Source organism: Myotis yumanensis, unplaced genomic scaffold (genome assembly GCF_028538775.1).
Source record: "Myotis yumanensis isolate MYYU_CA2020_CCGP unplaced genomic scaffold, mMyoYum1.0.hap1 SCAF_6, whole genome shotgun sequence".
NCBI classification, from domain to species: Eukaryota; Metazoa; Chordata; class Mammalia; order Chiroptera; family Vespertilionidae; genus Myotis; species Myotis yumanensis.
The window spans coordinates 52937555-53009643 of NW_027223757.1; the positions used below are offsets into that span (position 1 = coordinate 52937555).

The 72089-nt window shown below is 38.6% G+C and overlaps 1 protein-coding gene across 1 annotated transcript; it reads right to left on the minus strand.

Annotated features, from left to right (window-relative positions):
• Positions 1-15293: 15293 nt before the first annotated feature.
• Positions 15294-35882, minus strand: SPACA1 (sperm acrosome associated 1). Its single transcript, XM_070419311.1, has 7 exons — positions 35633-35882; positions 28855-28911; positions 22787-22888; positions 21977-22083; positions 21174-21309; positions 15991-16111; positions 15294-15471 (listed from the first exon to the last, which is right to left on the minus strand). Exons 1-7 carry the CDS (start codon positions 35880-35882, stop codon positions 15315-15317), a joined length of 930 nt encoding a protein of 309 aa, XP_070275412.1. The 3' UTR covers positions 15294-15314.
• Between the last annotated feature and the right edge of the window lie 36207 nt (positions 35883-72089).

Sequence of the window (72089 nt, forward strand, 5' to 3'; positions counted from 1 at the left end):
CCTTAGGTTTTTATGTCTCTGAAGATACCATATGTTTGCCTCATACTTAAGATAAAATAGGGGTGGCTCAATCACTTCTGGGCATCACATGTATGAAGGCTAATAACAGAGGAACGAAGGCTGTTTTTTTCCTATGTTTGCTCTTATGATGGAGAAAACATTTCCCAGGAGTTTTGAAAACTTCATCTCACATCTCACTGTTATCAACACAAAGTCACATGACTTCTATAAAAAGTAAGGGCATGAAACAAGCATCAAGGAGAAAACTATCATTTCCTACAATACCATCACTGTGCCAGTCGTATAACAACTATTACGAACAACTCTGATATTTTTAGCTAAAGAAGATTTTTTTTTTCTTTTGAAATATACCCCAAATAACAAAAAGTTTACAGCAAGGAGAAGGGAACAACCCCATATCACATACTATAAAAAATCTGCCAAATATTATACAATTTGGGTCAAAATAAATAAGGATATTGAGAGATAGCATGTACTTCCTCATACCTCCAGCAAAATAGAGAACTAAAAATAAGGATCACTGAACAAAAAGGCAAATCTAAGGATTTGTAATTAGAAGAGCAAGATTTGGCTACATGTCAGGCAGCTGGGAGGGGCTACAGGAAAAACAAGTAATGTGATTTGATAGAGGTTGGTAGATATAAGAACCATATTGAGCCGAAACCGATTTGGCTCAGTGGATAGAGCGTCGGCCTTCAGACTGGAAGGTCCCAGGTTCGATTCCGGTCAAGGGCATGTACCTGGGTTGCGGGCACATCCCCAGGAGGAGATGTGCAGGAGGTGGCTGATCGATGTTTCTCTCTCATCGATGTTTCTGACTCTCTATCTCTCTCTCTTCCTCTCTGTAAAAAATCAATAAAATACATTTTTTTAAAAAAACTATATTAAGGAGATCTGACCTACAAATGAATGGAATCTTTGAAGAATACAACAGAACATATGAAATAGAGAAAAGTATTCAATAATATAATAGAAGAAAACTCTTCTGGAATAATTGATAGAATTGAATCTACAAATGGAAAGAAAAACCTCAACCCAGAAAAGATGATACAGAATAATTAATGCCAAGCTATATCATGATAAGATTACTGATCATCAAGGACAACAACAAATTTTAAATTTTTCCACAAGTAGAAAAATATTTCCAAAGAGGCAAAAAAAAAAAAAGGTTGACCTCAAAGACTCCTCTTCAGTAACAATTAATGCCATAAGTAGCTGATCAGTGTCTACAATTTCCAAAAGAAATAAGGCATATTCAAGAATTGAAGAAGGTTTTAAGGAAGTGGGGCTATTCTTAGATTGAATGCTGTCAAAAAACAGCAGTAATTTTGTAGTTGGGTACCCTAATATTCTTATCTAAAAGATGAGAAGAATAAAGCCAGACTAAAGTTGTGATTGGTAAAGATCCCTCATGTTGATCATTTTTGAGGTTTGGACAATGTTCTTGTTTCTGTCTGAAAATTGTTTTTTATGAAATTGTTTGTGTTTAACAGGAGGAAGTCATAGCCTAGTTATGAGTGCCAAGCCAGCTCCTGATGGTCAGAGGCTGCTGTCCTCTTACTCAATTGTCTGAAGTAGAAAGTTATTTTGTGAATATGAATGTCTAAATATTATGTTGGGAATTCTAATATTCTTTAGAAATAGAATCATGCAAATAAAATTGATACTTACAAATTGCTATACTGGGTAAATGTGCTTCCAAGATTTTATTATTTTTCTACTGTTCTAATTTTGTGAGTGTGGAGTTTATACCAAAAATCATAGTAGTAATAATAACAGCTGCCTTTTGTTGGGTCTAATATGGGTGCTCTAAAGACATACTTTCAGGGATCTTTACTATAGTTTGTTAATATGGGTGTTCTATACTTGGATCTCTTTTACCACTCCAAAACCCAGAGAGGTAGTTATAATTATAGAAAATAAAAGATAAGCTCAGAGAATGTACCAACTTCCCCAAGTCACACACAAAATAAGTGGCAGGGACAAAATTTCCATGTCTCTCTAACCCGAAATTCCATACCATTTTTCTTTATAAATATTAATAATGTTTCAGAAGTTTTCACTATCAAACAGAACAGGAAATACTAAAAGCAATAGCAGCAGCAGCAGCAGCAATAGCATAGGAAATAAATTTTTGTTAAAAAAAAACTTTTGAGACTGCTTTCTTCCCCAATATAAATTTTTTTTAACCTTGATCTTATTGGATTACCTGATATTTGCATAATGACTTTCCTATCATCATCTTCTTCTTTCAGCTAGTCTCAACTAATTGATTTAGAATAACTTTCTTCATTTCTAGATTTCTAGTCCCACTGGTGGGTAAAATTTAGGTAATAAGTTTACCCAAAGTACAATGAGGAACACATCTGTGATGATGTAAACCAGAGTTTTATTCATAGAGTACAAAGCTCCTCACCGAGATAGAATCAGACAGCCCTCCTCTGCCGGCCCCTTTTGGTAAAAGGCCTGATAAGCTGGGAGGCCAAGGCAAAATACAATGACATTCTGGCTGACAATTCTTTTAGGAGATTTTCCTTTCTTAAGTTGCCCTTGAACTAGAATACTGCATGGAAGATGCCATCTGGCCAATAAAATTTCCCAAGAATTAGCTCACCAAGGAAGCTTTTTCTTTTATAAAGTTGACTCCAAGTTTCCCAAAAGGAACATGACTACTAAATGAGAGATGGAATCCTTGAAGTTATAATACTTCCCCATACTACCTTCCTGGTTTATGAGTCTCCGATTGCCCTAGAATATTGAAAAAATGGCAGAGGAGAGATAAGGGGTTATATTAATTGAGAGGTTAGGGCAAAGAAACAATCTGGCTTCAGAGGCCCCAGCCTTGAAAGCATCTGGTTTGACCTAAGGGAAACTCACCAGTTCCAGGGGAAGAGTCTCCAGCCTGCAGCGGAAGAGATGATAGTCTGACGCTAGCCCATGCCTGAAATGAGACCCTTCATTTGGACAGAGCAGACTAATGCAAAAAGGATGGGAGGGAAGCTGTCTCAAGACATTGTATGAACCAATCAGAAGGAACAAGAATTATTAATATTTATTTAACTGATCATTGGAAATAATAGGTGTAAAATTCTTACAAAGGGAAAAAGTTGGGGGTGATTTTTTTGTCAAATTTTTAATCCAGCTGTCTCTTATATCTCTGTCTCAATGATGGCCCTTCTTTCTAAGTCCTGGTTAGTGATGGAACTAGACCTAATTCACTTGTGCACAGGAGTCCAGCCCTAGATAAGGCTTCCTTCACTGATTATTTCTAAAACCCACAGAAATGCTTGCAAGTTCCACAAACCTACCCGGCTGTACCCTGTCACCTCCTAACCCCTCCCCAATGCCAGTGTCTCCTCACCCAACTGCCCCTTGCCTTTCACTATTTCTCCCAAGTGTGGCCACAGATCTATCCATCATTTCTTCAGAGCACAGCTTAGTCCAGACAATCATGTTTAACCAAAAGTTAATGCTGGTTTAGGAGTCACGAAAGAGAATTAAAACTAGACTATGTCCAAGGTCTCTAGAATGTGCCCCTACAGGTCCCTTATCGGTGTCTCTCTTCTGAGGTCATGACTTTCTTCGCAACTGTCAGTGCTAACCTGACCTTCCTTCCTCACCCAATCCAGGCCCTGGACTCCTCAGGTTTTCTCTTACTCTTAGGCTAAGAACAGCTTCCACTGGGATATGACCCCTCTCAAGGGAAGAAATGTGACTGGGCTATGGAACTCATCCTCTTCCCAACTTCTACAATTTAAAAATGTTTGCTTCATCTTTGCTTAACCATAAAGCCAAAATAGATGTTTTCCTAATACAAACAAGGGCAATTTTCTCTTAAAGTTGAACCCATAGCTCCACCTCTAAAAGAAGTTTCAGGTTTGTAATCCCCACCCTGTCAAAGAATATGGAGGGTATAATCTCAGGTCCAGCACCTGTAAGATGAGGCATACGCAATATATTGTGACGTTACCTTAAATGTTATAATCCCCATTGTTAAAACAAAGCAAAATGCAGTTGATCCTATCAAATCCCCCCCACCAAAAAAAATTATAATGGTTGTATTTTTTCTAAAACCCTGAGAAAATATCTCTTGAAATAAAAATCTCTGTGAGAGATCCCTTGGACCAGTATAATGTCGGATTTCTGACATTATCGAATGATATCAGTAACTTAATAAACCCCCTGACTATTCACAGATTTCTGACATTATCAAAAGACGTCAGTAACTTAATAAACAATGTAGTAATATAAGGGCACTCTTTTTTTCCTAGTGAAAAACTGAGGCCTACTTTCAACCATTCTTAATGAACTAGTGGAAGAGAGCCTTCCACTGACTCAGCAGAGGAACTGGTATCCAGTGTGTCTCCTTGGTGAAATCAGCATCACTTGAAGCAGTGGTTCCTCGTTTAAAATTTCCACCTCAAAGACTTTTGCCACCCAGCCTCTTCTGACCCTTCCATTTTGCTGGAAGCCTTTAAATTATTAAGCAATTATGTCATGTCTCTTTTACTTCGTTATGAAATGAGCTTTATGAAATGGGGTTTGCCCGTTTCATTCAATGTGGCAGTGTTTAATAATGATGTAAATCAGTGGTTCTCAACCTTCCTAATGCCGCGACACTTTAATACAGTTCCTCATGTTGTGGTGACCCCCAACCATAAAATTATTTTCGTTACTACTTCATAACTGTAATTTTGCTACTGTTATGAATCATAATGTAAATATCTGATATGCAGGATGTGTTTTCATTGTTAAAATTGAACATAATTAAACCATAGTGATTAATCACAAAACAATATGTAATTATATATCTGTTTTCTGATCGTCTTAGGCGACACCTGCGACCCCACAAAGGGGTCGTGACCCACAGGTTGAGAACCGCTGAAATGGTCTCTTGGCCATCTGTAGTAAGTTATTTTCCCATGCTCCTAGGTTCCATTTCCTTTGTAGAGAGGTCATTTTCTTGTGTTTACATGATTTCTTTCACACACACCCTAGCCTTAGGGCTTACCTGACCCCATCCCTTACCAACAGAGTGGCAACCCCTTGACTATTCACATGTAATTCCCTTTTCCCTTTCTTCCTGAAATCCTCCAATCTTTGCCCTGCTCCCAGATCATCTTTCACTGCTCATTTTAGCTTTTTTAGGTTGCTAACAGCATCATCATATATTGGTCTGAAATTTGTCAATAGCAATATAGCATCTGGAGCCATGACCTGTTAGCTTTCTGAAGTAATGGGGTGTTTATTGTTTGTTTGTTTGTTTAATCTTCAACTGGGGATATGATTATTGATTTGAGAGAGAGAGGAAGGGAGAGAGAGATAGGGAGAGAAAGAGAAAGAGAAACATTGATCCATTGCCTCCCAGGTGTGTCTTGACCGGGATCAAACTCGCAACCTAGATATGTGCTCTGACGGGGAATCTGACCGGCAACATTTGGCTAACCTGCAGCTGAGCCACTCAGCCAGGGCTGTAATGAGATGTTTTTAATCATGTGCATGAAAATACTGCAAATATAGCTTCTGGTAGGTCTCACCCAATTTCTAACCTAAAAGTACAGTTGGCTGCATGATCTCTTTGGGTTCCATGAGTTTGCCTATTAAGTTCTGCCTTCCTTTTTAAACATCATCATTCCTATTTAAGTCCAGAATTTCTGTTCATTTCATTGCCATATCAAATGTAGCATTCTCATAAACTGGTAGTGTTTCAAAAGGGAGCTGGACTTGAGATCAGAAAACCAGAGTTAAAATCTTTCATTCAGCCAGCGTGACTCAATGATTGAGCATCGATCTATGAACCAAGAGGTCACTGTTCGATTCCCAGTCAGGGCACATGCCCATGTTGTAGGCTCCATCCCCAGTGGACAGCAGGGAGTGGAGTGGGGGGGTGTACGAGGCAGCCAATCAATGATTCTCTCTCATCATGGATGGTTCTATCTCTTTCCCTCTTCCTTCCTCTCTGAAGTCAATAAAATATATATTTTTAAAAATCTCTCACTTGATACACACATAATATTGGGTAAGTTCTTCAACTGCTTCTAAGCTTTAGTTTCCTCATCTTTAAAAGGAAGCAGATAGTGATCCTGTGCAGATGTTACAAGGATTCAATGAGATCATGAACCTGGACACAAATTCCTCAGGTCTGTTAATTACACTTGAGGACATTTACATGAGATTAGGAAGATTAGCCAAATGATGGTGAAGCACTTTAAGTAAAAGCTTTATGTAAACTATATGACATACAATCAGATCATTCTCTTCCCCTGCTATCCTCCCATCCACTGCATCTGGGAAGACTCTAATACCTTACTTATCTGGTCAGAATAGCTCTAGAGTTTCTGAAAAATCAGGAATTGGGGGCAGCATTCTAGTAGTAGGGGGTGGGTTAAGGAGTGCTACATTGGCATAGCACTGGGGAATCTTCCATTATTTATATCAAAGAATTGGTGAAGCTGGTGAAATTTATGAGAGTCTAACCCTAACCCTAACCCTAACCTAACCCTAACCCCAGTCTTCCCCTTAGTGCGGCCACTGGATGAAGTCAGTCATTGAACAGACCACCCATGGCAGCCCTTGGTTGGATGGACATGGCAGCCAGAAGAGAGCATTATGCTTGCACTTTCTAAGTGTGTAGGGAAAACCTTCCTTCTTAACTCAGGGAAATTGAGAAATACATGCAGCATATTGAGTCCCCTCATTTCCCATTTTAAGCCTCATTATATGTGAGTATTTACCTCTAGAGAGAGCAGCATATACACTCTTCAGCCTGTTCAGATATTTTAACACTCTTTCCACCACAAAGTCATAATATACTGTTCAGAACAGATTCTTCTCTCTCAGCTTGTGCCACAAATTTTTATCATTTTCAGATCCAAAAGGCAGCGTCATTACCATAATTTGCAAGAATGATCATTTTTATATACCCACTATGTAGCAGGTACTATGCTAGGTACACAAGACACAAAGATTGTGTCATTCAGTTGGAATTCTCAAAGAGTTTATATTTTAGGTAGAGAGGTAAGAAAAATGTAAAAGAAGAAATAAAGTAGTATAAATTCACTGCAAGTAGATAAATATAGAAGCTAAGAGGCTGCAGAAGATCCACGTGGGGGTCTGGTGGTTGTAGCACAGGGTGCTAATTCTTCTTCCTTCCCCCAACACTCTCTGTACCTCCCATCTTCCAGAATTTCCCCTTCTTCTTTTAAGTAACAGGATTCTGAATTTTAGCTGGGATGGGACTCCCAGACAGAGACTATATTTCGCAGCATCCCTTGCAGCTGAGTGAGATCATACTGCCCAATGAGATGTGAGTGATAGATGACATGTGTAACCTCCAACTCACACCCTTCAAAGGAAGCTGCTTTATCCCTTATCTTGCCTGGAATGTGGACATGTCCCTTTTGCCATTCCTGAAGCTCTCACCATGTGAATGAATAGAGCAACAAGATAGAAGAGCTTTGAATTATCTCATAGACAAGAGTGGCCTAGCCATCCCAGACTGCCTGCCTACCTCTAGACTATTACATATGAAAGGAAAACAAATCTATTATTTGAGTAATTAGGTGCTTTGTCTCTTTATTATCATGGCTTAACCTGTAGAGTGGTAAAAGGGAAGCTTTGTAATGAAATGGCTTGAAGAGTGGCTAATATTTACATTAACAGAAGTATAAATGAGGGATGGAGGAAGGAAAAAATGAGAATGCCCACTGGAAGAAAAATAAGAGCAAAGATATGGATGTAGTACATAATATGCCTAAGGGGGAGCTGATGAGTTGATTTTGTTGAAACTAAAGATATACATCTGCCCAGCTGGCGTGGCTCAGTGGTTGAGCATTGATCTATGAACCAGGAGCTCACAGTTCAATTCTCTGTCAGGGCACATGTCTGGGTTGCAGGCTTGATCCCCAGTGGGGGCGTGCAGAAGGCAGTTGATCAATGATTCTCATCATTGATGTTTCTATCTCTCTCTCCCTTTCCCATCCTCTCTGAAATATATAAAAATATATTAAATATATATATATATATATATATATATATATATATATATATATATACATACACACACACACACATTCAAGAAAGATAACAAAGTTCAAGTTGGGTTTGGGCCAAATTTGGAAGCACTTTTAATAGAAAACCTCTCTGAAGGGCATTGAATGGCCAGAGGCAGCTCACAGAGATGCCTCCTACGAGGGCAAAAAAAAAGGAGCCTGAGCTGGGACTGAAGGGAAGAACAGATTCTGGGAGACATTTGCTGGCCTTGGTGACTATTAGAGGTGAGGATTTGAGCCTGGATGACTGGAGGATATTGATACCACAGAGGAGGTACTTTTTAAAACTATGCATGTAAAGAAAACATCAGTTTTGTATACTCTGAGATGATAGCAGTGCATCCATGAGGAAATGCAAAACTAAGGCTCTGCGGATCTGCTCCTGTTGGGAATATATAATTAGAGGCATCTGAGAGAGAGAGTAAAGCCATAAAAAAAGGGATGACAGAGAGGTGGATGGAAAAGAGGAAAACTCACTGAAGATCAAGGGAAGATTTTTGACAAAATAGGGGCTAATTGACATGGGAATAGGTTAGAGGGAAGGCAACTTTAAAAAGAGACTAAACTTGGCTCCTGGTTTATGTTCTCTTTATCTGTATATCCTCATATCCTAGCTTTACTTCAAATCTTTTCTTCCTAAAATATGTTCTTTTTATTTCTCTGCTGCCAAAACACTTATCACATCCTGCCTTGATTTACACAAACTCCTTCTCATGGACCTGTTTCTCATCAGTTCCCTGTTTCTCATCTTTGCCAAATGTTACTGCCAAGTCCATTTTCCTTTCCTGCTGTTCAGACTATGTTTCTCCCAATCTGCTTTGGCTTCTCTTCACCTTCCAGCCTCGCCACGACTCTGCACCTGCTCACAATTCCTCCTCATCCTTCCTACAGCCCCCAGGCCACACCGCACCCCCACTCCTTCCTTTGGCTCTGTCATCTCTTCTGGCATCTGTAACTCTCAGATTCGGGCCCTCATCACTTCAGGCCAACACCCTATGTTGTCATCATCCTCCCCCATAGACCTCCCAACTCATGCACATCAACACGGCTCCTATTCCTGCTGCAAAGAATCCCAGCAAATCCTCTTCCGAGAGGAGCCTGCTAACTCTAATAACTGTATGCTGTGTGCTGCTTTCCCCCAGAGTGTACAAAAGAGTATCACTTGTACTCTACTCTTTCCTGCCCCAATTACCTCTAGGGCCTTATAATGTTTTTTTCTGGAAGAACATGATTTCATTACTGTCAGATGATTTCTATTCCTTGTAAAGTCCTTATTGGTGTTGCCTTGGGGCACTACATAAATAATAGAAATCTGGCAATACTTCTTTGATGAGAAGGCTTAAACCCAACCAGTTTGTCCCAAAGCACCTTGAGTTTTGTTTCAGGAATACCTGGAAGAAGATCATATCTGTCTAAAAATGGGAGAAGATGAATGTACAGAAAGGAAGCTGTGATGTTTCTATTGTCCTCAACAAATAATGCACACACAAAAAATGCATCTGACTGAAAGAGAAATTCAGCCTGCATCACAGGTAGCTCAGCAGAACTCTTCTACAGCTATGGAGACTTTTCTCAAGGACATACCCTACCATGGACACACAAAGCAACCATTTGCATCACTACCTTTGAATCTTTGCTCAAGCAAGTTTCACTTAGCAGAGATACTAAAGTACTTCATTTTTTATTAATTTCTGTATTTATAAATACATAGATATGAAAAATAATAAACTAGCATATATGTCTCTAAGGGCATGATTTCAATGATTGCTGCTTATTCTTAAGTTTTCTTCTTAACAAGAAAAAAAGACTTGAATATGAATCGCTTATTTAAATGCACTTGATATTTTCAGAAAATGTACAAGTGGAATATCAAAGAAAGATATGTTCCTTTTTTGCATTTTATTTCCTTTATATGGTGAAGGAAAAAACCCTTAGTATTCAACAACCAAGCTTCATTTTCAACAAGAATCAGAAAATTGTCAAAGACAAACTGTTTTTCATCATACAAATGACTTGATCACAGATAATAAAATTGCACAAACCTCAAAGCCTAAATAACCATGTAAATGGGTTCTATGTTTTTTGAGACAGATGGTGGATCGCAGCAGTGATGGGTTATGAATTCCAAAAAGATTGTCCTCCAGAATATAACACAAAATGACTGAAGAAGTGGATTTAAAATACAGTTAAAGTGGAACCAAAATAGAAAAAAACCACATTGGCTTTTAAGAGATCAAGAAGACAGAAACAGAGAACACGAAGATTGTATTAAAAGTAATCTGGGGCCCTAACCGGTTTGGCTCAGTGGATAGAGCGTCAGCCTGAGGACTCAAGGGTCCCAGGTTCGATTCCAGTCAAGGGCATGTACCTTGGTTGCTGGCACATCCCCATTAGGGGGTGTGCAGGAGGCAGCTGATTGATGTTTCTCTCTCATCGATGTTTCTAACTCTCTATCCCTCTCCCTTCCTCTCTGTAAAATATCAATAAAATATATTTTTTAAAAAAAGTAATCTGGGAAGAAAACCATTTTGAGTTGAAATATGCATATGAAAGAAATTGGAATGTGTTTCAACAGGATGAGTAGTGCTATCTGTTTTATTCTATGTCATGTCTAAGAGTGTAGAAAACTGTAACCTACTATGTCCATCAACCACCTTATTATTTGGCACTGTTCCAGAGGTATGCCCACCAGCCCCAGTCATCTAGCTCTTAGCTGGAACTATTATGAAAAAGGATTAATATCTAATTAATGCAATCTTGCATTTCAGTAAAACTCAAAGGAACCCAAATGAAAGTATAAACTACTCTATCTAGGTAAGAGTGGGCGGTCATTATTTGTCAAAAGGCCAATAACAAACTCCAGGGAGGTGTGGGAAAATATGAGGTAACAAAGAAATCAGGAGTGCTAATTTTAACACTGACTCTCTTGATATGTATTCTCAGGTCATTTAGCTATATTATTTTACACACACACACACACCCGCACACACACACACCCGCGCACACACACACACCACCTGCTCCTGCATACATACCCAGCCTCCTTTCCCACCACTCTTTTTCCCTTTCTCTACACTCCAGTTCAGCCAGTCTTCCCGCAGAATGTGTCATGCTCCTTCCCTACTCAGAGAGGTTGACCTGCTCTTCCTTGGCCTAGACCAGCCGTGGGCAAACTACAGCCGGATCCGGCCCGTTTGAAATGAATAAAACTAAAAAAAAAAAAGACCGTACCCTTTTATGTAATGATGTTTACTTTGAATTTATATTAGTTCACACAAACACTCCATCCATGCTTTTGTTCCGGCCCTCCGGTCCAGTTTAAGAACCCATTGTGGCCCTCGAGTCAAAAAGTTTGCCCACCCCTGGCCTAGACCCTCCTCCTATTAGCCAACGTAACTCCCATTCAGGTTTCAACTATCCTTTGTCATTTTCTCTACTACAACTTCACAGAAACTTGTGGGTTTCCTTCACTACAGTCATCCCAGTTGTGATTAATTGTAATGTCCATGTCTTGGGTAAAAGACAACCTCTTAGAGAAGAGGGATCCTCTCTTTCTTTTATTACTTTTTTTTTACTAACTGTATTCCTAGTGCCTAGTATAAGAATAGCTTAATGAATGTTAGTTGAATGAAAGGATAAGTGAAAGATTCTCCTGGTAAGGTATTATTTGAACACCTCACCAAATCCTGCTGCTACATATACAGAGACCAATGTCTTGGGGTTGAAACAGAACACCTCTTCTTGGTATGTAATTGTTTGACTTCATTTACTTTGGAGATACAGATGCAAACTTCAAGGCTTTCCCTAGGGATATTTTGGTGACCAGGGAAAGTAACAGAAGCCTGGAATTTAGGATTAGATGGGAACTAGAAAATGCCTCTGGCTTTGTTTGCCTGAAGAGGGAAGTGACTAACCCCATTAATCTTAACTGGTGTGCAATGGAGACCTCGAGAACCATGGCAGGGAGAGATCTCCCCAACACACAGCCTGTAAGTGGCAAATGACAGAGGGACTTCATGAGACCTGGAGTTATTTCATGGGAACCTGGATCATACTATGTTCTACTTCAATATAAGGTTTGTCGATTATTTTAACATAATGCAGTGTGGTCATAGTACTTATGAGAGAGGAGCCCCTGGTCTGGGGAGTAGGATGATTTTTAACAAAGGCCATCAAGGTGAGTTGGGACCAGTTCAAGATCTAAGTAACACCCAGAGATCAAAGAGGAAAAGTGCTACTATTGTCAAGGCACATTGCTGATTGGCTGTGTGCTAGACATTATGAAGACTAGCTCACTGAGACCTGACTCCTTGGAGACAGATATCAGACAGTCTTGCTCAAAATTGTATTTCTGAGTTGGTAACATTCATGCATGCTTTCATTTTGTCCCACAGACCACCAGTAAGTTTGGGAAATATTTCACTTCTAACCCCTTCTTAGTCACATTGATGGGTAGTCCTGCAATAAAGAAGTCTTTGACTGATTATGAAAATTTGTATTTTGAAAAACATCATGTGTCAATTAAGAGAGTCTTCAGAAGGCTGCTGTATTGAACAACCTCTAAGCCTCAGTGGCTTAAAGTTTATTTCTCTCTCCTGCTACGTGTTCATTGTTGGTTGACTGAAGATCCTGCGGCTTGCAGTCCTCACTCTGGGATCTAAGCATGTCTGGGTGCCCTAGCAGGGAAGATAAATGTGGAGGAGAGACTGTTCCATTATGTGACCGCTGTTTGTCCCATTTCTTGGACTCGGGCCAGAATGGAGATTGCTTTCCACAAATCCCCTTTGAGACTGTCTGGATATGATTTGATGTTCATTCTGACATAAATTAGCACCCTTCACCTGCTCCTGCTTCTGCTATGTGCTGGTTCCTAGAACAGGTTGTAGTTCTGACCTGGTCGAGCATGTAATTTCTGTACCTGGTAGCATTCACACACTAGTATTTGTAACTATCCCCCTCTCCACTTCTCCCCCCGCACACACACACACACACACACACACACACACACACCATAGAATTCTTTGGTAAGTGGCCCAGGGATCCATTTTTGTCTTTCAGCCCCCCAAGACAGACCTCCTATGTAAGTTTCCTATATTAAACTCCAGACTGGAGTGGCCAGCCTCTTTCTTTGGTCTTTTCCTGCTGTTTACAAAGGTTGATATCCAGTCTTGGTGCTGTTCCCTGGGTCTGTGCCTGCAAACAGTGAGTTCTGGAGGTTTTCTCAGTGAAGTGTTCTAGTCTGAAAGTCACACTTGGATCATTGGCTAGAACTAGTCACATTGCCCTACCCAACCATGAGGGGCTGGGGAGGTACTGTCCTACCATGTGCCTGGAAAGTAGACAGCCGGAAATATTCAGTGAACAGCACTGACACCTAAACCTGTTAACCTGACTGAACTCCTAGGGTCATTAAAATCACTGCTGTTAATGGTTTTAAAAAATAAGAATTTATAATAGTCACTATTCAGGATTGTTAACCACCTGTTAAAGTTGCATGACCATACTCAATCGGAAATAAGAAATGGAAAGCTGATTTTTTTTTCACACTTATGGGGGCGGGGTGGGGGGCAGTGTCAAATGAACAATTCTTTGGAAGTATTCTATGAAAACAATTTCTTCTCACCTGAAGTCTCTAGTAAATTCCTACAACAAATAAAATCTTTTACCAGCCAATTTTTCATTGCTTCTCCCCAATACAATCCTATATAAGAAAAGGCTTATATGCAAATTGTCCCCTCGGGAGTTCAACCAACTGGGAGTTCGACCACTTGCTATGATGTGCACTGACCACCAGGGGGTGGCGCCAAATGAAGGCGGGCAGGCCCTAGTCAGCAGCCAGTAGCCGGCGGAAGGAAGGCCCTGATCAGCCCTGATCTCCAGCCAGGCCTAGGTGCTCTACCCATGCACAAATTTCATGCACTGGGCCTCTAGTTGCTATGTAATAGAAAGCATGGATAATTCCACAGCACAGCCTATTTCTAGGCTCCTAGAGGGAGGTATAAATGCCCATGTACAGTCTTTCTTACAGATGTGTAGAGTTAATGCTCTCATCAGATAAATGCCATAATGTCAATGAAGTTGGCATAGAATTCATCTAAACAAAAAAGTACGTGCATTTTGTACTATTTTCATTACCTTAGAAAATTAATTTCTGATGAAGTCTACCTAGTCAAATTATCTAATGCCTTGGTATCTTGTTTGATAGTTGTCCATAATTGTATCACATGATGGATGACACAGGAAAAAAGGTAGATGATGATGTACAGAAATAGTACCTTGGTTTTAAGATGTTATCTCCTGCATACCAACACAATGAAAATGCGTGTAGTTATTTAAAAGTCCTTAATTCACTGTTTCTGTGAGAATACAGGGCATGTTAAATTCACATCATTTAGCCCTGGCCAGTGTGGCTATTCAGTGGTTAGAGCATTGGCCTGCGGACCTAAGGGTTGCGGGTTTGATTCCTGGTCAGGGTGAGTGTGGGAGGCAACCCATAGATCTGCCTCTCTCACATGGGTCTCTCTCTCTCTCTCTCTCTCTCTCTCTCTCTCTCCTCCCTCTCTTCCACTAATCTCTCTAAGAATCAATGGAAAAAATATCCTCCAAGAAAAAAAAGTTCACGTCATTTACTCAGCCACCTTCAGTTCCTTCATACTTCTTCTTTACATATTTTCTATATAGAACTATCATTAAATTACCTGATGTATGTAAAGTGCTTTGAGAAAAGCTTGGCACATATGGACACTATGCATGGTTTGTTATCATTGTTATTATTGCTATTATTTCATGAGTTATAAGTGATGCTCTTTATGTCTTATGCCCTGCAAAGATTCTAAAGTAGTATGGTTGGCTTTAACAAGTTCAATCCAGTGCTCGCAGAGGGAGAAAGTCTAATATGCAAGGCATCTTCTTTATTTTTCTTTTTTGGGACAGAACATCCAAATCACCTTGGAAGTGATCAAAGTGATAAAAAAAAAATGTGTTGGGAAGAGTTTGTGTGTTTGTATCTTTAGATAAATGTTACCAAGTGATTACCTGAAATGGTAAATGTTGAGAACAAATTAAAAAGAGTTTTTTATAAGTCTACCACAAAGAAGAATTAATTAAAACAGCCCCTGCTCACACTGTATTAGCTTCAGACTGTGGTAAATCACTTGCAATATTATTAAAGTATTTCACTATATATTTTATTTTTATAATAATGAATCTGGTATGCTCTACTCTCCTTTGGCTTGTTACACATTAATCATTCCACTCGCTCAGGGCATCATCTTCACGTCCATGTATTCCTGTTGGTGATCGTTCAAGAGAAGCTGACCCTTTGCCTTTCACTGAAGTCTGCTCAGAGCGTACCTCAGTCCCTGAGACTTTTCCTTCCCAGAAAGTCTTTACTGCCGCCCTGGGAGATAAAACAAAAACAAAAAAATCTTTTATGTGAAATGAAAACTAAAAATAGATTTATGTTTTGCTTTTGTCTATATAGAAATGCCTCCTTAGTCACAATTTATTTTTAGTTTGTGGTACATCAGTTGCATTGCAACAGCAGAGCCCTCAGATGTAACAGGGTATAATACTCATGCAGGTATTGGAAATATTCCCCTATAACTGCATTGGTCGGTTACAATAACCAATTTTGGGGGTTATCATAACTACAACTGGACAGCACAAATATTCATTCAATTGACTTTTTAAAGCAACTACTATGCAAAACTGTAAAGACTGCATTTAAAAGCTCTCTCATGACTGGGAAACAAGTCATGAGATTAGGCAGACTGTACTAGGACAGTCGCAGGAGTTGCGCAGTTTGAAGACACAGGTGAGAGACATCATGGACAGAGCTTTGGATTCATGGGACAAGGGAGGGGCAGAGAGATGGACATCGATCAAGGGGGAGACTCACTTTCAGTCCTTCACCTACCAGTTTATAATTATGAAGATCAGCACAAAGATCACAAATATACACATCACAACTCCTATGGTCAGCACAAAAACCAGCACCGCATCAGTGTCCGGTCCTTTTGATCTTTTCATCTGCAGTTCTAGAGAAAAAAACGCACATATATCTGATGATTATTCCTACTGACAGAAAAAGGAAATGGAAACTTTATATCTGAAAAATAACTCTAGAAATATACAGAAAGAATTAGTGGATGGGAAGTTATTAATTAACTTGCTCTGCATGTCTGAAATGTTCTTTTCAAACATGCAGAAAGTTGAAAGACTTTGACCATGAACATTATGTATTCCTACCACCTAGACACTACCAACAACATTTTACTACCCGTCTATCCATCCTTCTGTCCCATCCTGTATTTTTAATGCATTTCAACATAATTTACTGATGTCTGCACATTTCCCAGCAAAATTCTTCAACTGGCATATCATTAACTATAGTTTATATTTTTTATATTCTTTATATTTTTTTCTTCTGAGGTAAAATTTCAACAATAAATTGCACAAAGATCTTAAATGTACATTTGCTTATTTTTGACATATACAAACACATACATGCAATTTAAACCCTTATCAATACACAGAATATTGCTATACCCCAGAAAGTGCCCTTGAGCCCCTCCCAGTTAATCCCTGCCCTGTCTTCCAGAGGCAACAACCATCCTGATTCTCTTTTCCACCACCCATTAGTCCTGCCTGTTCCAGAATTCATAGGCATGGAAACATATACTATGTATTCTTTTGTGTAGGACTTTTTCAATCAATATAATGTTGTAGAGATTCACCCATATTTGCACATGTACCAAGTTTTTTTCTTTTTTATTAATGAGTAGTAGCTCTCAATTTGTTTACTCATTCTCTTATTGATAGACATCTAGGCTGTTCCAGTTTGGTGCTATTATAAATAAACTGCTATGTACATTTTTGAAGAAATCATTCTGTGAACAGACATTTTCATTTCTCTTGGATAAATACATAAGAGTGGAACTGCTGGGTCATAGGGTAGAGGTATGCTTAGCTTTCCAAGACACTGCAAGACCTTTTCTTAAACTGATCGTATTCATTGTACATTTTATAAATTTCTTTCTCTCAGATTTTTGGCTTGCCTATTTGTTTTTATAATGATTTCTGTTAATGAACTGCAGTTTTTAGTTTTGGTGGAGCATAATTGATCAATGTTTCCTTTTACGGCGTTGGTTTTCTGAGTCATGTCCAAGAAACCCTTGCCTACTCCTGAATTATGCAGATGTTCTATGTTTCCCTTTTTAAAGCTTTCTGGATTTGACTTTTACCTTTAAGACTATGATACATCTCTGATTTTTATATATGTTGTAAGACAGTGGTTGAAGCTCATTTCTTTTTCATACAAATACCCACACACCACTTTTAAATCAGGCATTCTCTCCCATATCTTTATGAACATAAGGCTATTAAAAGGACAAAGCCAGTCTACCATATGTGTTATAACATTGCTGCATTATAAATTGGTGAAAAGCCAATTTACATAAAGTATTACATTGTGAATTATATAGCTTTCTTGTGGCTCTTTCTGGTTCCTAAATCATAGAATCATAAAAGATTTACGTGGAAAGGACCAGATGCAACTGCTGAATCATACCAATGTCTAAGGGGGTTTAATGATTCTGCAGGTATGTTTTATATATTTTATTATTTCAATTTTGGTAAGTATCAATCTATCCGAAGTAATCTCCTATATGAGCAACCTCAACAGCTTATTTGTCTGAATTTTTCTTTCTATTCTTTAAACACCATGGAGTATAGTGTTCCATTTTAGTGATCTCACTAAATAGTTCCAAATATGATAGAGAAATTACATATTTACATTCCAACATTGTTGAATTTTAAAAATAATTTCAGTTTTGCTAATTTTAGGTTTATAAAAGCTATGGCATCTTTTAAGCTCAAATAAAAGACACCTTGTAGGAGCCCTAACAGGTTTGGCTCAATGGGTAGAGCGTTGGCCTGCGGACTCAAGGGTCCCAGGTTCGATTCCAGTCAAGGGCATGTACCTTGGTTGCGGGCACATACCCAGTAGGGAGTGTGCAGGAGGCAGCTGTTCGATGTTTCTCTCTCATCGATGTTTCTAACTCTCTATCCCTCTCCCTTCCTCTCTGTAAAAAATCAATAAAATATATATATTTTTAAAAAGACACCTTGTAAGATTAAAACCTGAAAAGAAATGCAAAATTCCCTTCCATTTATCTACGACACTGCAATACTAGCCAAGAAGGTAGAGTGAGGGTATGAAGATTTTAGTTCATTTCAATAGGGGTCTTCCCACAAGGATCACTTAGATTGCTTTTAAATCTACTAACTAAAAAGGCTGCATTTCCTCTTGAAATTTTCTAATGAAGAAATAGGCTGAATTTTTTTTAGTAAAACTAAGCTTTTTAGTAAAACTAAGCTTATGTTTGTATTAGTTTCCCATAGCCACCATAACAAAGTACCACAAACTGGTTGACTTAAAAACAAAGGAAATTTATTGTCTCATAGTTCTGGAGGCTAAAATTCTGAATACAAGGTATTGGTATGGCCATGTTCCCTCCAGAGATTCTGAGAGAGGACACCTCCTTTCTTCTTCCAGTCTTTGGAAGCCCCTATGTTCCTCGGCTGGGGCAGCGTAATTCCAGTCTCTGACTGTTTTCTCATGGCTGCCTTTTCTCATGTGTCTTTGTGTCTTCACATGGCATTCTCCTCTGTCTCGCTCTGTCTGTCTGTCTGTGTCCAATTTTCCCTCTTCTTATAAAGGCACCAGTCATATTGGGTTAAAGTCCCACTCCAATGTGTATGACCTTATCTTAACTGAACTAATTACATCAGCAATGACCCTATTTCCAAATATGGGCACATTCTGAGGTTCTGGGAGTTAGAACTTGAAAGTATCTTTTTAGCGGGACACAATTCAAGCCAAGACAATGCCTAATTATGAAGGACAACTATTGTAGAAGTGAAAAATCTGATATATAAGGGAATGGATGGGACATTTTCATTAACTAAATAATATTTACCCTAAAATATTTGAATTATGTATTTGTTTCAAGCCAGTACCACATTGTGGACATTTATAACCAATACATTTGTTTGATGTCCAAACAACCCAAAGGGTCTGTCACAGTGGTGTATCCAATTGTCATTTTAAAAGAAACCAATAGATCCAAAGTGTTCTGAAAACATTTTATCAATTAACGAGTGCATGTACTGAGATAGCAGAGCTACCCCACCAGCCCTAAACTGAGAAGACATAGTTAGCTCTGCTATCTCAGTTAAGGACTGACATTATGGGGTCTGTGTTCCAGGCCTTTACTTATGTACTGTCAAATGCATGTCACCTTCTAGTCATGGGAAGAGCTAACTACTGAGATGTCCTAACATCTCAAGAAAGGGGACAAAAACCAAGAATGCCCTCGGATAGCTATAATATCCTGAACGAAACTCATTGAAAAAAATTTTATTTTGATGATGTTTGGTCTTCTTTGGCCTTTTATAGCACTTTATTAAAATTAGCCTTTTAACACGGCCAGTGTGGCTCAGTGGTTGAATGTCAATCCATGAACCAAGAGGTCACTGGTTCGATTCCCAGTCAGGGCACATGCTTGAGTTTTGGGCTTGATCCCCAGTAGGGGGAGTGCATAAAGCAGCCAATTGATTCTCTCTCATCATTGATGTTTCTATCTCTCTCTCTAAAATCAAAAAATATATATTTTAAATTATCCTTTCAATAACAACTGGAGTAAGATTATTAGCTTTCACAAGGAAGATGTTTTTTTAAAGACATTATACAACAATATCAAAGAAATTTATAAATAATTTATTTCAAAAAACCATCCCCAAACAGTTTAGCTTGTTTTCATTCAATAAAGGGTGCTATGTTGCATGGTATCTCTAGACTACAGCATAAATTCTTTACTTGGGATTAAGAAATACCTTCAAGAAATCCATGAACTCCCTTTAAAATCACAGGTAACTCTTGGCATGATTGTATATGTGGGCATTTTTCTGGTAAAAGCCTCCTGAGCCTTAATTGGATTCTAAAATATCCTGTGACCAAACCTGTGGGAAGCCACCACTTGATGATACTGTCATGAGATTGCACCAAGGAACGCGGAAGGCCAATGGACCTTGGGCATTAGCAGGGCTGACGCTAAGCACCTTGTCTGTTGAGAGAGTGGTGGCTCAAGGCAATTCCTTAACCTGACAATCCTTTTACTGTTTACCAAACTTTACCTTTGATATGCCTATATGCATTGCTAAAGGGCAAATGTGTATTCAAGTAAATAAATAGTAGACCAGGTCAAAGTCAGTGTGCTCTTCACGAAAGACACACCACCTGGCCACCACCCCTTAATAATTCATATTTCTTGTCTAGAATTTTCATTTGTACATCGGCCCCTCCTTCAGATCCTGAACCCAGTACTGCAGGTCGCGGCAAAACCTCCACTTCCCAATAGCAAAGGTGACAACAACAATAAAAATGGTTAAGAGCAACTGAACTAAAGGAAATAATTATATCATAGTCTAAATTAAAAGGACATGCACATGGATCCATTTCACAAGGAAAGCAGTTTTTAATGTGAAATGATGTTCAGGACAAGATTTGCCTTTTGTGACATATATTGATGACTATTATTGTTTTGTCAAAAAATGTTTTTCTTCAAATGGGTAATTTTTTAAAAGACATGCCTTGACATAATGCTTCTTAATTTCATTTTATTGTACAAAATTTTTATAAGCATTCATGAGAACTCCATGTATACATTTTCACTTTTGTGGTGAAGTGAAAGTAAAAATATAATCCAAGTTACAGGATTGTTCTTTGGAGAAATTTCAGTAATACACTAGTTTCCCAAAGTGAGACAAATCCAACTGTACTCTGTGAAAAAGAAATGAAGCACTACCTTGTAGAAAAGTCTAAATGATCTGAACCAGTGGTTCTCAAACTATGGTGTCTGCCAGCAGCACCTGGGAACTTGTTAGAATTGTAAATTCTTTTGTCTACCCCACCAAGATCAACTGAATTGGAAACTCTGTGGGTAAGGCTAGCCATCTGTGTGTCAAGAAGCCCTCCAAGTGATTTTGATGCTCTCTAAAGTTTGAGACAAGCAAACCAAAATATTGCTGGGCACTTACCATTTGAGGTATAGACCGTGAATCTAAGAGATGCTACTATTTCATTATTCTCGAAGGTATCGCACTCATAATCCAAGGGGTGAATTGGCCTGCTTACTTCTAGGATTGCTGAATCATTTGCAAGTACAACGGGTTGCTTTTTAAAAGAAAAGAAGTATCAACATTTTTTATGTAAACTTAAGATCAGGAAATAAGTTTATTTCCTGTAACAAAAAAAGAGCCATTATCTCTCAGTCTAGGGCAGTAATTAATTATGCACATGAATTTCATAGTCAGACAGTCTAGACATCAAGTTCCAATCCTACCATTTCCTGCCTGTGTGACCCAGAGCAAGTTACTCTCAGCATTTCAGTTTCTTATCTGTAAAATGGGTATAATGTTAGGAATTACCTCATAGGATTGTTATGTGGGTTAAAAGAAACATTAACATTTGGTGTATGTCTGACACTTAATTAGCCCTCAATTAATGTTAGCTACTGTTGTCATTAATATATATGACAATGAAAACCTTGACAATGAAGTATATATGACAATGAAAACCTTCCTATATATACAATGAAAACCTTGCTTCCAAAATAAAATAATTTGTATAAAATGAATGTTTTTAAGTTCTGTTAATAGCTGATCCTAAAACACATGTTTATAAATTATTAAAAAAAATTAAATCCTAATAATAATAAGCTGTATGATTTTAACTTCATTTTTTCAAACTGCTTTTAAAGAGAGTTTTCTGGAAGTCATCAAGCACTGGGAAACAAATTTTATCACTCACTACAAAGCACCAAATTACACTCATTACTCACTTGCTCTGGCCTTAGAATTTTCCAAATATATTTGAAACGATTTTCAGGAGCTGTATGAACACAGGCCAGTTTCACACTGTCAAGACTTTCTGATATTGGTTTACCCCCTGAAAAAAGAAAAATTAAGTACAAAAATACCATAGAGCATTGTAAGTTGCTTTATAACTAATATTACTTTTAAAAACCACCTCCAATTTTAAAATAAAATCTATGCTAGAAGTTATCAGACTTAGAGTTTGAGTGTAGAAGAGCAGAGAGGAGTGATGGATGCAAAGATAAAGTCACCAAAAGAAGCAGGTAGGAGACTCCATAGCTATCTGCTCCTTCAGTAGAATAAACTGTGGAGAAGAGGAATAGTAAGGGCAACCAACTCAACGAGCTAATATACTTTGAGATCTACTCATGGCTTCCAATTTACTGGTTAGGGACCCCATAAGAGATAATAAAATCTCAGCACTGTGTAATTTGATATAGAACATCACTTAAAATTTAGGGTGTACCAATCTACTGATAAAATGTCATGACCAAAGTGTCAAAAGTATTTTGCTATAGGACAGCCTTGACCACAGAGCCTGAGTACAATAAGGTTACAGTGTATTGCAGAAAATATATGTTAAATTTTAGACATTGAAAAAATGTAAAGTAACAGCAGAAAGTTATTCAGAGCTATAACTGTCCTGAGAAGTGGAATTTTAAGTTTTCTTATGATTTCCTTTCAGTATATCATTTCCACTCATGACAACCTGAAGTTAAAGTATTTCCCCAGAGTAAACTCTTCCCCCCTCAGTCTCCCGCCAGAGTCCAACTCACAGCCACAGTCTACTGGTCCACGACATTCTTCCACCCGTACAATGCACTTAGATTCACCTCCAGGGCATCCATTTGTTAACATAACTTCTCTAATACCAACACCTTTAGTAAAAGAAAATGGCAAATGTTAGGAAAAACAAATTCCACAGAGTTTTTTTCTTTACCATCTAAGTTTTTATTGAGACTTTTTTCTTGATTTCAGAAATTAAATTCCCCAAATCAGGTTTACAACATTTAGAATTTTTAGACCCTTTATTTTTAATTACTTCCTAAAACAGCCTTTCCTAAAGTGAGTTACATGTAACACCAGTCCTTCTGATTGTTACCATTAGAAAAAGAATTCCATGATTATACACATTTGAAAATAATGCATTAAATAAAATTAAAGGGATCTCTTTACTACAGAATTTGGGGGAAACTTTTAAAATGCTAATAAATTAACATGCTTTGTGTGTAAACTTTCATTGATTTAACATGTAAAATTTTTACATCTTAACATATTTGAAATCAGAATGCATCTTAAAATTGATGGCATATCACAAATTGGCAGGATTTTCCTTTTTAAAGATGCATAAATTGTGCTTCTTACAACCAATAGTGTTAGATTTAATGAAATACATAGTACACAGGATCTCCCAAATTTATTTGACCATGGAACTTTTAGGGAGACTTGGAGCTTCTAGAGGAAATTCCAAAATCATATTTTAACATAAACTAAGCTTTTTAATATTTAGGTTGGTAATAAATATAGCAGGACAAACTATTAATTATCGAATCTCTATTTTCAACAACATACTCTCTTTAGAATTGCCACACATTTTTATAACAAGAAACCAAGCCTTTACTATCACAGATCTTCAGAGTTTGCCTTTCATCACCAGAATTGGAGATGATAAAATGCTTGATCAGCAACATGCTGAACATGTCCTGTGATAAACCGACTGTGAATGAAAACGGGGGGCCACATACCAAAGCTGACAAGCTCAGGGGGGGTCTGCATGTGGGCCTTGGAAACTCAAGTAACCACATAGGATGGTCTGAACATAAAAATTCCTAACTGAAAGCAAGTCATGGTGGGTAGTCACATTCTAAGCCTGTAGCTTCTTTGACAAAGGTCGTCAATCTTTACCTCAAGTAAGCCTGTTTATTATCTCTTTGCATCTAAGATAACATGTCAGAGTAATCTTCTCCAGATCCCTCAAGCCACAACCCAGGCACGAGAGCACACAATCACAGAACCTTCCCTGTTAGCTTATTCCCCGAATACCATCTCTATAGTTAATTACTAACTTTCCTGTACCCACCAATGTGAAGGAAGTATGTGTTTCTCTATTTTGCCTTTTTACCCAGTCCCAGGGATTTCCCTGGTTTGCTTTCTCCCGCCCCCTTAATCTACCATCAATGGATTTCATGTTCTGTCCTGAAGTCTCCTCCTTTTATTCTAATGTATAAAATAAACTGCAAAACTGGCATTCTTCAGAGCATTTTTGCATCCTGGCAATTGTCAGTTTGGCTCAAACTCATAACAATTCTCTATAGGTTTGGATGTTTCTTAAGTCAACATGACCTATGAAAAGACTGTATGGTCACAGGCTAGGGAACTGTCCATCTTGATTTCCTTGTTTACCAGATTTCCTCTTCCAACCCCTATAGGATGTTAATCATAAAATCCATTCTCAAGGGCAAGGGGAAGTTGAAATTAGAAATGGCTTACCATAGTTCTTCTCAAAGTTCAGCGAGCCTGCAGATCGCCTGGAGATCTTACATGAAATTTTACTCAGCAGGTTCTGAGAGTCTGCCTTTCTAACAAGCTCCCAAGCTATGTGGCTGGTCTCTGGACCAAAAATTGAGTAGCAAGGGAGAGGGCTCCATATGAGATAAAGAAATAGAAGATTGGAAGAGGAAAGGTCTCTTGATTAAAAGAGATGCTTAAAAATGGCTACAGTATGGTTCCACGTGAATTTATGAAAGGTCCCTATCCAGAAGCACACCCTTATTCTGAAATGCATAAAAAATTTTCAAGCATAAATAAATAAATGTATTTATTTATTTTGCAAAATACAGTTTATTGCGATGATGTGGATAGCTAAGATTTTCTGTAAATCCAAGTGACACTCAAAAATCTACCTGTGTATTCCAGAAAAAGAAAAAATTTTGACTGCTACATTATTTTGTGAGTTCAATAAAATTTTCACTAAAGCATTTTTCCCTTCACATAGTTGTTATAAATTGAAAACATTTTTTAAATATTTAAAAAATATTTTAGATGCAAAATGTTGTCTTTTCTGGTTTTTCTCCTTAAAACTTATCACCATATGACATATTACATATTTTACTTTTATTTATGTCTTTGACCCAACTAAAATATGTAATCTTTGAAGGCAGCATTTCCTCTGCTTTCTTCATGGCTGTAGATATTCCCAGTAGAATACATTGTAGACAGAAAAAATTTCTAAAAGTCCCCAAACAGAAAATCATTTGTTGAATGAATATGTAATTTCTGAAACACATCTTTAAATAATAGTGTAAGACAATATATAGTTACTAGAATTGTCATAAATATAATCCTCTTATGAAAATGTTTCAAGTAAGCAACAGAAGAAAGATATAAATTGTAAATGAATAATCACAGGTTTATTATATGGATTCTTCTCATTTTCTGACTTTCATTCATGAAGAAATTAAGGTTAAAAAAAAAAGGCTGAAAACTATCTCAAGAGACAGAAAATGGAACAGTGAACAGGAACAAGATAGGGATGCCCACTCGCACCACTCCTGTTCAACATAGTACTGGAAGTATTAGCCATTGCGATTAGACAAGAAGAAGAAATAAAAGGCATCCAAATTGGAAAAGAAGAAGAAAAAATGTCTTTATTCGCAGATGACATGATATTGTACATAAAAAAACCCCAAATACTCCATTAAAAATACTCCATCAAAAAACTATTAGACTTAATAAGTGAATTTGGCAATGTAGCAGGATACAAAATTAACACCAAGAAATCTATGGCATTTCTATACACCAATAGTGAACTTACAGAAAGAGAGACTAAAAAAGTAATCCCATTTACCATCACACCAAAAAAATTAAGATACCTAGGAATAAACTTAACTAAAGAGGTAAAAGACCTCTACTCAAAAAACTACAGGACATTGAAAAAAGAGATAAAGGAAGACATAAACAGATGGAAGAACATACCATGTTCTTGGATTGGTAGAATCAACATCATTAAAATGTCCATACTACCCAAAGCAATCTATAAATTCAACGCACTTCCCATTAAAATACCAATGGCATATTTTACAGACCTAGAACGAACGCTCCAAAAATTCATCTGGAATAAAAAAAAAGACCCCGAATAGCTGCAGCAATCCTGAGAAAGAAGAACAAAGTAGGTGGGATCTCAATACCAGATATCAAGCTGTATTACAAAGCCACTGTTCTCAAAACTGCCTGGGACTGGCACAAAAACAGACATATAGATCGATGGAATAGAATAGAGAACCCAGAAATTGACCCGAACCAATATGCTCAATTAATATTTGACAAAGGAGGCAAGAACATACAATGGAGTCAAGACAGTCTCTTCAATAAATGGTGTTGGGAAAATTGGACAGATACATGCAAAAAAATGAAACTAGGCCACCAACTCACACCATACACAAAAATAAACTCAAAATGGATAAAGCACTTAAATGTAAGATGGGAAACCATAAAAATACTAGAGGAATCCAAAGGCAACAAAATCTCAGACATATGCCAAAGCAATTTCTTCACCGATACAGCTCCTAGGGCACTTGAAACTAAAGAGAAAATAAACAAATAGAACTACATCAAAATAAAAAGTTTCTGCAGCAAAAGAAACCATCAATAAAACAACAAGAAAGCCCACTGCATGGGAGAACATATTTGCCAATGTTAGCACCGATAAGGGTTTAATCTCCAACATTTATAGGGAACTCATACAACTTAACAAAAGGAAGATAAACAATCCAATAAAAAATGGGCAAAGCATCTAAATAAACACTTTTCAAAAGAGGACATTCAGAAAGCCAAGAGACATATGAAAACATGCTCAAAGTCAGCAATCATCCGAGAGATGCAAATCAAAACAACAATGAGGTACCATCTCACACCTGTCAGACTGGCTATCATCAACAAATCGACAAACGACAAGTGCTGGAGAGGATGTGGAGAAAAAGGAACCCTCGTACACTGCTGGTGGGAATGCAGACTGGTGCAGTCACTATGGAAGATAGTATGGAGTTTCCTCAAAAAGTTAAAAATGGAACTCCTATTTGACCCAGTAATCCCACTTCTAGGAATATATCTGAAGAAACCAGAAACACCAATCAGAAAGGATATATGCATCCCTATGTTCATAGCAGCACAATTTACCATAGCTAAGATTTGGAAACAGCCTAAGTGCCCATCAGCAGATGAATGGATTAGAAAACTGTGGTACATCTACACAATGGAATACCATGCTGCTGTAAAAAAGAAGGAATTCTTACCATTTGCAACAGCATGGATGGAACTGGAGAGCATTATGCTAAGTGAAATAAGCCAGTCAATGAAAGAAAAATACCACATGATCTCACTCATTCATGGATAATAACGACCATTATAAACTTATGAACAAAAATAGATACAGAGGCAGAGCAGCACTGAACAGACTGTCAAACTACAGCAGGAAGGCCGGGGAAGGTTGAGGGCGGCGGGTGGGGGGGGGCGGGGTGGTAAGAGATCAACCAAAGGACTTGTATGCATGCATATAAGCATAACCAATGGAAACAAGACACTGGACGGTAGGGGAGGCCGGGGGAAGGTCAAGGCGGGGTAGGCGGGAAGGAGACACATGTACCACTCTTTGTAATATTTTAAGCAATAAAAAAATTTTTTTAAAAAAAGAAAGAAAATGAAATAGTGGTTTCCAAGGGCTGGGAGAAAGGGGAAGTAGGGAGTTAGTATTTAATGCACATGGAGGTTTCAGTTTGGAATGATGGAAAAATTCGGGAGATGGATGATACTAATGGTTGCACAATAATGTGAATGTGCTTTATGTCACTGAAATGTACATTTTAAATGGTAAAATAGTAAATTTTATATTAGGTATATTTTATTACACACACTCACAAACAAAAGCTATCTCAAATAAAAGTAATTCAGGTGTAATGTTTGACCAAAAAAAAATGTTCTGATGTAGATCTGCATGGATTTTCTGTCTTACCCTCTGGTTTTTGTCTTCCCCTCTTATCACTGTCTTTTTATTACAAGGCAGAGTCTATGTAAAATAAACTTAATTTCATTGTGAATTATCTATTATCTTCTCAACAAACTACTCTATAGTGGTTCTGTAAAGATGGTCTTCTAACCAGCAGCACCAGCTTCATTGGTGAACTTGTTTAGAAATATAATTTCTTAGGCCCCTACTGAGTTAGAATCTCTGGGGTAGGCCCAGCAACCTGTGTTTTAACAAATCCTTCAGGAACTGAGGGTGAACAGTTAAGTTTGGGAAACACCAGTCTATTGTAGAGCATGTGTTGCCTTAATCCCACCACCATGTAAAAGATTTTTATATCCAAATTCTATTTATAGAATGATCAATACAAGTCACAATCCTTGAACGTTATCTTCCCCACAAAGCCAATACCTCTTTTCTCCAAGATATGACATATAAATTGGAGAAATGTAGAATTTAGAATAGACTATTACAAAGAAGCACATTTCTTGATAGATTTGCCAACACAGTATGTAGAAAGACATCTGTGAGATGCATCTCAAGATTTTTCCTCTTCTGAACATCTGTGAGATGGAGGAAATTTTACTTTGGTGAAGGCAGTGCATGTGCCAAAAAATATAGGAAGCTGGCTTAAAATAAGACTTAGAGGTTATAAACTTACATATCCACCCTTTTAAAGCAATCAGTTTGTGTTTTGTGTGTGAATTATAGTCATTAGAATAGAAATCAATGAGAGTACACAAATTACAAATAAAAATTGCCACACTATTTTTACCTTTCCTCCCCCTAAACTACAATATTGTTTATGTGCTATATGCTACTTACCACATGTAACAGTGCACATTCCAAATTCTACTTCTTTCACTACTTTCATTTCTGAACCTAAACATAAAATACAAAAACACATTATTTAATCACTTGAAAACTTTTCTAAGTGAAAAGCTCTTACTTGGGGATGGAGATACAAGTACTGGTCATATGGGAAGCAGACATTTTATTTTATTTTTTAATATATTTCTATTTATTTCAGAGAGGAAGAGAGAGGGAGAGACAGAAACATCAATGATGAGAGAGAATCATTGATTGGCTGCCTCCTGTACACCTCCCACTGGGGATTGAGCCCACAACCCGGGCATGTGCCCTTGACCAGAATTGAACTTGGGACCTTTCAGTCCACAGGCCTATGCTCTATCGATTGAGCCAAACCAGCTAGAGCTGGGAAGCAGACATTTTAAAGAGTTTTATTAAATCAGAAAAGCAATATGAAAAGCAGTACATCTATTATTGTTTACATCAAAAGAAGCCTAAGCCTTTAAAGTAATAAATCAAGAAATGACTTGCAAGGAAAGTTTATATAACCTAAAAATAATTTTTCATTACTTTAATACATGATGAGTTTAAAGTCCTATAGAAAGTCAGAAAAAACAAACAAACAAAAAAACCCAGCCAATTGTAAGGTCCAATTTTTTCCAATTCTCTATTTTCTGAAAAATTTGAGTGCATCATTTTCATCCAAAACAAAAGTCTCTATACCAAGTGTTCATTAAAATCATGTATTATAGCTGTAACTGGTTTGGCTCAGTGGATAGAGCGTCGGCCTGCGGACTGAAGGGTCCTGGGTTTGATTCCGGTCAAGGACATGTACCTTGGTTATGGGCACATACCCAGTAGGGGGTGTGCAGGAGGCAGCTGATCGATGTTTCTAACTCTCTATCCCTCTCCCTTCCTCTCTGTAAAAAAATCAATAAAATATATATTAAAAAAAATAATGTATTATAGATTGGTTCTACTATTCCTGACACTTTCTTAGTAGGATAAATCTAGGAATACATAAGTATTTGATTAAATGTCATTGGGTTCAAATCACATAATACAGGGCTTCTTTTTTCTCATCATTCTGAAGTTTGGCATGAATTCCACTTGCTGAAGTGTATAACCCATTCTTCATAGCTCACATTAAGACTAAACTCTCAGAGGATAAAAATATTAAATGAGGTATTAGAAGATAATTTTTAAAAGGTATTATATCCTGAGGAAACAATGTTACATGGGAAAATGCATTAGAGTTAAAGCCAAATTGCTGCTTCTACCACTAATTAGCTGCTTTGAGTTTGAATAAGTTACTTAAACTCTTTCAGGCCTAGTGAACCTTTCTGTAAAATTTGAAAAGAAGAATTTATTTCACTGATTATTGTGAGAATTAAATGAGGGAATGTGTGTGAAAACATTCTGTAACTTGTCTACTGCTATAAAAATGCTTAAGAGATAACCTCATTCTCACTCATTTTGCACTTATTGATTTCATCTAATTCAAAGATTTTTTCTATTTTTATTACAGCAAGACAATATTTTTAATATGCTTACTAGAGGCCCGGTGCATGAAATTCATGCATGGGGGGAGGGGGGGGCTTGTCCCCTCAGCCTGGCCTGCACCCTCTCACAGTCCAGGACTCCTCAGGGGATTTCCGCTTGCCAGCAGTTGGACATCCCTCTTGCAGTTCGGACCCCTCGCTCCTTACTGCCCGCCTGCTCACTGCTTCTTACTGCTCAGCTCACTGCTCCTTAGCACTGCTGCAGAGGCAGGAGAGGCTCCCACCATCACTGCTGCGCTTGCCAGCTGTGTGCCTGGCTTCTGGCTGAGCAGTGCTCCCCCTGTGGGAGCACATTGACCACCAGGGGGCAGCTCCTACATTGAGTGTCTGCCCCCTGGTGGTCAGTGAGCATCATACCTACTGGCCAGTAGGCCGGTGGCTTAGCCTTTTATATATATAGATGTACCAAATACAGTGTCTTGAATACATAGTAAGCGCTAGATGTAAATATGGTAATCAATATTGACTTGGTTAAATAAATTATTTGGACTATCATGATCAATTTTGAATTAACATTTTTGCTTGAAATTCTTGGATACTTTCAACTGGCACATGATGGGATATAAATTAAAAGCCAAATCTTGAACACAGAAAACACAGGTAAGAGAATGAGTACTAGACTACTTTTAAATATAACCTCTTTCGCCTGGCTTGAGTTGCTCAGTGGTTGAGCATCAACCTATGAACCAGGAAGTCATGGTTTGATTTCAGATCAGGGCACATGCCCAGGTTGTTGGCTAGATCCCTGGTGGAGGGTGTGCAGGAGGCAGCTGATCAATGATTCTCTCTCATCATTGATTCTTCTATCTCTTCCTCTCCCTTCCTCTCTAAAATCAATAAAAAAAAATGTTTTTAAATATATAACCTCTTTTCAAAAACCATTCAATAAACTAAATACTTAATCAGCTCTATTATTCAGTACCTATGCTACTTTGGGAAAATTATTTAAGTTTTCCTAACTTAAAAAAAGTTGAGCCTGGACGGCGCAGCTCAGTGGCTGAGCATCCACCTATGAACTAGGAGGTCGCAGTTCGATTCCCGGACAGGGCACATGCCACCCAAATACAGCTCGATCCCCAGTGTGGGACATGCAGGAGGCAGTCAATCAATGATTCTCTCTCATCATTGATGTTTCTATTTCTCTCTCCCTCTCCCTTCCTCTCTGAAATCAATAAGAATATATTTTTTTTAAAAAAGTTGAGATTTAATCATGTTATCTCCAAAGGTCTTTTCAGCTTTGAGTATTAAGTGCTCATTAGGTCATTCACTGACTTTCTTTTTTTGATGGGGATCCTATAATGGTGAGTCAGGGTGATTATATGTATCTGGACTTCAGTGTAGTATTTATCAAAATTTCCTATTATCTATCTATGAGTAAAAAGGAAAAATATGGTCTGCATGTCAATGTCAGTAAAGTTTTATGTATAACTTCAACAGGAAGATCCACTGATGCTAATTAATTGGTTGGTGTCAATGTGGTAGGAGTCATGTGTCATAGGACTCTGTCCTGTTCAACATTTTTATTAATGTCTTGGATAATACTGATTTCATGCTGTGTGTAAGCTGAAAGTCCTGAATGTAAGTTGAAAAGTCAGTTGTCCTCAAAATACTTTATTGGCTGTCTTTAAAAGAACAGGTGAAAAGGAGAGTTCAGTAGTGAGTTTAAAATAGGAACTATTATAAGCAGGCTTTTCTTACACACACAAATTAAAATGACAAATAAAAAAATAGTGAGTTTAGTATGAGTCAAAAGTGTAATGAGGCTTCCCTAAATATCTACTGGGTCTTAGACTGTGCTGATGAAAGCTTGGCATCCACAATGAGACTGGTAATGATCCTGCTGTTTTTTCTGTTCTGGCCAGATCCTGGAATGTTCTCTTTAATTTTGGACAGGATGCTTTAATTGTTGGTATATTACATCACAGTACAATTTTTATTTTTGAGTTTCTTTTTTGAAAATTGATTTGTATGGTTGATAGTTCATAATTTTTTTTTCTTTCTTACAGGTCTTCCAAAGAAAAACAGAAAATGCTATATAGTTATATTTATATAGAATAAACCTCATTTTATAGAATAAAACTCATTTCTCTTGAAATTATTATGTAGGTCTATTGTTGGTTCCTTTTATAAATCTAAAGGTAAATAGGTTAAGAGTAAATTTATAAATCTTAGATTAATAAAGGGTATAAGGGTATACAAAAGGTATAAAGGCATAGGGATAGGAGTATAAAAGGATTAAGGGTATATATAACATAGTATAGTGATTTTTCCTATATTTTGAAACATTTTGTTATTTCATCATCCATAATGATGGATTTCAGTATTACTAATCAATTACTCCTATTTTAAAAAAAGACTATAATAATAAAATGGAAGAATTGTTAGGATGGCCTAGAAAGGTGACATGATTGTGAAATAAATTGTAGGTATAACATCATACTTTGTTTTCTTATTGCTTTGCCCAAAGAATCACATCATCTTTCAGGAAGATATAAAAGAAGTTTAGATACATCTTTCTCATCCTCTATTTTCAGCTTTCATTGAACACAATTGACATTTTAGAGTTTATTTCTTTTTGGTCCATAATGGCAAGGAAAAGAAAGTTGACAGTGAAAAACATTTCACAATTATTGGATGAATCAGAAGATGAACATAGAGAAACAGATAGTAGCATTTTGGATGCTAATGATGATGTTAAAATTCATTGTATAAGCAAAATGAGAGATGATACCTTAGTCAGCGGTTCTCAACCTGTGGGTCGCGACCCCTTTGGCGGTCGAACGACCCTTTCACAGGGGTCACCTAAGATTATCCTGCATATCAGATATTTACATTATGATTCATAACAGTAGCAACATTACAGTTATGAAGTAGCAACGAAAATAATTTTATGGTTGGGTCACAACATGAGGAACTGTATTTAAAGGGCCAGAAGGCTGAGAACCACTGCATTATGCTAGATGAATTATCTCTAGCTCAAGACTCAATGAATGAACATTATCTTTCCAAGAATGAGAAGGATATCTGGCATTCTCTTCTAATTAGTCCTTCAACAGGAAGGCCTTGATCCTGAAATATTTTGTGAAAATGGAGCCAGACCATACTATTTTGATAAAGGATACAGACAGTATTCTTTCCTTTTTAAAGTGGTTTATACACAAGAATGTACTTGATAAGGCTAGTAAACAGACAAATAAATGCTAGATGTGAATACAAAGGTAACTGAAAGAAAATAGATGTAGAAATGAATAAATTCATTGGACCAACAATTGTAATTGTTTATAAATCAAAGATGAAAATGGTTTTGCAAATATGGAGAAAGAATATGGCAGTCTTCTCTTCAACAAAATATGTGTCTTCCTAGTTTTCAAAAGTATTGTGTTATGATAAAGTGAAAAAAGAACAATAATAATAACTAGAATCTATTACAAGATGTACTTAAAATCTGGACTCAGTATTTATAAAATGGCTATATTTCAAACTCATGCATAACAACCAATGAGCTTTTAGTTGCGCTAAAAGTACTTTTTCCATTAATCTTCAAAACCAGGAAAAATTAAATAAAAATTTGGGATAAATTTGGAAATAAAATGTAAAATCTTATTAAAATTTCAAATAAGTTGTTTTCACTGCCCCTTTGTGCTTATATTTGAAATTATTTGTAAAATGCCTTAAAAGTAAAATAAAATAAAATGTCCAGTGGATCATAAATGGTGTTGAATGTTTTTAAACTGGTCCTCTGAGGGTTAAGAGGGGCTTTGCCAAATTTCAGAAATATCCAGATCTCAAGACACGTCAGATTGTTTAAAGTTCTGGATTCTCGCTTTCCCCAGAAAAAAGCAGCTATGCATGAAATTGTGTATATAAAACTCCAGAAGGCACGCGGACTCCTTGAAGTTCACAGATAAGGAAATGGAGACATCGAGGGAATAAATAACTATCCTGCATTTGAATTTGCATCTAAGGCATTATAATTCTGTCACCCAGGTTTACTCTAAACTCCATTTAGCTTTCTACACCTGGAACTATCCCTTGACCAGTTTAATACTAACGTTGTTAATGCGATTACTTTTAAAACTAGAGTGAAGCAATAAGGACTATGCTTTAGAACATGTTTTTCTCTTTTCTAGTCCCTTTTCTTCTTCACATTTCCCCAGTCAAGGAGATGAAGTTGGGTCAGTCTCAGGGTGCGTGTGTAAGCTCTCTGTAATGTAATCTTATCAAGGCAATAACAAATCTCATCCCACCATTAACCTCAGGTAGTCAATTTCTTTCTGTCACGGAGGGTCGCTATCTGTCATCAGGAAAGAAAAGAAAAGCTGATGAATAGGGCATCTACTCTATATGTATAGGAGACAGGAGACTGCCACGGATATTAAAAGAATCTCAGCTGGGTCATTTATGAGGTAAAGGAATCGTTCTCCTTCAGATGGCTGCACACCTGCAACTGACCTTTTACCTACCAGCATGTGAGTTACTAATCAATAGAACAGGTATAATAGCTTGTCAAGTTTTATTGCTTAGAGAGCTAGCAGAAGAAGGTAAATTTACTAGTAGTATGTACCAAGCACAAGCTCATTCTCCCTTGGTTAACACGTTATCTAACAACGCCACTAGTTGGATCCCTTGATCGGTGTTTTCTAAGGCCACACTGTTCCTCTGTGGTGCAAAGTTGAACGTGCAAATAAAACACCTCCACGCTGCAGAGGTGCTCAAGGTTGGGGCTGCAAGAAGCTGACATGGGGCTTCTGGGCAGTTTAGTCCGCACATGGATCCATCTAGATGTGTCACAATGAGGGGAATTCTGAGTTCCGTTTCGTTCCAATGCAACGTGCACATAAACAAAGAAGACCTCAAGCAATTTGCAACTTAAAAAAAAAAAAAAATCTACCATTGGGAAGGAAAAAAACTTAACTGTAAAGGGAGTCAAAATAATTCCACCTGGTGGAAGACTACTTCTGCCTCCTATCACTTAAAAAACAAAGCGTCTTTTTAGCAGTATTTCTGTAGCAACTCCTAAATGTGGGCTTGTTCAGCTTGCTGTGGCCTTGGGAACTTAACATGTTTCTTCAAGGCCATTACACGAGTGAAAAATGTATAAATTAATTCGTGGCTGACTGCCAAAGAGCTCTACAAATGTTCCCAGGGGTCAGTCTCGATGTCCTCGGACAGACATGGGGCTTCGGCCCCCACAGGGGCCGCTGTCCCCACCAGGGAGCCTCCCAGCTCACCTTCCTCCTCCTCTTCTTCGCCCTCGGGCTGCGATGGGTGATCGGACTCGCCCTGGTAGTTCTCCGCCTCCTCCTCCGCCTCGGCCTCGCCGTCACCATCGCCTTCGTGCTCCTCCTCGTCCAGGGAGCGGGCCCTGCCGGGGCCCTGGCGGGCGGTGACGTTGACCCCGCGGGCGGCCGGGAGGCCCGCCAGCAGCAGCCAGCCCACCGCCAGCAGCAGCGCCGCGGGGCAGCCGCCCCCGGGCCTCATGGCTCTCGGCCCCACGGCCGCCCAAGGCTCAGTCGCAGCCGCTCGCTCTCCTGGACGGGCGTCGAAGAAGGAGCCGCGGGTCTCCGAACCCCTGCGCGCCGCACCCGGGCAACCAGTAAGGCGTCACCGCCCGTCACGGCGCGCGGCCCGCTGCCTCCTGCGGCGCTTTGGACACGCGCTCCCGCGGGCGCTTCCGACGGCGCCCCGGCCCCTGCACCCCACGCGCCTGCGGGGTCCCCCGTCTCCCGCTGCTGGCATTCCCTCCGCTAGTGAATCATGGCCCATACACCGGCCCATACACCGTAGAAGCCCTTCTCGCTCACCCTTTCTTCTAAAAGGCATCCTTCCTTCTGACGTTGACTACTCTACGACCCAGAGTCCCTCTTCCCCGGACACCCCTCTACATGGACTTAACCTTGAATTCCTTGCTGCAGAATATCTAACGCCGTATATGTCAGGGTGGACTGTCACATCCTTCTTGAGTATGGAACCTCATGCTGCATCCATTTCTGCAGGCGAGGCTTGATTTGTAGAATATACAGGGGTGCACTCTCTTTCTTTGACCTGGACACTGTTTGTTAGCGTAGCTCAAGCAGGTATGTATGTCTTAAGGTGTTGCGCAGCGCCCTCAGCTCCGTGTGGGCCTTCCTGATACTAGATTAAGGGCCGGGAGAGAGGAAGGAACAGGGGAGGACGCAACTGTTGTCAAGATAGTCCTCCACTCTGTATTTGGGAAGGTGATGCTTTTGGAACCAAACTTCGGACTTACACTTAGGGGGAAAGAATTTTCTCTTCCCGGAGCAGGTTCCTAAGAGCAGAACCTCTCCCCTATCTTTTTGTTTGGCACCCTTACTCCTGTTTTGAGCCTGCATTGCGCTTCATTCTTTTACTTTTGAGTCCATGGTAAGAACAAGTACTCTAATATTCCTTGGTTACTACAAGGTTCTCCCACAATCCCATTTCATAACTGTCCTACCCACACCCATTCCACACCCGTTAACTGCTTTCCTGTTTTGTTCATCTAATTCCTCCAAGATAGATGTGTCCCTCACCTTGCATTCCGAACACAGACTCCCAGGTGACAATCCTAAAGTGTCCTAATTTCTGAACTCAAAGGTTTCCCCCCAAATCTCAAGTTTCTTTATACATCTAGAATATGTAACACACCTATCAAAAAGGCTAAGTTTTAATGACAATACCAAATGATACTGTTTTAATGACATGTTTGTGAGGATGTGGAGGAAGTGGCCCACTCATATATTGCTGGTGGGAATGTAAAATGATAGTCCCTGCCAGCCTGTTGTGCCTTCCTTCTCTGGCCATCATTTAAAACTATATTGTTACACAATGGAGTAATTTTGTGGTAGAAGCTATAGGAAGCCCTGTGGAATTTTGTATATAGGAATCGTGATTTCAAATAGTCCCACTATATCCTCTCAATCTATCACGTGTTTAGTAGCTTCTTGTCTCATTCCAGCCTCAGTCTCTCCCACCCATTATTTTTTCATCGACTGGAGCGGCCCACAAAGGCCCTTCTTACAGCAATAAGAAGAAGGCAAGGATGTCTACTATCACAACTCTTATTCAACATTGTATCAAAAGTCGCAGCTATTTCAATAAGACAAGAAAATAAATTAAAAGTATACATATTGGTAAAGAAGAAATAAAACTTTGTTCACATATGACATGAGTGGCTATATAAAAAATTCAAAAGAATAAACAACAACAAAAAAATTCTGGAACTGATAAACAGTTATAGCCAGGTTGTAGGATACAAGGTTAATATACAAAAGTTAATTGCTTTCTCATATACTAGAATTTAAAATTTTAAAAAATCATGTACATTAGCACCAAAAATACTTAAGTATAAACCTAACAAGATATTACAATATCTATGTGAGATAAACTACAAAATTCTGATGAAAGAAATATACATATGGAGAGATATTTCATGTACATGGATAAGAAGACTTGATATTTTCAAGTTGTCTGTTCTTTCCAATTTAATCCATAAATTCAACACAATCCCAATCAAAATCCCATTTGTAAATATCAACAAACTAAGTACAAAGTTTATATGTAAAGGGTAAGAGAACCAGAATAGCCAACCCAGTATTTAAAGGAGAAGAATGACACACCTGCAGTGCATTTATGGCTTAGGCCAGAGAACACCTTTTGGCAAATTTTGCTCTAAGAAAACAAGAGAGAAAAGGTGAATTTTAATGATAGTTGAAAGTACCTTCACTGTGAAAAATCATGAGCGGTATACTGATTAATTAGCAAATTTGGAAATAATTATTTCTATTGCTGGCATGATGTGGTGAAATTTGGAATGTTCTGCCAATGCAGGTTTCACCATAAGTTGTTATAGTCCTTTTCTAAAACAACTTATCCAGCCCAACCGGTATGGCTCAGTGGTTGAGCATTGATCTATGAACCAGGAGGTTAAGGTTAGATTCCCAGGCAGGGTACATGCCCAGGTTGCAGGCTTGATTTCCAGTGGGGAGCATGTAGGAGGCAGCTGATCAATAATTCTCTCTCATCATTGATGTTTCTATCTCCCTCTCCCTCTCCCTTCTTCTCTGAAATCAATAAAAAAAATATTTTTTAAAAAACCAACCAAACAAAAAACAGCTTATCCATAAGTTTTCAAAACCCTATAATATTATATGTAGTTGATAATCCCATTATTGGTAAATTACATTATGGAAATGAATTTAAAGTTACTGTATAAAGATGTTTATTACTAGATTGTTTATTAAAGCAAAACATGGAAAGGATCTGAATATCCATGTAATAGGAGAATGATTAAATAACCTTTAATCAACTCATTGGGATGTGATTGCAGCCTTTAGGAAGTTTGATTGTAATTGGAATTGTTGTTAGTAATCATTATTACAGTTACTTCAACATAGTACTATATGAAAAATAATGATTTCTGCACAGCAAAGGAAACCAGCATCATAATGAAAAGGAAACCCACTGTATGGGAGAACACATTTGCCAGTGCTTCATCTGATAAGGGGTTAATTTCCAAAATATGTAACGTACTTATACAACTCAACAAAAGGAAGACAAACAAGCCAATTAAAAAATGGGCAGAAGACCTGAATAGACACTTCTCCAAAGAGGACATACCAATGGCCAAGAGATATGAAAAACTGCTCAATGTCACTAATCATCAGAGAGATGTAAATTAAAATGACAATGAGGTACCAGCTCACACCTGCCAGAAGGATCTATGAACCAGGAGGTTAAGGTTACCCTTAACCTTAGGCTTACCCTTTGAGACAGCATGGAGGGACCTAGAGAGTATTATGATAAGCAAAATAAGCTAGTCAGACAAGTATCCTCACTTATATGTGGAATCTAATGAACAAAATAAACTGATGAACAAAAAAAGATCCAGAGACATTGAAGCATGCAACAGACTGATTTATTTTAGAGGGAAGGGTGGGACTGGAAGAGGTTAACCCAGGGGTGGGCAAACTTTTTGACTCGAGGGCCACAATGGGTTCTTAAACTGGACCGGAGGGCCGGAACAAAAGCATGGATGGAGTGTTTGTGTGAACTAATATAAATTCAAAGTAAACATCATTACATAAAAGGGTACGGTCTTTTTTTTTTTTTTTTTAGTTTTATTCATTTCAAACGGGCCGGATCCGGCCCGCGGGCAGTAGTTTGCCAACGGCTGGGTTAACCTATGATCTTACATGCATGTATGCATAGCCCATAGACAGACAATAGTGCAGGGAAGGCCTGGGGAAGGGAAAGGAGTAGGGTAGAAGTGGCAATGGGGGGAAAAGGGGACATCTGTAATACTTTCAATAATAAAGATACATTTTTTTAAAAAAGAATGAACACAAAAGCTTCCAACATCACATTCTTTCCATTTAACCTTCACAAGTTTGTCCATACTCACCCCTTAGCTTGGAATAAATGAATTAGTGTACAAATACAACTATGTAAACATCATATGTGAATATGCAGATACTGGCAAGGCATTAAAATTGGAAAGCCACATGGTGAGATTTAGGATTTTCTTTTTAATTTTTCAATTCCTACCAGTGTTTGTGCAATAATTTATCTTTGAATGTGAACAGTGCTATGCATCTCCCCATTTAATAGGATTTTAAGAGATTTGAATGCTTACCCTTGAACAGTCATTATACTACCTACACTGGCAGAAGAAATTTTGAGAACCAAGGTGCTCATCTGGATAATTCAACATCCTGCACCTCCCCCCAGATAATCACTTCTTAAAAATTATATAGATAATTGAAACAGTTTTTCCCCCTTAGCTCAAATTCAACTCACTTTGCTGGTTAAAGTCTGTTACAGCAATGCTTCTCAAAGTTTACTTGCATGTGAATCACCTGTGGATCTCCTTAAAAGACATGCTTTGACTTGGTAGATTTAGGCCTAGGGTGAGGCCTGAGACTCTTAATTTCTAACAAGCCCTGGGGTAATGCCTGTGCTGCTTGTCCAAGGACCTTGCTTGAGTAACAAATCCTACAACATTTGAGTAATTTACTTACCCAATTGAATTCAGATAATGCATGTACTTATATATGTTTGTATGCATATGTATGCATACATATGCATACAAACACACACATATATTTTAAATGGTCTGTCAATCTTGGCTATCAACATCAAGCAAATTTTGGAAATTTCCCATTTTATACTGTAATTTATGCTGTATAAACAGCCTAGTTTCCTAATTTTTGAAACAGAGATAAACAGTAGGTTAATGTTCCTAAATTCTGTGGGGAAAAAAGAAAAATGTTGAATAAGATCATTCTTGGCAGAGGTTTGACTTGTTCAATGATAAAAGCAAAATCTGGTTGTAAGTTTTCAAAAAGCATCAATAAAGTCTCATAACTTGCTAATGGAATTGACATCTAGCACTCTTCCTTCTCACAGGCAGTGCTCAACAAACATTGGTTCAGGGAATGCCACATGAATCCCTACAGCTGTAAGTCTTAGGAATGCATCCTATGCAGCAATTTCTAGCTACTGGCTGAAAATATTAGTTTTTTTTTCTTGATGCTTTCAAATGATAACTTTATCAACTTCAAGTATGATGAAAGTATTCATTTTGTAGAAAATCTTAAATCAGTGAGATGCTGTTTTCTATAACATCTACTTGAATTGATAATATCTTCCAGAATCAGTGAGCAACTCTCAACAAATTTTATTTTCCAAACACTGTCCTCAGCAAAAACAATGCTGAGAGGTCAGGGCACATCTGCAGAGTGTGAAAAGGCAGCATCTGAAATACTCTTTATGCATTCCTTTCCCCCACTGAATAGGGATTGTTGCCATAGTAATGTTTTAAAAACACTCCTAGATCAATATTAGAACTGCAGAAAGTATCTCACATATGCTAAGCTATTTGTGAGTCTAAACCTATACCCTTATTTTTGTTTATTTGCTCAACTGTGGAATAAATATTTGAGGAATTCCTCATGACTGGTCAGTTCTATAATGTGAAGAATTAGTCAATCAACCATCAAGTGTCCTGTGACTACTTCTTAAGTAGAGGTCTATGCCAGGTGCTAGAAAACAACAATGTCAAATGCAGAGGCTGTGGATCGGTCAATCTGGCTGCGGGTGGGAGGGAGAGCTTGCCAAATGTACCAGTGGGACAGGGATCCCAGTGTTGTCTTAAAAATGCACACTCTGATTTTTGCCATATTATATTTCAGAGTTCACCTAAGAAAATCAAATATTTTTCTTTTTTCACTGTCCTACTCATCTTTAGCTTCCCAACCTGTCTACATAAGTATCACACACACCCTGCACAAAATATGAGAAATGAGTTGTAATTTCTTATACTACAGAAGGTTGGGAAACGTTCAGATGGTTTAGAATCAAGAGCTAGAAGAAAAAAAAATACCAATTGTGTGCTTCCTTCTGTAACAAAGCTACACATACATAAAGAGCCTATTATCTTCAAGTACTGTTGCACAGAGCTTCTCAAATTATCCCAGTGACGAGTGGCTCCTGAGGAGCTGGGTGAGAAGGGGTCTGGGTTCCAGCTGCAGCATTGCTTCTGGCCACATGACCCTGAACAAGTCATTTCATCTTTCCTGAGTCAGGTTTCACGTGTAAAAATGATGAAGCTGTACTTCACAATCTCTGAGCCCCCATCTAACTATAAATCCCTCTGGCTCCATGAAACAGAGTAAAATACGGGATTCCTTCATCATGCTTTGTTGTTGTTGCTCCGCTTTTATATTCCTTGCTGACAAAGTGCAGTACTAAGTATCTGTTCTCCTGGAGACTTGGCAGTAAACACAACCTGCCTGTCAAAAAGATTTAATTCAGTCATGTATATTATAGGAATAAATTCAAGCATTCACTCTGGGAGCTATAACTTCAGAAAGGATACTTGTTATTTCAAGTTTTAATATATATACATATGCAATATATATATATATATATATATATATATATATATATATATATATACACACACACACACATATATATATGATAATGAAAAGTGAGCATTCTAAAGTAATTGATCAGGTTGCCTTAATTTTCTATAGATTCAAACTTAGAAATAAAATAATGCCCTGCTATATATGGCTTCTAACCAATAGTCCTGTTATTTCCCATGTGTGGACTTGATTGAAACGGCATGTAGTCCATTTACCTGTAAAATAAGATTTGGCCTTTATAAATGCAACTGTTTTCAATATAAATCATCCTTTGCTTGACTTGTAGCAGTCACATTAGTTGTATAAAAAGTGTTCAAAGTGTGGGCTCTGAATACTAAATTATACTTTAAGCATAATTTGGCATAGAGTTGACTGTGCCACTAAGTGAATTCCTAGTTAACTGCATTGTGGCAAAGTGCCACCTGCCTAGGTAATTGAAAGTTGACTGTATTTTCATTAGTCTGAAATTTCCCCTGGCCTAACTCTTTTCTCCCAATCATCTCTGGCAACGTAACCTTTCCTTGCCAAGATCTATTTGTTTAGTTGGAAAATTTCAGAAACAATATTGTGTGGGACCCCTATACATCTAGATCAACGATTCTCAACCTGTGGGTTGCAACCCCTTTGGGGGTCGAATGACCCTTTCACAGGGGTCGCCTAAATACATCCTGCATATCAGATATTTACATTATGAATCATAACAGTAGCAAAATTACAGTTATGAAGTAGCAATGAAAATAATTTTATGGTTGGGGGTCACCACAACATGAGGAACTGTTTTGTTTTGTTTTAAATATATTTTATTGATTTTTTACAGAGAGGAAGGGAGAGGGATAGAGAGCCAGAAACATCGATCAGCCGCCTCCTGCACGCCCCCTACTGGGGATGTGCCCGCAGTCAAGGTACATGCCCTTGACTGGAATCGAACCTGGGACCCTTGAGTCCACAGGCCAACGCTCTATCCGCTGAGCCAAACTGGTTAGGGCAGGAACTGTATTAAAGGGTCACAGCATTAGGAAGGTTGAGAACCACTGATCTAGATGGTAGAGAAGCGGTGATATTACATAAGAAAGCATATTCAAGATCTTTCTATTGACTCAAATTAAATGGAATGAATAATTGTTGACAACTTCCATAATTAAACAGCACTTTATTCTGTGACCATCAGGCTATAAGACAGAATGAGCTGATGTGAGCAGGCTCCCTCTCTGCATCATCAGTCTTACACACAGCTTCCAAAACACAGAAATGCTGGATAAAATAGGACAATACCACTATACAAGCCCAGCACAAAAAAATGGGTAAAAATGTAGGAAGCAAACAAAGAAACCAGAGTCAGGGCAGTGTGTAATTGCAGTGTGATGCAGCAGTAGCCTAAAGGGATTGGATGGGAGGGAGGCCCTAGGGACTGCAACTCAAGGACAGGAAGTTCAGCCTGGGCCCAGTGAGGCTCTCTGGGCCTGAGCATAAAGATCTGAGCTGTGAAGCATGGCCTGCTGCAGGGAAAATGGTCCAGGGAAACCTCCCACTAGTCTAGACAAGCCTTGAGGGAGTTTATCGGCCGTCAGGGGCCTTGGGTTGGAAAACAGATATCAAAACCTGAGTTCTGTGCCACATTTGTTTGTGCAACTTGAATTTATGCTATTTGCATGGTGGGGAAGCCCCAGGCCAAGAAACAAGCCTGAAAATTGACCCAGGCCTATTGGGACCTCAGGGCTCAGAGGAAGGGATTTCTACTGGGGGATCTGGAAGGTTTCTTAGTGAGGTTGATATTTGAGTTGGAGCTTGAAGGATAAACAGAATTTTAATAGAATTGGGGGAAGGGTATTCCAGGTGGAGACCTACCTGGGCAAAGGCATAGGAGGGAGTATGTGGCATAAGATAAGGAGTTAGTGAAGTGAGTAGAGTGAGAAAATAAGTTGAATTGCAGGTACATTAGAGAAACAACATGGTCAACGTGTTTTCATTGTAAAAATAACTAGGATTCTGTCCAAGTTGATTGCAAATATCATAATGTAGAAGGCAAGAAACCAAGGCTTATTTCTTTCTGCTATATGAATAATGAATGTTATAAATGAGTTAAAGGGTTATTTGATACTAGCCAAACTCCCCCTGAGTTTTCTGGGGTGAATTGTTTCTCATTGTCAGATAAATAAATCCTTGGTGCTGCTACTCAGTATGCGGCTTGCTATAGAGAAGGCTAAATGAGAAGCAGCTCTGTCTTCATTTAATTTGGAGCATTGGTTCTTGTTATTTTCAATTTGGGACTCATTTGCAACCATTGTTTGGTATGTCTCAATCATAAATAATCTCACTGAATCTCTGTTTCAGCTGCCTTAGGAGATCACTACCTATCTGCTGATATCTCCCTGGGATCTCCCTAAAGTATTATTTAATAGTCTGCATAGCTTATAGTCAAACCATACCAAAAAGAGCATCTAAAATATATATAGTTTTCTGTTTTGCATGATGGGGTGGGTGTCACATAAAAACTTAATTGTATTGATATAGGTCAGACATAGCCAAACTTTTTCAATAAAGAGCCAAAATAATAAATATTTTAAGTGCTATGGGCTACACGCAGTCTCTAATGCATATTCTGCTTTGATTTCTTATTTTAAAAATACTTTTAAAATGTAAAAACCTGTCTTTGCTCATAGGCCATACAAAAACAAGCTAAGACCAGATTTGGCCCACCAGCTGTTGTTTGCCAAGCCCTGATATAGATTAATCCAAGGAATACAACAGTTTTGGCATTTAATTACGAAGAAGTCCAGAGCTAGCATGAGTGAATGCCTGAGACCCCGAGGGATGACTGTTGGAGTGCTGAGACCAGCTAGCAGAGACCGTTAAGAACACAAGACCATGCTTGCCTGAACAACCAGAGCATCCATCAAAAGGAAATCATTTTCAAAGTGAAATCATGCTTGCATGACGAACAGCAGAATATCAATCCAAACAGATGTGTAGGAGGCAATGGAAAGTCAGAACCATGGAAGAGTAGATTATTAAAAGCAAATGAAGTGCCAGAGAAGTATAAAATAACTTAGAATGGCAGTTTAAGGAAGACCCTACATCAAAATGATGGTGTACCCTGCTGCATTCCCTTTCACCCGTTTTCAAGACACTCAAGAGTAGATGGCCTGCCTACCACCTCTAGTCTAATTACCCATTATAATTATAAACTTACACATAAAATATAAAGCTCTGATTTAGGAGAAAGGGAAAGAGAGGTGAGAAAAAACAGGAGGTAGAAAAGAGGGGAAAGGAAAGGTAGGAAGTGAAAGAAAAGGAGTGGAAAGAAAGGGAAAGGGAGAACAATAACATTACATCTAATAAATCTTTAAATAAGTCTAAAATGACCGTTGGAATTTGCCTTAAGCCTAAAGACAATGACTACAAGGGAGAAAAAAACCGCACATATTTGTCTTTCTCTTCATTTATTTCCCACAAAAAGGTGACAATTTATTCTCCAGGATTAATTACATGGCCACACCCAGCTTCAAGGAGGTTGGGAAATGTACTTTAGCTAAACACACTGCCTTCTCTGATAAAATCAGGAAGAAAGGGACAATGATGTTGGGGTAGGATATGACCATTCTTGCCACACTCAGCTAAGATGACTTTCATCTCATAATGATGATTAGAATATTTTTCACCCAAGTCAGGGATCTGAAACCACCAGAAATGCAAGAAGCATTCAGAGCCACAGGTATGTAAGTGGACAAAGTATTGTGATGGATCGACATTAATAAATACTACTTGGTTAAATAGAAATAAATGTACATAAAATGCAGTACTTTTTTTGTTTCTCTGTGTGTATGTGTTTTGTTAATCCTCACCTGAGGATATTTTTCCATTGATTTTTTTAGAGAGTGTGGAAGGGAGGGGGAAAGACAGAGAGAGAAACATTGATGTGAGAGAGACACATTGAATGGTTGCCTCCTGCATGTGCCCCTATCAGGGCTGGGGACTGAGCCTGCAACTGAGGTATTATGCCCTTGACAAGAATCAAACCCGAGACCCTTCGGTCTGCGGGCCGAAGCTCTATCCACTGAACCAAACTGGCTAGGGCTGCACTTCTTTTTTATGCTATTCAAAAGAATGTGACAATGACTGTGAACAAACAGCAGTAGTCTTGAACTAAACAAAGCATAGTTGGTTAGAGCTGAGCTCTTTTGAAATGAAAGCAATTTAAAAAGTGTTGTTGGACTGGGAGAAAATATTCACAGTACCCACACCTGACAAAGGACTTGTATCCAGATTATCTAAAGAACTATTAGAACCTCAATAATAAAAAGGCAAACAACACCATTTAAAGATGGGTAAAAGATTTGAACAGACACTGAAAAGGAGATATACAGATGAGCAATATATACATACATAAAAAGATGTTCTCCTTAGCCGGTTTGGCTCAGTGGATAGAGCGTCGTCGGCCTGGGGACTGAAGGGTCCCAGGTTCGATTCCGGTCAAGGGCATGTACCTGGGTTGCGGGCACATCCCCAGTGGGGGTGTGCAGGAGGCAGCTGATCGATGCTTCTCTCTCATCGATGTTTCTAACTCTCAATCCCTCTCCCTCCCTCTCTGTAAAAAATCAATAAAATATATTTTTTAAAAAAAGATGTTCAACATCATCTTCACCAAGGAAATGCAAATTAAAATTACAGTGAGATACCCGTGCACACCCATGAGAATGGCTATCAGTAAAAAGGCTGACAAAACCAAGTGTTGGCAAATAGTAGACAAACATGGAACTCTGCTTATCACTGATAGGAATATAAAATAGTCCAGCCACTTTGGAGAACAATTTGGCAGTTTCTTCATGAAGTTAGTATGCAGCCTAGTGACTCCATTGTTAAGTTTTTATTGAAGAGAAAGGAAAACTTAGGTTCACAAGAAGACGAGCTTCCTTAACAGTTTTTTTTTTCATAATCTCAAAACATCTGCAAGCAATCTGAATGTGCATCAACAGATGAATGAATAATCAAATTACAGTATATCTCTACAGTGGAATTCTACTCATCGAGAAAAAGGACAAACTACTGCACTCAGCATCCCAGATGAATCTCAGAAACATTTACTCTATAAAGGAAGCCAGACGCATATAAGTACATAATGATTATTCCATGTATATAATTCTAAAACAGATGAAGCTATTCTATAATGACAAAACACAGGTACATTGTTGTCTAGGCCAGTGGTGATGGTGGAGAGATAGACTGCAAAGGAGGCCACAGGAACTGTTGGAGATGTGGGAAAGCTCTGTATCTTGATTGTGGTGATAGTTACAGCAGTGCATAAATTTGATAAAACTTGTCAAAATATAGAGCTCTCTTGCCCCTTCTGTCATTGGAGGATGCAGCAACTGCAAAGCCATCTTTGAACCAGGAAGAGTCCTAATGAGACACCAAATCTATTGGTGCCTTGGTCTTGGACTTTCTATCCTCCCAAACTGGGAAATAAATTTCTGTTGTTTGTAAGCCACCTAGCCTGTGGTATTATGTTACAGCAGCTCAAATAGACTAAGACACCTGGCTCAGAGCCAGAGTGCTTTATTACTAACAGCACAGCAAACAGCATGAGCTTCATGTTTGTGTTACTTCTCCTTGCCCCTCAAATCCAGTTGGAGACATGTGGAGGGGCCCACATGAATGCTGCACACACACATACACACTGGGTTGTGTTAGAACCCAGGCCTTGGGGAACTCAAATCTTTTATATGGACAGTAAGCAGATCCACCCCCATTCTGCTCCAAAGGAGGATACCCTGTTTTCCAAGGCTCTTTGTTATACAATTATCCATAAAAAGACAGTTCATAACGAGAGGAAAGTTAATGCCTTTGCTCATATCTATGCAGAAATGCAAGACTTCCATGGAGAATTGTCTCTGAACATCCACTACTTTTCTCTTCTTGATACTCTCTTATTTGTTTACTTTTTTGTTTCTTTGGTCCCTTCAGAACATAAGCTCCATGAGAGCAGGGACCTTCTCTGTCCAGTTCTCTGCTTTTCCCTACCATCTAAAACAGCATTTGGCACATAGTAGAAGCTCAGTAAATGCATGTTGAATGAGTAAATCTTTCAAAATCTTAGTTGCCCTTCAGGTCCCAGCTTAGTATGGGTCAGAGGAGCCATACCAGACCCAGGAATTGAGATTTAGTATTCAAGCATCTGGGCACTTGTAATTGAACTTTTTATGTTATATTCCTCTTTATTTATGTTTGTTTACTAGATTAGAAAATCCTTGAAGGCAATAATGGAGTCTTATTTCTTGGGCTTAGACCAGGATGTAACAAATGAAACACCTCAGGTGCAAAATTTAAGGAAGTGCTCACTCTTAAGTTTGCGCAAGTGTGCTCTAGGTGCCTTGCATGCCTCACCCTAGTCCAGCCCTGCTTTTTTATCTTTGTATCCTCAGAACTCACTAAAGAGGTTCTCATCTAATATATGTTCCACAAATGTTTGTTCAACTACAATGAATAAAATTTAAAGGATCACAAACAAAACCTGTCTGAGACCCACGTGCTTAGTACCAGTACCTGTATTTGTATCTGTATTTGCCCTTTGCCACTTCAGAATCATGTTCTACCATTCTCTGTCCCACTTTGTGCTACAGGGGCTGACCTCTATGAACTGCATCTAAAGGTACTCTTGCTTCAAGCTTCAAGTTGGGGTTGGTTAGTGGCGATTTTCAGTAGGAGTTGGAAAGACAGAAGGAAAATGGACTCAGGATATTTATTCCCTCAGCTCCCTACCTGCAGGGTCACCTTGGACTGACCATGTCCATAACAAAGGCATGTCAGTCTTCTCTCCTAGTCATGGTTACTCTCTCTGGGTTTAAATAATGGCTTCCTCCCCTTGCTCATTCATGCCTAAGATTAGTAATGGCTCCCATGGTGGCTCTCTCTGGAGCACATTCCCATACCTTTTTGTTTCCCTCAACCCTGCCTGCACTGTATTATGTAATTTATTCATTAAAGTTCTTTCAATTACCTCATTTGAGTATATTAACTTTCCTACTGGTTCTCTAAAATAATATAACATTGGACTTCAACAGATAGTCTATAATAAAGCAAAGATATAAAATATATCTCTTACATTTTTACATTAAAATGTCATTTTAAAAGATAATTTGACAGCAACTATGTGGTATTTTATTGATTTCAACCAAATGTATTTAATTTCAATGGCTCACAAGACCTAAAATTGATAAAGGAATGATATTAGGCCAAAGGGAAACTTGTTCGCAGGCTGGGAGACTGGTGATATATTATGGATGATAGATGCTAGAAGGTAGGGATATTTTTATAATTTACCTTTATGTGATTAATAAGGTAATAGGAAATTTATACATCAAAATTAAAATACTCAATTATAACATTAAATAGGGCCTTACATGACCTCAAGAATTATCAGGCATAAAGACTTAGAATCAGGAAACTAAAAGGTGCCTATTAAAAACAATTTTAATTATTTTAATGATTAATAATATAAATATGAACAGTCTTAATACAAAATGGCATACATGGTTCTGGCTAGTAAAAGGTAAACATTAATTGAATAGAAAAGGGTTAAAGTTGATATACCGTTTCATCTGGAAAATTCAATTACCAAAAAGTAGAAGAGCAAATTGATTAATAGGTGGATTTAACAGTGGCTTTATGCTTTTTATACAAATAGGGTGAGGGGTGATGGAAATCCTACTAATTAGATTTATAACATTTTAATAAACGCAGAGAATTTTGGATAATAGCAGGTTTATCTTGATGTGGGGCTGACATGTTACATTACATCCTGTCTCTTCTAATAGTGTCATTTAAAAAATTTTTGGACAAAATGGAAAAGACAATTCTAAGTCTTATTTCTTCCTGCAAGTAATTACCTACAGAAAGAATATGATTGCCTGTTAAATATTAAGTTTGTTTAGAAGATGTAGAGCAGAATTGAGTAATTATGCAGATAATTGAAACTCTGAGCTTTTTCCTTTGTGCTTAATCCAGATAATTGATGCAAGGATGAATTATCCAGATTGTGATCTCATTTCTAGACTAAACTTTAGTAATTTCAGATTAGAATTCAACCAACATTTACCGAACAGCAGCTGATTCTAAGGTTTCCCATGTGCTGTCTCAGTTCATCTTCCTAACATCTTTGTAGGGTAGGTATCAATTATATCTTAGAGATGAGGAAACTCAAGGTCAGAGAGCTATTTATAACTTGCCATGGAGTTGGATTTGAACCCTCATCCCTTACTTTAAGTCTGGCACAGTTTCTGATACACCAGGCAGACAGATAAATGAGAAATGAACTTTGAACATGGGGGTCAAAGCCACAAAGTTTAGGTAAACACCACTAGCCCAGGAATGAGTTTGCTCTTCTGAAGTTCTAACTAAAAATGTCATGAGCCTTGCTGAGCAGTCTGTCATCAGGCACTCTGAGAGTAAGTTCACATCAAAATCCTTTGTTTTCCTTATCTGCTACCTGCCACTTCCTCTAGTTACTATTTACCATTTTTACCTGAATTTTTGAGAAATAGAAGAAATACTACAATGACATTCAATGACCAGCAGTTAGAAAGTGACTCATGGCTCATCTAAAGACTATAGAGAAGCTTTCTCGAAGACCACATTTCCCTTTGTCAGTGTTACAGGGAACAAAAAACAATTTAAAATTCCTGAGGGGGGAAAAAAATGTACCCAAGGAAATAATTCCTCAGGTGCTGACTGCCTCCTCTTCATGGAGAAAAGAATGCATACAATTGAAAATAGATGAGAAAACTGAAAGAAGCAGGAGATGGAGAGAGACAGAACAGAATAGCTGTTGTCTGGAAAAGAGCAGATGGTTCTCAGTTGGTAAGAATACCAATCGCATTCCAGTGGTGTATGACTTAGTAGAACCAAAATAAATGACATATTGGTCCAGAGAGAAAACTGCCATAAGTATGAGCTGGCAAGAGAAATGAAGAGCTATAGAATGTGTTCAAGGAAACATAATTTTCACTTGCATTTCCCCCTTGACTTGACTTTGTACCTCATATCCATCTCCTGCACATTAAACAATGAGGTGAGCATCATCTTGACCCTCATTCGGTGGCCCACCCCAAATCTGTCTCAGTAAGTTCCCAGCAGAAACCCAAAATATCCCAGACAGGTTCGTGATGTTTTCCCCCCATTTTCTATCCCACATTCTTCTTGCCTTTCTCAGTCCATGAATTGCCATGGCCTTCATCAGAAATAGCCTTGAGCGAAACCTGCACTTCCTTTTTTTTCTCCTCTCCATAAGCTAGTAGAGTAAAATTCTTATAAAGAAGGATCAACTAGTATTTCTGGGTAAACCCACTGCAAAGATGGCAGTTTCTATGTTTATTCATTTATTCCTCAATTCATTAACCAGTGCCCAGTCATTTCCAGGCGCTCTGCCAGGTGCTAGGGGTTCTGAGGATACAGCTTTCACCTTTGATAGAAAGACAAGACACACTAAATACACTGTAGTAAGGGTGCCTCGCGGCAATGTAGGATAGCACACATATAGAAGTTTAAACACTATTATTTGAATTATGCTGTTCCAAGGTTTGATGGTGGCGTTTCTTGCAAATAAATGTGCTACGAATTCGAAGTGGGCTCTGGCCATAGAACGTTGCCTACAGCTTCCCACCCCAACCCACCACCCCTCACCGCCCCCCCCCACCCCCACCCCTGTCTATAATTTGAGGTCAGTTTTGGGCAAATTAAAAGTGGTCTTTGTCATGTTGGTGGCTCCTTTATGGTGAAGAGATGCTCTCTGAGCAGTTTTCAAGTGTGAAATCCTTGATTCAGTTGTCACAGCCTCTTACTGAGTCCCTTTAAATGTAGTGAGCTCTTCATTTTCCTTAACTGTTTTGTGGGGGGAAATGCAAAATAAGAAAAAATGCCCACGAGTATTTAACACTAAATGTACTCTAATTTATCATGTCTATGTCAGAGGAGGTGCCATAGGAGACGGGCAAGAATGGGGTCAGTTTTCCCTTTTATTAAACTGCAACAATCCTGAAAATGGCAACTCCTGAGCACAGAGGAGATTTCCCTTCTCTCCCTGAATAATACTCCTCCTGTTGAGCTTCATTGTGGAGGATAATGCTCCCACTTCCAGGCTTGGCTTAGGCTTCTCTGGAAAGAAGGATACTGGTGAGAGGCCAGGGGCAGGGAAGCAGGAGGGGAGAGCTTCATTCAGCTGTCCCTCCATGCACCTTCCTCCTGCTGCTGAGATGGCAGGCGTGGCAAATAGGGGTCTTTCCCTGCCTCTTCGCCACCTTTTCATCCTGCTCTCTCTCTGCCTCACAGGAAGTCAGAGAAGGTCACCAAGCACATAATCCATCATGGCATTTGACAGAATACCCTCATCTCTGCTGAGGGAAGACACCAGGTCATTCAGGGCTCTCAATACAGAGGAGGAGGAACCGGATTATATATGAATCAAATTACTTCTCTCTTGGCTAGGAGGGATATTAATGTTGAAATGGATTTCCTAGGGCTGTCCTAGGGCTGTCCTGTGTGGACATCTTCAAGAAAAGACGTAGTACCATTGTGTCTTAATACCAGATAGGAGAGAAGAACTTGAGGGTGAACAAAATAGCCCCCAAATTTTCTTCCAGCTTTATATTTTTATCAAATCCTATTAGATATTGGTCACACGTGCTTTGGGGGAAAGTATTAGATATGATGTGAAACAAATTGCTGATCATTTACCTTCACTGAGATCACCTTTGGGTATACATCAGTTGTTGATGAGAAATAACAAAATAAATGGAAACTGTCTACTGAAGAGAAATTGCTACCTACCTTTCTGCTCCCTGTAGGCTTCCATAACCAGGAGAATCAGTTACCAGAAAGCCTGCCGGGGAAAATAAAGGTAAGAAGAAATGATCTTTAAGTCAGTGATCCCATTTTATCCCCTTCTAAACCATCACCACCGCACTCGACATTTCTATCAAGTTAAGTGAAAATGTGAATTGGGCCCCTAGTTCCCATTGATTAATCACACTGAGAGACCAATCAGCCAAGAAACCAATTGAATTAAAAGGCTTCTTTATTTGCTAAACAAGATAAATAAAACCTAGGAACAATTTTTAACGTCGACAATTATGACTCGGTTGTGAGCACTCAGCACAAAAGGATACTGAGACTACGGAGAGGAAAGACAGCTATCATCCCTTTTTTGTTAGCATTATTAGTTGCTTTTATTACCACATTTTATAAAAAAAAAAAACTCATAAAAAATAGATGTGCCACCGTAAAATTTATCTCAAGAACTTAAAATACAGTTAGAGAAAAAGGAGAAATTCAGGCTTCCATAATTGTACTCAAATGAATGTTTAATACATTCTGCTAACTTAATTTTTTGGCCTATGATTGCAACTAAGAGACTAAAAGGACTTTTACATTTTCAGACAAAGAGAAGGAAATAAAACAGGATGCTACAGCAAAATAAATACCATGCTAGTTGATAATTATCACACAATACAGTAACTTTCAATTAACTTGGTCACAGTTTAATTAAAACCTAAGTTTTATTTGATCATATCTTCAGGAAGTTAGTAATTTGCATTTGCAGTGTGCTTAGACTGCAAATTTTGTTTACCTCCAGTTGTTATTACCAGGTAATTCAATAATGACTGCTTGCAACTAGTCCCTGATAGTCACAGAATTTATCACCTCACTATAGAATGACCTCTGCTCGCATCTCCTTCGGTTTCTCTAACTTGTTTTATTCATGAGGCACTCTTGTTCCAGAAAGGCAAGGTCAGCACCTGTCTTAGGATAGCTCATAAGTTAGTGGCCCTACTAGGGGTTATTATATTGCAGTGTACATTATAAACTGACTGTGGCAGAAAAGCAAGCAAGCAAACAAAGGGAAAGCATGATACTGTCCTTCTAAAGTCTGTGATCTAGTTTAGGAAGGGATGTTCACATTGTATCCCTTCACAGGGGCCTCGCAGCCAATCTTGCTTTCTTTAGCCTCAATCGCCTAGCCTACCACAGGTCTACCTTAGCAGTCTTCCATCTTATCAGCTTTCCTAAGATCACTCGAATCCTGCCACTTGCCTCCAGATGGCCAAGTCCAAATCCCTCAACCTTCAGAATCCACACTATATGGTCCCAATTACATAAATATTTTCTCCAGCCTCACTCTCAGCATCATCATCATGATGCTGGCTCCAGCCTTTGTCCCCACCCTGAGCCATCATCTCCCTCTTCTTTATTTAGCCATAGTCTACCTGTACCTCAAGTTCAAGTTCTCCTCATAAAATTTGTCAGAACATCCTAGCCCTAAGCTTTCTTTCCCTGTCCCATTCATGGGACTTTCTGCTTTGGCAGAGATTTCCTTTAGCAATCAATCTGCTAAATTAAATAATTGATTTTCTGTGCAGCGGCCAGGATTTACACGTTTTTTATATGCCCAGGTTTTACCCCAGCACTAATTTTTTCCACCTAATAGTCCTCAACAAATGTTAGAAAGTCATGATGGACTGTGATAAAAATGGTAAATAATTGATGATGTAAGGCCTGAAACCATTCCTAATATGTTGACGTGTGCAATCATTATATTTTAAATTTACTTATGTCTTGTCTCTCCCACCTACACTGTATTTTCTTAGAGAATCTAAATCATGTCTTCTACTTCTAGTCCAAATTTTTAGCACAGCAAATTGTAAAGATTTATTAAATAGCTGCTGGTTTAATTTAATTAATTTGGTATAGCTGACATAAATATCTGCAAAATGAAATACAAATATCTATGCCACTGCTAAAGAGTCTAAGTTAATTACTATTCTTCAACACTGTTTGCAGACTGTCCTCTTAGTAACATTTCACTTTTCAGCCCAATGGGTTATTTATTTAATTAACAGCTACTTGCCCGTAAGCATACCAAAGCTGCTTTTTTCTGAGACTTGCCCAAAAATAAATAAATAAATAAACCATACATGTGTTTACTCTATGACTCCTAATTACATTACTTTAAGATATATTATATCTCAATGATCTAAGAGTCCCTAATTAAGATAACAAATTAATAATACAAAACATTACATTTATAACTCCTTTGTAAAAGCAAGCATAACAAATGAATTTGTTGATGTTTTAAGTTTTTTCTAAATTAAATCAAGGTAAAATAAATCAATTTGATTCTATAGGACTTTGCTTAGGTAATAAATACACAAATGCATGAAGACACACTTTGGTTAATGTGGAATTGTGTTTCCAGGAGTTTCCATGATTTATCTTCAGGTAATATTTGTTTCTTAGTTTTTGTGGCTTATTGCTTCTAGCACATAAGAAGAAAGCTTTTTGCCCTAACTGGTTTGGCTCAGTGGCTAGAGCATCGGCCTGCGGACTCAAGGGTCCCGGGTTCGATTCCGGTCAAGGGCATGTACCTTGGTTGCGGGCACATCCCCAGTGGGGAGTGTGCAGGAGGCAGCTGATCGATGTTTCTCTCTCATTGATGTTTCTAACTCTCTATCCCTCTCCCTTCCTCTCTGTAAAAAATCAATAAAATATTTTTTAAAAAAAGAAGAAAGCTGCCGAACCGGTTTGGCTCAGTGGATAGAGCGTCGGCCTGCGGACTCCAGGGTCCCAGGTTCGATTCCGGTCAAGGGCATGTACCTTAGTTGCGGGCACATCCCCAGTGGGGGGTGTGCAGGAGGCAGCTGATCAATCTCTCATCGATGTTTCTGACTCTCTATCCCTCTTTCTTCTTCTCTGTAAAAAATCAATAAAATATTTAAAAAAAAAAAAAAGAAAGCTTTGGTTATTATGTCATTCTTAGCTGTAATCAGGTTCTATGCTGGAATCACCTTGGCTCCTACACCTTACAAACAGTCCATTCTCTACTGAGATGAGAGTCTGCTAGAAAGAAAGAAAGAAAGAAAGAAAGAAAGAAAGAAAGAAAGAAAGAAAGAAAGAAAGAAAGAAAGAAAGAAAGAAAGAAAGAAAGAAAGAGAAGAGAGGGAGAGAGAGAGAGAGAGAGAGAGAGAGAGAGAAAGAAAGAAAGAAAGAAAGAAAGAAAGAAAGAAAGAAAGAAAGAAAGAAAGAAAGAAAAGAAAGAGAAGGAGGGAGGGAGAAGGAGGGAGGAAGGAAGGAAGGAAGGAAGGAAGGAAGGAAGGAAGGAAGGAAGGAAGGAAGGAAGGAAGGAAGGAAGGAAGGAAGGAAAGCTAAATAGCAGCAGGCAGAATAAATTAATGTTCAAGTCTACCTAGTAAGCAAATGAACCAAGCCATTGCCTTGAATTTGGACAGACTGACATGAAAATGGCTGCTATGAGACACAGTGAAAAATCTGGTGTCATCATTTGCCCTATTTCTTGGAATTCATAAACTGAAAATTTTCACTTTATCTTGAAGCAAACACGTAGGTAAACATGAACAAAGGAGACTGTGCTCTTGTTTTTATGAGACAAATGCAGTCCAGTCAGGTCTCTCACCACTCCTGTTTCACTTAGGACCAGATCATTTAATGAAATTATTGAATTATTAAAGAAGCACTTTTCGCCACCCCATCAGTCACTGTGTGAGGATTTATATTTCACAAACAAAATCAATAGTCTCGTGAGGACATTGCTGCTTATATTGCAGAGCAGCACCATCTGTCATGGAACTTGGAAATATACATGAAATGCTACGGAAGCATCTTATCTACTAGAGACCCGAAAAAATTTCTATGAATGCCTCTTAACCACACCAACTTTGATACGCTTAACGGTCCAAGAAAAAAGCATAGTTAATAAAACTAGCATTCTCAGCAGTCACAGCCATCATGGATGTAGAGTATTCTTACCATCTGGTCTGCCAAACACAGGAAATGCCCACTGCGGAAAAACCACAGGTCTGAACCTGCAAAGTGCCAATCCCCACTGCTCCATCCACCTACACAAAGTATGCATGCGCACATGTGTGCACATACATGTTATGTGTGCATTCAAGGCTATAAATCAAAGGTCTAACAATATATAATCACATCAAGGGACAACAGATTTTTTTTACTCCAATACCAGAAATCATGGGGAGATGTATCTCTCAGAGGGTAGGGAGAAGCCTCAAAAGACAGACTTTTTGCCATAGAAGTCACATGCAAGGTAGAAGCCAATTCTGATTGTAGAATTTCTCAAAATAGTAAAGATAATCTCCACAGATGTTTTCCTCAAGAGTTGCTTAAATTCTATCGTATCATTCAAGGTAAGCAGGTCACAGCAGATGATTCTGGATGTTGGGTTATAAAGTAGACTCTGAATAAAAGTGTTTTTCAACTCAAGAAGGTAGTACAAAGGATGCTATTGACTGAATTGTTTGTGTCCTCAAAAATTCATCTGTTGAAATCTAACACCCAATGTGATGGTATTTTGAGGTAGGGCCTTTGGGAGGTGATTTGATCCTGAGGATGGAGATCTCATGAATGGGATTGGCCCCCTTATAAAAGAGGCCCCAGAAAGCTCCCTTGCTCCTTCATCATGTGAGAACATAGCAAAAAGACAGCCCTCTATGAACTAGGAAGCAAGCTCTCACCAGACACTGAATCTGTGGACACCTTGATCTCAGATTTCCCAGCCTCCAGAACTGTGAGAAATAAATGTTTGTTGTGTAAGCCTCCCAAACTATGGAGTCCTGTTATAAATGAACAAGACAAAGGGATTCTTGGGAAAGAATTTTACTATACTGAGAATTTGTGGAAATTGCTCCAACCATTAGGACATCACAGCTTCAGATGGCTTTTAGCAGATGTTCCAAAACCTCTTCTAAGAAAATAGAAGTATACAAGGTGAGCTTGTATCATTCTTCTGAACTCAATCATAAGACTAGTGTCCTTAGAGAAGGAAAAATAACAACATTGTTCTCAAGTCCCACAGACCTATTCAACAGTGTCCTGTACCAGTGTTTGTTACTGTAGGTTACTTATTTTTTATGACATCTGCACTGTGCAGGCACTATTCCTGGCCTGATCACACAGTGGTGAGAAAAGAAGACAAGATCTATACCTTCATGGGGGTTCATTCTGTTTGGGGAAATGGACGATAAACATATTAATTAATAAATACGTTAGTATCTGGTACTGAAAAAACACTATAAACAAAATAGACGAATAAGGCAATTCAATGGCATTCTGAATTAAAAGAACATTTTAAAAAGCAATAAAAGTTCTTTGAGAGCAAAAAATCCTTTTTCTGTTTATCCCAAGACCTCTGGAGTATAATGCTATGCTCAGTACTTCATAGGTGTGCAGCATTGTTGAATTAATTCTAAATGCATAAAAAAATAAGACATCAACTGAAGCAGGAACTTTGAAAACAAGGATTAGAAATTCACCAACAAAGCTTAAAATCCTGAGCAATCAAAATCCTAATGCGAATGGCATATGGCACAGGGAGAGCACTTAGAGTTGTTCTCTTCGAAAGGCTGGGGCTTCCAGCCCTCCTCAGATCAGGGCACTGAACATCGTCTACACCCCAATACACTAGTACTGTGTGCTCACTGGAAGGGGGAAGCATCGGCTTTACTTTGATTCAGATTTATTATGGCAGGACACGCAATTGCTTCATTGCAGCTGGATGTGAAGGAGATTACAGGATAAAATCTAGGTGTTAAAAGCCATTTGATGCTGGACTTTCAGCCAGATCTCCTGAGGGGTCAACCAAGACACCAAATGGAAAAAGAAGCCATCCTTCCATAGAGAGTAGGCTGTGAATCATTGTCCCTTCCGATTTGCCAATCAATCACACATTGCAGGGACAGGCAGAAAGAGGACACAGGTTCAAGGAGGAGGTGTTAGGTCATTTACGTATTTCTGTGGGCTGTTGGTATTAGCTCCTACAGACATATTTATTAGAGCAAGTATGGTGTGGTTAGTTTTATAGTTCTTAGTTGTTATTAATAAGATTCTGTGTTTGAGTCACACTGCCCCTATTTATAATTACAATTTATTTAAAAACCAAACTTCAATATCCGAATTATTACACATAGCTATTTAATCACAGAAGTAAAATTTTGCAAACTCATTAATTTGGGTAATATTTATATTCCACTAGCAATAGAAACTGTTCATTTAAATGTAAATTTTTCTATTTATTAATATCATTAGTAGGAAATAACATCCTCACTTTTATAGGGCATTGTCACAGACTGAGGGTTCTATACCTGCTCACTCATTCACTGGCTCGGTGACCACTGACTTCAAGGTCACATGAGGACTCGGATTTGGGCTCTTTCCTCTCTTCTCTGCATGAGCATGAGAAATTACCCATCTTCTCTGAGCTTCTACTCCCACCCCCATAAAATGAGGCTAAGAATATGTGCTTCAAAGATTTTATGATTAAACTAGAGTCCCAGTGCACGATATTCATACACTGGTAGGGTCCCTAGTGGCTGCCAGCTGGGGCCTTCCTCCCTTCCTTGGCCAGCCACCCTCCGGTCGAACTCCTGGAAGAACTCCAGTTGAGGGGACAAGTTGCATACTATGCTTTTATTGTGTAGGATAGCAATGTGCATTAGTATGTTAGGGTTGTCCTAACAAAGTACCACAGACTCAATAGCTTAAGCAACAGAAAATTTTCTCTCACACTTCTGATGGCTGGAAGTCCCAAGATCAAGGTATGGACAGGGTTGGATTTCTCTGACACTTGTCTCCTTGGTTTGCAGACAGCCACCTTCTTACTGCCTCTTCACATGCTCAATCCCCTGTGCACAGGGAGATACCTGAGTATCTCTTTCTTTTCTTATAGGACCTCACCCTTTTTTCTAAAAATATATTCTATTGATTTTTTTACAGAGAGGAAGGGAGAGGGATAGAGAGTTAGAAACATTGATGAGAGAGAAACATCAATTCAGCTGCCTCCTGCACACGCCCTACTGGGGATGTGCCTGCAACCAAGGTATATGCCCTTGACTGGAATCGAACCTGGGACCCTTAAGTCCGCAGGCTGACGCTCTATCCACTGAGCCAAACAAGTTAGGGCAGGACCTCACCCTTAATTACCTCTTTAAAGTCCTTGGGTTAGGACTTCAACATACACATTTGAGGGGACACAATTCAGTTCATAACACAATGCTTATACGGTACTTAATATATACAAGATTCATTCCTTTCCCCTCTAATTTTACAAATTAGAGGTTGGCTCAGATGAACAAATCTCAAAGTGTGGCCACGGATTCCCGAGAGTCAACAAACATTTTTTCAGGGCATTTATGAGAGCAAAACTATTTTTACAATAATACTAAGGGCAAGATGTTATTTGATATTTTTCAGTGTTGAATATACACTGATGGTATTAAAACAATGGTGGGTAAAACCCCTAGCCCCTTATTTCTAGACAATGCCAACAAACTTTCCTTATAGTCATTGTATTTTCCAACACTCTGCACTCATGGTAAAAACAATTGTCAATTTCACTTAAGAATATCCTTGATAAAGACAGAGTTATTCATTTTATTAAATCTTGACCCTTGAATACATGCAATTTAAATATTTTGTGTGACAGATGGGATATGCACACATAAAGTATGTCTGCTTCATGCTAAATTATGATGGTTGTCTCAAGAAAAAAAGCACTTGTGTGGTTGAGTTGCAAGCTAACCTAGCAGCCATTTTCATGGAGCACCAGTTTACTGATAAGACTTACACACTTTACAGACTTTGATTTGCAGACAAACAGTGATTATTGGGACATTGATATTTGATGACATTTTCTTTAAATTGTACTAACTGGACCTCTCAATTCAAGGGGGAAGAACTAAGTTTTTTTAGTATTTGTTACTAATGATAAAGTTGAAACTTTCAGGCAAAAATTGGAAATTTGAAAAACTTATATCAGCCATCACGAGCTTAACAGCTTTCCAATGCTGAACTATTTTCCTGATGTGTCCTATGGCGTTGTTTAAAAATGTGATTTTAAAATATTATATAAGGAAATGTGTCAAAGCTTGGAAGATCTACATAACTTGGTGAAATAATATTTTCCAAATGACCGATAGACTTTTATAAAATCATGCATGGGTAAAAGATTCATTCATTCAAAGTGGAAGGTAGACCAATAGATTTTAAAGTAAAAGTTTATTGATTTGATTTCAGAGTCTATATCTTGTTGAGCTTTGGTGCAGTATCATAGAAGAATATCTACCATTATGTAGAAAGATTATTAAAATACACTTCTATTTTCCAACTATATATTTGTGTGGAGCCAGATAGTCTTTACATACTTCAACCAAAGCAATATATCACAACATAGTGAATGCAAGCAAAGAGTGAGAACCCAACTGTTTTCTTATAGGGAGCAGCTCTAAGGTTAAGCCTTGGACTGACCTGTGGCAGGGCCACAAACAAGTCCCAGCTTGGAGGGCAGAGCCCTCTTAGCATAATTAAGCTTAACCTGATAGCCCTCCCTAGTTCCTTCCTAGGTAGCTAATGGGCTATGGGAGGTGCAAGTGCTGCCAAAACAAATGAAACTCACAAGAACATTGTATCTATGTTGACCACTTCCTTGTTTTTCTCTGACTATAAAATAAAGCCTCAGCTTGCAGGCTGGATCTTTTTGTGTCCTCATCCAGGCACGGGAGATCCACCGAGCCCCAGCAATATTCTCTTGTCTGTCTTTTCTTTAATCCTTCACTGCCCCTCCTCAGGCTCACCAAACCTGCCCGTGCTGGACACAGCACATTTTTTAATAAGTAAGACATTTTTACAAAAATGTAAACCAATGCCATTCTATTCTTGACACACTCTTTTTGCTTTGGAAAATATAGTTATTTTAATAATAACTTTGATATTTATGTTACCACATAATGGGTTTATTCTTTTTAAATGAATAAATATATACTATAAACATATTCTGGTTTTAACTTCTAATATGACAAATATTTACAGATATAACCCACATAAATAAAATATCTTTGGGGGTTATCAATAAATTTTAGGAGCTAAAATGATTCCCAAATGACCTGCCTACCTCTTCAAAATATTGGTAACTGCTGGTATAAAGCAATGCTTCCCAAGGCATCATACACACACTGCTGATCATACATGAGATAGTTATAATGGTGGCAGAAATAAATGTTTTTAAAATTTTATAATTACAAATTTATTTTAATATTTCATGGCAAATAATACTGGCTTACCATTTTTAATAGTTTTATAAAGTTTTCCTCTTTTCATACATTTATTTATATTAAAAAATCAATTTAATGGAAATACAGATGTGGTAAAAATTGTGATGGTTATATGTGAATGAGTGAAGTGTGGGAAACCCTGGTTCCCAGAAAATATTTTCAAAAGTATATATTGCATAGGCTTATTTTTTCTAACTTGGGTCTTCTCTCCCAAGAGTTTTACATATTAATCATTATTATGAAGATTAGAATTTACTTAGATAACAAATTATTATCCTGCCCATTCAAATCACAAAGTCAGGCTCTGGGCTTCATTTGAACCAGGAAACATCCCAAACTCATGCTGTGTGGACACTGACTAAGACATCGGTTCATTTTCTAAGTCCATGGAGAGAAGCTTGAAGCCAGTCTTGAGAATCAGGGTAGTCTAGGGAAAGAGTGATGAAGCCAGCATCAGGGATCTTGGTTCTTATCCTGAAACTGACCCAGTTTTGTCCTGAGGTCCTGGGAAAGTCCCTTCATTTCTCCAGGCCTGGCTTTCCTTCTCTGCAGAATAAGGAGTTCGATGAGATGATCTTCCCGTTTGAATAGCCTGAGTCAGAAGAAGACTAGACACAGACTCTGGGGAGCTATTTGTCTAGGAGTCTCCGAAGGGATGGGAGCAACAAGCCCATGAATGGTGCCACTCAGGCCACTAAAGGCCTTTATGGACATGGACTCCATTTCTATTTAAACTGTGTTATTTTACCTTAATCTGTGACTCCGCAACGGCACCTAAACTTAGTATAATTGTATGAAGGGGGCAGACACATTAGATGGGGACAAAGCATGGCTGCCTGAGCTCCAGGAGCTGTGAATTCTAATCTTGGCCCTGCTGCTGTCTCGGGACACATCATATGCCCTTTCTACAACCTAGACAGCTTCCAACAACAGCATTAGCCTATCTCACAGGGCTGTTGTGAGAAATAATTTGTTCAAATAGCACTGTGACAGAGTTTGCAAAATGAAGTGCTAAACTGAAACTTGGGCAACATCCTGAGTATTCTTACCCCATCCAGCTAGCTAATAAATTTAAATTTATTAGTTGAAAAGTCCTTAAGAATATAACCACTTTATCAATACAACACCAGCAGCCTGGCATATTGGCATGAAGCCACAGGCCTGAGACCTGGAAGAAATTAAATTGGTGCATACTAGAAATTGAACTGTGAGCAAGAAGATATCTGGAAATTTAACATCTAACCCACAAAGCTAGAACCACATCATACACCTTCAGGGCTGGGTGCATGTCATGATCATCATTATACATATTACTCACACTAGAGAAAATGTGTAAGAACTAACAGAAATGTTTTAGGGAGCCCACAAAATTTTTAGATCTATCCACAAGACTGACATTAAAATGTGTTTTTATAATGGACTTTAAAAAAACATACAAATTTTAAAAGTTGCTATTATTACTCCAAATAAATTTACCTTTTTAAATAGTTTCATTTAAACTAGTCAATTTAAGAATTAACAGAAGGGAGGAAGAGGGAAAGAGAACAGTTTATGTTGATGCTCGAGACATATCATATACCCTTTCTACAACCTAGACAGCTTCCAACAACAGCATTAGCCTATCTCATCTCTCTTTCCTCTGAGTCTTGTACAAGCAACTTAGCAGGAGAATTGCAATATCTATGTTGATAAAGGTGTATGTATGTGTTCCCACAACACCCACCCCAAAGCCAGGAAGGAAAAATATCTAGAATAGCCCATTGAGCCAGACCTCTCTTGAGAGTTGTAGTCATTCCTCTGGTCGCTGGCAGGTCAGATTCTCTGTTTACCTTCCCTGGGTGATGAAAGCTAGCCACAGCTGTCTTCAGGGCAGCCTCCTGCAAGGAAGGGCTTCAATTCTGGCATAGCGAAAGTACCGAAAAATCAACCGTAAGAGTTCTTGTCACCTCTGTGTTCCTAGGGACTCCATCTCTGCCTGCCTAACACATCTTTCAAACCTCCTAGGACAGCAGCAGGCTTCTTTGATTGCCCTGCGTTCCTTTGCTGGATATAGACGTTTAGTCATGGTCAGATTCCCTTGCCTCATTTCCATCTACTTAAACTAAGTGACAATCTGGCACCCCGTCTTGTCTCTCAGAGTCGGCAGGAAATGGCAGCTCCACTGAGATCTGTCTGAAGGGAAAAAAGACTTTATTTTGCTAGAACCAGCCAAACCAGACATTTCTTATTCAACAGGTGGTCAATAAAGTATTAATGATTTCAGATATGTAAAAGGCCCCAACAAAGACTCTATTCCAGGCTTCCCCTTGTAGGTTTGCACCTCAGAGCACTTTGTATCTATAGGCAAATGTCATTTGGGAAACAAACTCCAAAGAAAGTTATCCCAAAGTCTGGGCCACGTTAGCAGGGGCTTGATGTCACCAAGAGAGTGGGAAAGTGGACTTCATCTTCCCCATTACTCCACTGCAGGGAGCTGAACAACAGGCAAGACCATGACCAAAGAAAAGAAAACTCAAGGAATTGGGGAAGGAGAAGAGAGAAAGGAGAATCAAGTTCCTCTAATTATCAACCAGGTATACACACAAAATATTCTGGAAATCTCCATTCCTTTATGGGTGCTAAATCAGAATCATTTCAATAGCTGTTACTCTGCCATTACTCGTTGGCATCAACAAACACATCAGAAGCTGTAATACAGGTCAGGGGTGCAACTTCCATTTTCCCCCCAAGTGTTTTCTCTTCTCTTCTGAAACCTAGTAACCAACAAATGATAACTTCATTCCTTAAGCAATGGAAATTAAATTAAGCAATGTAGGATTAATGTCCACTTCACTAAAATGCAGCAAAGGAACTAAACATTTGTAGAATTAGAGAAAATAGCATACTGATATACAATTTTTCAAAATGAGACAAATTATTTGCAAAAAGTACCACCTCAGGTACATGTAGTGAGTGTTGATGGAGGGCGGGATAGTGAGTAGGTCTCAAGGCAGTGATGTTTGTCTCTTTTCTTCAGATGGTCTATCTCTAAAACAGTACCCTGATCACACCACCCCTCTTCCATTAAAAAAAAAAATAAAAATAAAAACCAAAGGAAGAAGTCCTAAATGTTAGGAAACTGAATGTTTATTTTTGCTATTGTTTTCATACTAAATGGGAACATGAAAGAAATCTTTCACTCAGCAGCTGCATCTAATTTAATATGAAGCTCCCGAAAGAGGAGCAAACAGGATGTGATGAGGAGCAGTTAAACATGGATGCTAATATTTTGTGTGGCATCTGGTACTGTTCCACCACCTAGAAATCTAAGAATCAAATTAGCAGATTCAATTCTGCCAAAGTTATCAAATTATTGTCAAAAGGATTTTTGCAAAGCAGGCTCCTCCTTTCCAACATCTGCTCTACCCATCCAGCGAAGGACCCAAGATGACCGTCTATTTGATTTGTTGATAGAGCACATTATACCAGTTGCCAGTCCACTAAATACTGCACCTTTTATCATAAAAGCCTTTAGATATTGAATCAGTCAAGAAAAAGCTCTAATAAACTAGTGCACCTGTAGGTCCATATGAAGGTGATGCAAATATTTTATTGGATTCATAGAATATTGAGTTGTAAAATTTTTACATATCTTATAAATATATTAAAAATGTGTCAAGATTTTAAGTGAAAATCTAAGAACCCACACCAGCAAATAAATAATGGCAGTTCTTTTGGGGGAGCCATGAGGTAATAAAGTAATAAAGATTACCCTGATCTGATACTCAGAGCCTTTTAACCTGCTTGAGAAATAGAATTTAATCTTGGAAAAAATGCAGAGGCTACAACCAACGCCTGCTGCTCATCCTTACTACACTATTGAAATCAGATGACAGATTGCTGTGCAAAATCTGTTAAGAAAAAAGAAAAGAAAAAGCTGAAATGAAAAGGTGCCAGGAAGTTTACTTGCCAATGTCTTGGGAGAGCTAAGGAAAGAGAGAGTGCCTGTTTGTCTGGGATATGTGCGCTCTCGCTTTTCCATATACGAATTTCTCTTCCCTCCAACTAAAACTAAAGCTGAAGCTCCAGGGTGCATCGGCCATACTGGATCTGAAGACTACCGACTGGGACCTCACAAGGGAGGATGTGGCTTATGCAGCTCAAATTTATGACGGTGCATCTGGTGTGAGTGGTGTCTTGAATGGAGGCCAGGAGCTCTTCCGTCAGCCGCATCCATATGCTATTATGCATGTGTTCACTGCTACGCACATTTTTTAAATTTAGCTCTTGTGGGTACATGTTCTACACTTTCCTCCTGTATGTGATTTTTTTAAATATGCTTTAGAAAATATACACAATCTTTTCAAAGTCTTTGCTGACTCACTTGGGGGTTCTTGTGAATGTTTTCCTTTTGAAAGCCTTAAGTGAAGTAGTCAAAAGTGTACAACTAAACCTACTCTAGTCTACTAAGGTTAAAACCTACCGCTTAGTCTAGCATGCTGTTATGTGATGACCTGTTAGTAAACTTTTTTTTTCTATCTAGCAGCAAACTATAGCTCTTTCTGATAGACTCTAAATTGGTGAGAAAAGGTAAGGTGACAATCATCCTGGCCAGTTTGGGGCCAGCTTCCTTGTTAGTCTTCCAAACATGTTTCATTTTAAAGTTTAGCCAAAGGACAGCATAGGTTTCAATAATACAATGATCAGTATGACTGCCTAGGAGCTGTCTTCTTTAAGCGAATGTTTAAAACTTTCTAGTTTAAAAATGCAGCTATGTTATCCAACAGATTGACTTGGATTATTCTTTTCTCAAACAGCTGGCCAAGTGGTGAATCAGTCATCACCTGGGTCAGGTGTTTCTGGAACAAGATTGAGAAATCCAGCCAAAGTACTCCTGGAGACGTGGGCTTTCATCCTGCTGATACTTAGTGATTACATTTTGCATCTCAGAAAGCAATAAGGTGTCATTAATGTGGATGTTTATAAAGATGTTCTTATTTTACTGTTTATAAATTATTGAGAGCCAGGACTATGCTTTCATTTTGATTTTTTCTTTCTTCTCTTTTTATCTTACTTTCTTCATAGCACCTATTCAGTCCTATGCATGCTTAATTGGTTGTTTCCCTCTTCTCTCATTACAAAGCTTAAAACATGGGAAATAATATCAATAACTTCTGAAGTCGTTTTCTCTAATATTTAATTTTTTTTAAAATACATATAATAATATGATGTGAAATACAGAATTTACACTTGTAATATGTGTTTGCATCCTTAACTGCTCTGAGGCATCCTTTAAAAGGCAGACTGCATTAAACTTTTCAAAGGAATTAGAAGTATTGTAAAAGTTTATACTTTTAGATTGGGTGACAGCAAAATAATTTGGTGAGAGCAACGTAATTGTTTAATTCAGTAAATCCAGCCTGTCAAATGAGTCCATTTGGAATATTTATGGAACAAACATCTAACTAATTCACATTCAGCCAATCATCTTATCAACATGTCGCCAGCCAAGAATTAAAGGAGAAGAAAAATAACCCTTAAGAAATGGTTTTGTAAAGCATATTTCTAGATGTCTTCCCTGAGGAAGAATAACCTTCTATTCAATCTAACTGATATCCATAGAGTCACTGCACTTGATAAAATGATAAAGGGAAAAATCATTATAGAATTTTACCCAAGGCTGGAGCCACTGAGAACTAACACTCTGAGAATGGATAGCATGACACACTTCATGAATCTTTCTTAAGGCTACTATACACACTCAACCATCCTCTCCTCTCCTCTCCTCTCCTCTCCTCTCCTCTCCTCTCCTCTCCTCTCTTCTCCTTTTCCCTTCTCCTCTTCTCTCTCTCTCTCTCTCTCTCAGAGAAAATAGCCAAATTATATACTTAGTGATTACATTTTGCATCTTTGCATCTCAGAAAGTAATAAGGTGTCATTAATGTGGATGTTTATAAAGATGTTCTTATTTTACTGTTTATAAACTCTTGAGAGCCAGGACTATGCTTTCATTTTGATTTATATATTTGGATGGGAGCCCCACATGCATGGGAAGGTCAGAGATAGAAAGGGAGCATGAGTACATAATACATGCTGAGGTAAGGAGCCATGAGGGCTTCAAAAGGTCATTACAGGAGGATAAGAAGAGCAGGCCTTTAGTAAAGAGATAGGTCAAAAAAAGACAGGGTCACAGATAGGTCAAAAAAGTTATTTCAGATAATCTGTTCCTGGCAAGGCTTCTAATTCAAATTCTTCTTGGTAGTTAAGGTGAGGGTGGGCAGAAGTTTCTCTTGAGCCTGCAGATAAAGTTGTCTTTTGCTCAAAACAATCTTGAATACCACAGAGGCACATCTCTGGGTGACTCATTATAGACCCGTCCCCCGCTCCGCCCACCCCCGACAAAGACACACAGTTCCCTACTCTGAAACTTCCCTGGAAGTTTCACATTCCAGGCATTGGGTTGGTAGATTGTTCTCTATCTCATTAAACCAGTCTCAGTCTTGAGAAAAATGCAGTTCAGTTCAACAGCCGTGTCTCATTTCAAGAGGCGGTGCTGCAGATGGGCTTCCAAAGTGAAGCCTCTGGTGCAAGCAATCAGGTATTTGATAAGAAACATCTCCATGGAAACAAAAGAAAAAGTTCACTACACTCCTGGTTTCTGTTCTGAAGGCAGGCAGTCAAGAAGATTTCGAAATGTCTGTCTCGAGTCATCTTCAGGTGGAGTGAGGACAGGTAGTTGCAATCTCACAGATGCTCCTGGTCTGCAGTCAACAGGTGATCCTTCTGCAACAGGCGTGAAGATGGTTCATATAGGAGCTGCTGTGGGGGATTTCTCTGAAGTCCATTAGAACAATGTGAGAGCTCTCTAAGAAAACTTTTATCTTTCTTTCCCTTCAATTTAGAACTTTTTCCAATTAAAGGAAGGATTCACTATCTGGCCTCATCAGTAGGATCTATAGCAACTCAAACCAATACTATGGATGGCGTTGGTGGTATAGTGGTTAGCATAGCTGCCTTCCAATACTATGGATGAAGGAAGCATCCCTCTAGGAGAGTGGAAGTTATTCCCAGAGTTAGCCTGGGAAACATAGGTAACCTTGTCTTTAAACACCCGTTCCAAAACACATGGAATCACATGCTTCCCCCCTTGAATGGAACAAGGTTTAAGATTTCCCAAGCTTAGATCCACAGCCTCCTCCACTGCCTGCCAGATGCATTTGCATCATGCAGCTGGTGGAGACAATAGATCATCTCTGAGAGGAACAGGATGGACACAGAAAACTCCTTGAGAGCTTCTCATGGCCGGATAGAGAGCAAGGTGTGCCTCGGCAAGTGCACCCTCTGGTTGGTGGATGCCAGGAAATATATTCTCCCTAGTCACGAGGCCAAGCTCTTAGGACATATAACAATGTGAAAGGAGAGAAACCAGACAGAAACAGAGAAAAACAAAACCCATGAGTACTCATACCAAGTAACCAAGAATCGCTAGCCCAAGAGACTAGTTTCACAAATATTTTCTCTTGTCAACCTAAATTTAGAAGAGAGAAAAGTATTCTTACCACTTTCACTTCCACTGAATCCTGCAGACAGAGATCTGGGGTGTGCTGACACTGTGAGAACACTTACCTTCTGCAGGCCTGTGTCAAGACATCCTCATCGGTAGCAGTCTCCTGGGGAAGGGGGGGTTCCAGCCAGTGAGTTGATCCTGCTCACAGCTCTAACTGTGGGGGAGGAACAAACTTTCCTCTGTCCTCAAGGTTCTTCTGGCTGGTCTAATAATCAAATATACACCAGACATATTAGCAAGAGAGAATATCCAAATTTAATACATACATATGTATGTATGTATTAAATTTGGATATTTAAGCTCAGCTAGCATGGTTCAGTGGTTGGGCGTCGACCTATGAACCCAAAGGTCTCTGTTCAATTCCTGGTCAGGGCACATACCCGTATTTCCTGCTGGATCCCCAGTAGGGGGCATGTAGGAGGCAGCCAACCAATGATTCTCTCTCATCATCAATGTTCTATCTCCCTCTCCCTCTCCCTCTCCCTTCCTCTCTGAAATCAATAAAAATATAATTTTTAAATTTTTTTTGGATATTTAATACATGAGAGAGTCAGAGACCCCACCTGCATGAGAGGTACCTAAACTCACACATGTTCAAAGACAACTTCAGAGTAGGATGAAGCATCATATACTTAATAGTGCATCACTGTAGGGTCTAGTGATTCCCCCGCTGTACGCCCACCCCCCTTCTCCCTCCCTGGCTCACTGTTCCTAGCTCATGCATAAATGCATGGTGCTCTGTATTTCCTTGTGATAAAGAATTAGAGGTCAAGTTATAGTTCACTTGAAAATCTGATCATTCAGCTAAAAGGAAGTCATTCAATTTCTCTAAACACTTCCCAAACATTTCGTCTTATTCCACATCTGCCTAAAAATTATCCTTCTTTCTCCTACCAAGGGAGGAATATTATCACTTAATGCTAGCTTGTCCCTCCAATGGCTCCATCTCCAACTCATGCAGCCAGTCACTGAGTCCTGCCTCTTCTTGCTCCTAAATTTCTCTCATCCCCGCCTTTTGCCTCTATGCCCACTGCCACTGGCTTACTTCAGACTCTCCTCAATCTGTATTACTACAATACACCCCATCCAGCCTACTTCTCTACTTAATCCTCCACACTGCTGCCAGAAGGATATTTTTAATCAATTCCTCATAATAACAAATCAATAATGAAGATCTCTCTCTCTTCTCTCTCTCTCTCTCTCTCTCTCTCTTTCTCTCTCTCTCTCTCTCTCTCTCTCTCTCTCTCTCCTGACTACTATACTACCTGAGCTCTGCACACCTTCTATAGGAAGCTGCATGTCATTTCTTAAATTTGTTTTTATTCTTCTGGGCCTTTGCATACACTGTTTTCTCTCTCTTGGATGCCCTTCATTCTGCTCTCCACCCCCACATTCCAAACCTCCCTGTTTTTACTTGGCTAACACCAACCTGGCTTTCAAGACTCAGTTCTCTGCTGTTCTCTGACTCTCTCGGCACTCAGGCATCTGTTCGTCATAGTATTATCACCCTCTCATGTCTGCTCTCCAGATCCTCTCCTCCAGTTTCAGGACAGCAGCTCACACATAATGAGTTTTCATTATGTCTACAGTAGGGACCAGCAAACTGGCCCAAGCCAAAATCCACCCTCCTTCTGTTTTATAACTAAAGTTTTGTTGGACTACAGCCATGCTCACTGATTTCTGTATTGCCTGTGGCTGCTTTGGCACTACAGTGACTGCTACTGAGAGGCTGCTACTGAGACGGTAGGGCCCACAGTGTATGAAATATTTATTATCTGGTCCTTTCCAGAAAAAGTTTCTCAGCCACTAATCTAGTGGATAAACCAAGAATCAACTGTATTTTATATTTGACTATTAAGGGCAATGTGTGTTAGAAATCAATGGATTTGTTTAAAAGAGACCTTTTTCAGTGCATTAATCATTATTATTATACATTAGAAAGCAGGAATTAGCAAAGATGTTTTAAAATAACAATTTCCAATTATGGCAAGGGTACAGGAAACAGTCTCACACACTGCTGGTGTGCGTGTAAATTAGTACATTATTTCTGGAGGGCAATTTGACAATATGTTCAAAAGCATTAAAA

Coding starts and splice junctions, on each gene's coding strand:
- SPACA1 (XM_070419311.1), bottom strand. CDS start 35,882: ATGAGGCCCGGGGGCGGCTGCCCCGCGGCGCTGCTGCTGGCGGTGGGC. Junction 28,912..35,632: donor CGAAGAAGAGGAGGAGGAAG/GTGAGCTGGGAG, acceptor TTTTATGTTTAG/GTTCAGAAATGAAAGTAGTG. Junction 15,472..15,990: donor ATCTTCATAATTATAAACTG/GTAGGTGAAGGA, acceptor TTTATCTCCCAG/GGCGGCAGTAAAGACTTTCT.